General features: G+C 47.9%; 3 protein-coding genes and 2 long non-coding RNA genes across 5 annotated transcripts; all 5 read left to right on the top strand.

Moving 5' to 3' along the window:
* Nucleotides 1-11,508: 11,508 nt before the first annotated feature.
* Nucleotides 11,509-16,584, top strand: LOC309697045. Its single transcript, XR_014273739.1, has 2 exons — nt 11,509-11,905; nt 16,416-16,584. It is a non-coding gene; the product is annotated as an uncharacterized lncRNA (long non-coding RNA).
* An 11,291-nt stretch (nt 16,585-27,875) lies between these two features.
* On the top strand, nt 27,876-29,514 carry LOC309697902 (uncharacterized protein). The gene is made up of 3 exons (XM_082520110.1): nt 27,876-28,052; nt 28,294-28,433; nt 28,924-29,514. The coding sequence occupies exons 1-3, from the start codon at nt 28,032-28,034 to the stop codon at nt 29,111-29,113; spliced, it is 351 nt and encodes a 116-aa protein (XP_082376236.1). The 5' UTR covers nt 27,876-28,031; the 3' UTR covers nt 29,114-29,514.
* Nucleotides 29,515-32,428: 2,914 nt separating this feature from the next.
* LOC309697830 lies at nt 32,429-37,510 on the top strand. The gene is made up of 2 exons (XR_014273931.1): nt 32,429-32,831; nt 37,342-37,510. It is a non-coding gene; the product is annotated as an uncharacterized lncRNA (long non-coding RNA).
* Nucleotides 37,511-48,800: 11,290 nt separating this feature from the next.
* LOC309697766 (uncharacterized protein) lies at nt 48,801-50,217 on the top strand. The gene is made up of 3 exons (XM_082519878.1): nt 48,801-48,977; nt 49,219-49,358; nt 49,849-50,217. The coding sequence occupies exons 1-3, from the start codon at nt 48,957-48,959 to the stop codon at nt 50,036-50,038; spliced, it is 351 nt and encodes a 116-aa protein (XP_082376004.1). The 5' UTR covers nt 48,801-48,956; the 3' UTR covers nt 50,039-50,217.
* Nucleotides 50,218-59,145: 8,928 nt separating this feature from the next.
* rps21 (ribosomal protein S21) lies at nt 59,146-63,965 on the top strand. Its single transcript, XM_082518787.1, has 6 exons — nt 59,146-59,246; nt 59,545-59,617; nt 59,698-59,761; nt 62,775-62,846; nt 62,996-63,051; nt 63,909-63,965. Exons 2-6 carry the CDS (start codon nt 59,568-59,570, stop codon nt 63,916-63,918), a joined length of 252 nt encoding a protein of 83 aa, XP_082374913.1. The 5' UTR covers nt 59,146-59,246; nt 59,545-59,567; the 3' UTR covers nt 63,919-63,965.
* Nucleotides 63,966-70,487: the final 6,522 nt, after the last annotated feature.

The following is a 70,487-nucleotide window of genomic DNA, read 5'->3' as shown; positions in this document are numbered from 1 at the left end:
AGCTGAGGAATCACAGTAAAGACGGTACAACCTTTATCTGTGCGTCCTGTGTGTTCTGACCGACACCCCAAGGTGAACACCACTGCTATTCAGCCAACGCCTATACAGTCCTGCGTTCAACCCAAATGAACAATCTCATCCCTTCTGCAGGCGGGCAGCCTGGTTGTTCCTGTTTTCAGGGCCGCTGCCCGAGGGAGATTCGTTATTCATGTTTTTCTTCTTTAGATATGAACCATTAGATGTTCCCAGGTATAAATTAAAGACAAAGGGAGAGAGGGCGTTTGCTGTGGCTGCACCCAGACTGTGGAACAGTTTACCTCCTCACGTCAGACTCTCCAAAAGCCTAGAAACTTTTAAAACCGCTCTTAAAACTCACCTCTTTTCATTGGCTTTTAGAAAGGTTTAATTTATTTGTTTTATATATTTTTATTTTATTTTTATCAGCGAGGTGTTATTATGAAATTGTGTTCTATTGTATTTTTATCTGTATTTACTGTACAGCACTTTGGTCAGCCTTGGTTGTTTTTAAATGTGCTCTATAAATAAACTTGACTTGACTTGACATAAACTGACACATGCAGGGAAGAAGTACACTGTTGATTAACAGCTCCATAAATGCTACAGACGTGTGGTCAGTGAGCCAGTTGGAGGAACTGACAGCATATCAGATCCTACGGCAACAACAGCTGTGGCTTTACTGATGTCACCACACCTGCACGAATGGGAATGTGCACGGTGAGAGCAGCAATGAATAACAAACGGGAGGAATATATGTGAAGAGGAGAAAGGCACACAATGGGACAACTTCCAAAGGACTTGGTGTTACTCTTTCATCGAATGTGGATGCTTTGATTTAAAAGAATCCGCTCACATAAACAATTTCACTGAAACTGCGGCGGCTGAATCATTCGCTGTAAACGAGCTGAGACGGGTTGCACGGTTGCAGTAGATCTGATCTGCCTCCACTCACGATTTCAAAATCACTTTGGATCATAAGAAATGAGCCGCTTTCGTCAGCGCCTCATCACAATTCGCCGATGTCAGGATGTTATTGCGCCTGGAGCAGCACGCCAACTCGTTCAGCAGCTTGTAGTGTTAAATCACCTGAAACCAAATACAGAAGCTGCGGCTTCAAGCTGGTGTCAGATTGCACACGTGTGCTTTCATAACGTTATCTTTGTACTCAGCTACAAACCATTGTGCTCATTTAAGCTGTGAGCTGATAAACCACGGCATCAACACTGCACACGGTGCTTAAAACAAACACAACTGCTATGTGGTTTATATATGTTTATATACTGTATATAGAAAATAGCAGAACACAGAGCAGCCGATGAACAGATTGTGCACAGTGTGAAGGTCTGGGGTGACTTTTCGTTCCCTAAACTGAATCACTCCTGTAGGTGTATATTTATACATTCTTCTGCTTGTGTCGGTGATGGCCTGCAGTCAAAGATCCTGAGAAACAAACAGCCAACAACATTCGTGTTCCTATTGGAGTCATAAAGTCCTGTGGTTTACTTTCCAAGTGCGTGGGAGTGTTCGGAGGGATTCCCTGCCTGCACACAGGCCTCATATCTGGACAACAACACAGAACAGCGCTGTGGAATATGCTTTCCATGCTGCATGTGGGATCGCCTTTTGTCCGCTCTCCCATTGTCCAGCCCTCTCCTGCTTCCTCCATCCACCCACCTGTTTACCTTTCATTATGCAAATACGACATTCGAGGTCTTCCCCAGGATTCCCGAACACAGAGAGCAGCGCGACATTTGAGGAACAAAGGAAGGGAATACACAGAAAGATGTTTCCTTTATTTTATTCTTCCAACGAGGGGAATTATCAACATGTCGACATGTTCTTCAACACCTGAAGTGTTCAGAAAACACCAGCACTTAGAGCAAATTCAAATCCACAACATTCGTTTTATATGAGAAGCTGAAATTCAGTTTTTGTAGGTTCAACTTTACAGATTCTTTATGTTAAATAAAAGGTAGTTACCTGTGTATAAACAAATCTCTGCTTTCAAGATCAGGCTCAAACTTTCCTTTTTGCTAAAGCATATAGTTAGTGCTGGACCAGGTGACCCTGGATCCTCCCTTAGTTAAGCTGCAATAGGTGTAGGCTGCCGGGGATTCCCATGATGCACTGGGTGCTTCTTCTTCACTCACTATGTGTTAATAGACCTCTCTGCATTGAATCGTACCTGTTGTTGATCTCTGGCTCTCGTCTTTGAGCCTGGTTCTGTCGGCGGTTTCTTCCTCCCCATATGATTGTTGGGGTTTCTCTGTGTTATTGTAGGGTCTTTACAATATAGTGCAGCTTGAGGAAAATTATTCTGACTCCTGCAATAGATAATTACTTCAGTTTATGAGTTTGTGCAGGACAACTGAGCTGAAATGTCAGGGAGAGTTGCTGTTGGAGTAATTCCAGGTGTGCTGTGGGGAAACCCAAAGAAAGGACTGATGTACAAACAGAGGGACTAATTCAGCATCAGGAGAATCAATGAAGCTAAAAGAAGGGGCTGTGCTGTGAGGAGTGTGGCTGTTACTGTTGTTCAGATTTGGTAAGCATCTTGGCCGTCTTGTACAAACGTGTGTTTATCCGTCTCCATGTAAACTGGAACCATACAAGCTTTGATTTGGTCATTCGTTGTTTCCTTTGCCTGAGGAAATCATCCCTGGATCACTTCCAGATGGTCCAGGATGCTGCTGTGAGGCTGCAGAAGGCTTCGGCAGGTCCTCCTAAAGGTCCCACGTGACCCTGACTGTGTCCTCTTTACACCGGCTCCCCATAAAGTTCAGGGTTACTGTCAGATTTTGGCGATCACTGTTACAGATCTTGGGGAGTATTAATGAGGTCCTACATCCACTCCTGACTGCGAGGTCTCTGAGGTCTGCTCATCAGGACTTGCTCGGTCCAGGTGACTAAAGGAGACTGTGCTGCAGACCCAAAAGCACTTTGCCACTTTAGTTCTTGAATAAACTTTACTGACTTCCTACAGAAGCACAGGTCACACTGGCTGTTTGGAGGCTGTGTGCATGTTAGTCAAAGCACACTCACCTCCACTCGTCTGCACTGATGAAGCAATCGGTGACATTCAGGAGACACCCGAGCGATGAAATTCATCAATACTGTGCTTCATGCTAAGAAAGGTCACAGCTATGACATCTTACAATAAATATGTCCAAATATGAAACTATCGTGAAACCGCAATCACTCAGAGCTCACAGGAGGATGAGCACAAAGGTCTGATTACAAATACAAGTCGGATCATTGCAATTATTTTTATGACAATCCCAGTTATTCCACAACTTAGACATCCACATTACTCACACTCTCATAACACATACATATAGGGCCTTGAGGGCGGGCACGTTAACGGCGTCCAGAGGACGGTCTGTGTATTCAACCCCACCTCTGACGCCGGTGCCCACCTGTAGGCATTGAGGGTTCTCGGGAGGGGCCGTGCTAACACCTGCTGCTCTCTGGCAGCAGCACCATGCCCTCCCGTGTTTTAAATGCACTTTAGAACAACACGCAGCAACACTACACATGAGCGGGAGGAGGGAGGTATGGGGTCCTCACACACCCCCGTTCTCTGCTGGCCATCGGGGCGGGGGGGCTGGGAGGAGGTGTTGGCCGTCCGATTGGGATCTGGGATGCGGGGCCTCCCTGCTGCTGCAGAGCCTGGGGCGGTCTGCTTGCCTCCACCCGGGGGAAAGGGTAACATCTCCTGGGTCTAGGTGCCGAGGGTACCTGGACCCAGGGTATAGAGTTTGTTTGTTTGTTTGGGGAGTGTGATTGTGTGTACATGTCCATTTATGTCCATCCTTACGTTGGGTGAGTGCTGAGTGTTTGTATATGTGTGCATGAGGGTGGGAATGCATGTTTGTGTCTGTGTGTGCCTGTTTGTCTGTGTCTATATGTCAGGTCGGGTCTTAGACTCCACCTCTCTGGGAACTCCCAGGCCCTCCAAGGCCTATCTCCCCTCACCACACTCCCTGCCGGACTGATGCCCTCAGGGGTCGGTGCGTTGGTGGTTCTTGGTGTCCGGGGCTGGGCGCTCAGGTATGTACCAGCTCACTCCCGGTGACTACTTGGCGGGGCCTGGTGCCTGTTGCTTGGTCAGGCCTCTTCCGGAGCGTGGGGGGCCCTCGGGCCTCTGGGCCTGCGGCTCGGTTCACTCTGGCACAGCTGGCTGCCGGCAGAGCCGATAGACGCACCAGTGCAGCCCCCTCTGGCTTCTGCTCCGTGGCTGCTGGGTGACCCCTCGTCTGGGGCTCTCCTCAGCTCTTCCCAGGAGGGGGGCACTGATGCCCCCCTGGTGGTCCTCCTTGTGTCCTCGTATTCTGGGGCCTCTGGATGTCTGGAGCCTGGACCGTGCCTGATTCATGCCCTGGGAGACGGGGCTATGGCTCTCTACATCCTCTTGCAGACCGTTACATGGGGAAACCTTTTGAATACAAGCGCGCTGATCCACACAGGTGTGCACACGGGTGTTCACTGTTCATAGACATAAACTACACAAGCACATTGTGCGCTGTCGGTCCTGCTTGCTACACAACAACATTCAGTATTTAGTATTCACTGCTGTTTACACTTAGCTAGATTAACGTGATGGTGTTGTGTTTAGTATGTTGCTCTGTTTTTCTTTTCCTTTATCTTTCTTTCTCCCTTTCCTGTCCCTCAGTCATGTCTGTCCCGTCTGTAACAACTGAAAATAAAATAAATAATAACAACAAAGGTCGATCAAATGGACCAATACGGCAAGGCCGTGATGGTCCACTTGGCAAAGTAAATCCATTGGGTCTCCTTGTTGGTCTTCAGACAACAATTCTGACGGTTAAAGAACCAAATGGCACAGGCAACAAAAAAAAGACAATCCCAGTTAATCTGGGGATTCAAGTTAATCTGCACTATAAGGTTCATTCACAGAAAACTGTTGCTCTCACTGTAAGGTGTGTGGGATAGTGATGAAACTCAGCGTGTGCAGCTTTGTTCATGAACACGCACATTTCCTGAATCCAAAGCTGCTTGGCTCCAAAGCCTGTATCTGCTTGGCCTCCAAGATTTCTATTTATAGCTTTGCCTGTTTGGAATTTCATTAGGTGAGCGCTTCAGGTGTTGTGAAAGTAGTGAGAGTAGGCAGCAGGCTTGTTCCTACTTGTTCCAACCCACACTTGCATCAGGACTTCTATCGGTGTGTGGGTGTCAGGCCGGGTCAAATTCCAGGGAAGCTGCGCTTTGGTGATGTAGCAGAAGACGAGGAAATCCCTGTCACGGTGTCCCGAGCCTGGGAATTTTGAACCTCGAGGGAAATGACTGGATAACGAGACATTTGAACACTGACGCTCAGTTTGGACATGAAACCAAACGCAGGTCGTATCAGTTGTAGCTGCATCAGGTCAAATGTCGTTTCCCTTAAGCCGTGATAAATGTCAGTATTTATTCTGACTGATCATCCCAAAGGCTGACTTGACAAAATAAGAGCCTGAAAACCAGAGAAGAAGTCTGAAAGTGCTCAATAATCCAGGATAACTTCAAACTGATCAGCAGGTCAGGAAGTCAAAAGCCAACTACAGGATATGATAACATATCTAAAAGAGCTCAATTACATGAAATAATTAAATGTGTGTTTAATTCTGTTACAGCCTTTTACCTTTTGAAATATCATGTTATGTTTTCACCTTTGATTTTCTCTCTTTGCTTTGAAACTTGAAAGTTTCCCTCGGGAACAATGAAGCTTAAAGCTGACTGAAAGCCTGCAGGTTCAGACTAAATTTAGCCCCGACACAAAACAAACTTCAACCACGTACACGCTCGCTGACTGATGTGTACGCGCGATGATGACATCCCGCTGACACGGCTCCGCCACCTCCCCCGCACAATGCAAATGAGCTTTCATCAGCGAGTGACAGGATAAAACAGGTGTGCTCAGACAGGGAGACACCAGCAGCTCTGTGCCAGCAGAGAGTTTACACAGGTGAACAGGAGGAGACGCATTCCAGCTCAGCAGCTTCAGCATGAACTCCAGCGCTATTCTGGTGAGTACGAGCCGTCACCTGGAGAACAGGTGTGCAGATGCTTTGTACGCTCTGGCTTCACCTCACAGTGACAGCCTGGAAACAGCTTTGGACTGCACAGCTCATTACTACACAAACCTGTGTGATGTGTGTGTACAGAGCAAAGCGTTTTCATCGAGCTTCTTTTGGAGGGACGTTGGAGACAGATCAGTCAAAGCCTCTGATCGGTGTCATTGTGTCAAAATGTGTGCTTGTCTTCCAGCTCTTCCTGGGACTGATGGGGACAGCGTTCAGCAGCCCGGTTTGTCCTCAAAACTGCAACCATGCTCAGCACTATCACAGGCAGTACTTCACTCATGTGTCCGACCTCCATAATTCTTCAGTCGCGCCCTGGAAACTACAGTGAGTTTACTTACTTAAAGCCAGGAAAGAACAAAAGTTTAGGCTTCATTGATCATACAAACACAGCTGTACATATACGACTGGTGCTTCAGGAGTGTAAGGATTAGGGCTGGGTATCGTCACTGATTTCTAGAATCGATTCAATTCCGATTCACAAGGCCCCGAATCGATTCGATCCACGATTCGATTTAATTCGATTCGATTTAAATCTGGGAAATTTTGACAGTCAGAAATATAATTCAGATCAGTACATTTACATATTTTTGTATCAATAAAAAGGAAGCTGACACACGCAAGACTTTATCAAAGGTGTGAGCATCACAGCAGAGGCCTTTGTGTCAAAGTAGCTGAAGATAAAACACAGAAAAACATGAAGGTGATTTTCCTGGCCTGGGATTTTATAAAAATATTCTGCAGTACATCAAAAACGAAAGAAAATCATTAATCAACATATGAACATCACCTCTGAAGTTACAGCGGTTTTATTACAGACACAGCGTTTTGCATTTTGAATAATATTAAAAAGTTTAAATTTGTTCAGTATTGAACAGCAGAAATGAGGTTTTCTTTTCGGAAGAATGTAAAAGGGAAAAAACAGCGGCCGACAGCCTGTAAGCAACAGTAGACTTGTGCGTAACAAGCAAGCGAATAATGCAGAAAGGGAAACTGTTCTTGAAGTACAGAGAGAGAGCTGTGCATCGCAGTGGAAGCAAAACAGTAAATGTCTGAGTGAATTCATGACGATGTTTATGTGAAGCGTTTGGATCTTCTTTTGCTGCTGGTTCGGTCAATATTGTTTGGAGAGAGATCAAACTAACAGCTTTAGAATCGGCGCATAAAGGGCGTGCACACAAAGCGCAGACCCGCCAACAGATCAGAGTCAGCGAGCTGTCGGCTTTCAGCCCCGACTGTGAGAAAAGCGACATCTAACTGATTCTGATCCGCGGGTCCCGCTGTGTGTTTAAGTCTTTGTGCAGAATCCGTGTTCCTGCTCTCATTTACTGTCTTAACTGTTTGGTGGTTCTTGAAATTTTGTGAGATTTCACCTGAGATTCTGGCATTTTGGGCAAAATAAATTTATATTAAAAAATCGATTCAGGATTTTAATGAATCGATTTTACGTTATCCAAGCCAGAATCGATTTTAATCGATGAATCGATTATAAGAACCCACCCCTAGTAAAGATGCACTTTCAGTGGGGGCCACTCTAAACTGCCCTCATGACTTCATGGTCTCAGTCGCTGGTTTCAGGTCTTACTGAATAAAACACAATGTTCATTTTGTAAATTATGATCTCATTACCGTCACAAATGAGCAGGAAGTCGTGGAGGATTACTGGGTAATGCCCTGTCAGTCCAATCTTGCTGCAGACTTTGTGCCACCCAGCCATAAAAACTGGATTTCAACATTGATTTTAGCAGAGGAAAGGTTGGACACAGTGCTGGGACAAGCACATGTGTTAGAGCTAAAATTCACAGGCTTTTGAGTCCAGCGTGAGCAGATCTTAATGTCTGACACTGTCACACCTGAACACTTCCGTTTATCCGTGGACTTTGTTTTCCTGTGTTTCAGAAACAACTCTAAAGCAGGCCGAGAACCACAGACGATCAAGGAGGCCAAATGCATGCCTTGCAGTGTGGAGAACATGGTGGCCAGACCAATCTTCGTACAGATTCAGGTGTACGAGAGCATAGGCACGCATGGGTATTGCAGCTGTCCGTTCGATCTGGCGGTCGGATGCACCTGTGTCGCGAAGGAATGACGGCCGGACGCCAGGCTGTGCTGAATGTGCCGTAACAACCTGCTTTTAGTTGCTGGCTGTGCCTATATTGAATGTATTTATTTGTAACTAGGAAATACTGTTTATCAGGTTATATATGAGTGTGCATGTAAAATGCGACCAAGTCATCGTTTTTTAAACTTACCTATATGTCAATGACATGTTTGTTTACATGAGATAAAACTTCATGAATTTTGTGGCAGTGTTGCTCGTTTCAAAGCAACCTGAATCCTTTTTTCTAGAAAAATTCAGTGTACTGATCTGTTCAATGTGCATCTGAATATCACATTTTATTCTTTACATGCATCATGTAATACGCAGTAACTTGATAATATCATAGTCATTTCAGAATATTTCTGGTCAGTACCAATGTGAAAATGTTTGTTTTGTATTATCAAAATGCTGGATTTTTATGTACCTCACTGAGCTTCAGTAAAACTATTAAAGCCTCGTATTCATCAAAGGATTTGTAGTGCACTAAATGTGTTTTACTTGCTGATGCCTGGTTTTACATATAAGCACAGTGCTAATAGACAGATAAAGCAATGAAAGTGTATATATAGCGTTATATAATAATATTGCTTAGCAGAACCTAGTTAAATGTAAAAATAAATGTTGTTGTAGCACTGAACCCTGTGGAACTTGTAACAGTCACAATGGTGTGGTGTCTCTGTAATAATAACATAAGTCAAGGGGTTATGAGGTCATTAGTGTGCGCCACTGCCCTCTCTGTGATTTATGGGAGCGACGTGCTTGCACGCGAATACATGGAGAGAGACGGACTTATATGTTTCCCCCCCAGAAACCTTTTGGTTGTGCAATAGTTTTTTTAAAATCTTTTTTTGCTAGCTGGCAGCTGTCTGCTCCCACAGGCCAGGATCCATCCTTCAACCCCTCATCTTCCGGTTCCGGTACGATGGCGCCTGTAGCTGTGTCCAAATTCATGGGCTGCATCGGCCCTGTCACTACCTGATCCGTACCGGAAACCCGATCCGTACCCCGCATGCGCCAAAGGTGTCTACTTCCAGTCGAAGCGTTTTACGATAGTTACGGGTCAGAGTACCTGTTGAGATGTTAAGAATAATAAGTATCTCTTAAAATGTTTCCGATAATGAAACATTTAATATAATGTAGACAAAAACGAAAAATAAAAAGATAGTGACAGATCAGGACTCTCGATCCTTACTGCGCATGTGCAAAGTCTGACCGTACAAATCGGGTCTACCCGATCCGTACTGCGCATGTGCAATGTTTTCTTCTTCTTCTGTTCGTTTAATGGCAGTTTACTCCCAATGTACGAGGATACCGCCACCTGCTGACTGAGCGAATAAAGCCTATTATAAACTGAATTAGCGTCATTACAAACGTGTGTTAAATCTGATTTAGTGATAGTCGAGTGTGTTTATGCTTGTCTGTGAGGAGAGGATTGTTGGAATAGTGATGATGATGTGCGCTATCACTGTCAATTGTCAGTAAACACTTCATCTGGCTGATGAATCTACACGTGAGATATTACAAAATCTGTATTATTAACTCTGTAATTAGGTGCCATTCTTCTTATTTTACGGCGCTGTTGTTCAGTCGGGGGACGCTCTCTGTTGAGGAGAAAAGCATGAATTTGTTTGTATACGGCGGTGTCCATTGCTTAAATGTCCCGGTAGTCGAAAAGGAGGCAGAGCTGTTGAGAAATGCTAGGAGCTAACTGGGCGCTAACCGTGTCATTCAAATATATTGAATGTCGCAATGTTGGCAAAGAGAGGAAGTGACGTAAGATTTGCGCATGCGGGGTACCGATCGGGTTTCTGGTACGGATCGGGTAGCGACAGGCCCACACAGACCGCGTAAACTCTCGACCGTCTCACACGTCTGTTTAATCAGTTTTCTGTTTGATGTTTATTCAGCTGTGTGAAAACCAAGGAGGAACCCACCCGATGGATTAATAATGTTTTATCTAATCTAATCTAATAACTTTAATCTCAGCCAAACCGATTTACTCACGAACAAACAAAACACTGAAAAAAGCCCAACAGTAACATTTTTAGGTTGTCTAAGTGACTTATATATTACGTTTAACCCGAGTAGCGAAAGACCGCGGTGATCTGAAAATGATGTGCCGGAGTTGTGGCGTTCTCAGCGGCTCCAGTGACCCTCGAGCTCTCGGCTCGCTATCGAGCTGGTGGGTAACAGACGTCTCCAAAAACGTCGATATGGTGGATATGGCGGGCCACGAAGGACACACCCGACCCATCCTTCAAATTCGGGGAAAAGGAGGACGCGTTTGTCGGCTGCATTCAGAGGAGTCTTTGAATTTGGACAGCCTGCGTCACTGTGACGTAATCGGCCTACAAATGCGTCCTCAGGAGGTTGCAGCCCATGAATTTGGACAGCTTGTGTCTGGCTTTGCCGCTGCCGGCCGTAGTTTCTGTGCTGTTTTTCTCGGCCTTTCTTCTTTCGCTTTTTGTCACTAATGTGTTGGCTGCCCTTGTCTGTGATCGCCTGATGCTGTCATCCATCCGATCCTTTATGTTAAGTCAAGATGCCTCATCCTCCTGCGGTATTTTCCATCCTCCGCTGCCGACACCAGTGTCTGGATCTTCGTTAGGTGTCATCTGTGGAGCCTTTCTGGGTCCACGCAAATCACGGAGGAGGAGAGGAAGAGCAGGTGTCCAGGTAAAACTCAGACTGTTCTGGAAGCGGGAACTAGCTGTGCCTGGATCTATGAGGCGGCGCTACCTCAGGAGTGTTCATCCAGACTCTCCGGTTGTTTGGCCTTCCATCCCCGCGGTGAGTGGAATTTATGAGCGTCGCGGATCAAACTCTCTGTTTCTTCGTCCCCTAAATCGGGCCGCTTCTGTCAATGAGATGTCTTCTACTTCGCTGAGAGTGGCGCTTTTCAACGCTCGATCAATGACTAATAAAACGTTCCTGCTGAACGATTTTATTCTTTCCAAAAAAACTGGACTTCTTATTTCTAACTGAAACCTGGCAGCGCGATTGTCACGGTCGGACGGCCCTTTCCGGACGACCCTGCTTGTGTTTATGTTTTCTGTATGTGTGTTTGCTTCTCCCTCCCTGGCCCTCGGGGTTGTTTACGGAAGTGTGCGCCGTGGGAGAGGCGTGTCCTGGCGACTGTCGTCATTGGGAGTCCCTCTTCGCTGTTGCCGGCCCACCTGCAGCTGATTACCTGACCAGTGGTTGGTAATCATTCCTCCAGGCTAGAAAGGGGTATTTAACCTGGACTCGCGGCGACAGTCGACGTGGGATTATTACTCCGAACTGGTATAGTCTGTGCGAGCGGTGTGAGTGTGTTATTCGGCTAGCGTGTGGCTAACGCTGGATTTTCCTTCTTCCTCCAGGAGGGGCGAGCGGAGAAGCGAGTTGGGGAGCACACACACTAAGGGAGTTACTACACGGAACGCACTGGGAGCAAGGGACGAGCACGATTGGAAAATTGCACTTTTGAATGGATTGTTGGACTTGTCTGTTTCACTGTAAATAAACGCACTGTGTTTCTGTGAGCAAGAACCGCGCCTGGGTCCCTCTTTTCCGTGACAGAATAATCCCACCACCATGGACCCAGCGGATTCTGCTTCACGCCAGCTGTCTATCCAAGCGGAGGTTTTGGAGCGACACGAGGAAATGCTGAAGCACGTTTCAAAGGAACAAACCGCGCTTCTGCAAGCCATGACAGAGCTTAAAGGTATGTTGATTTCCTCACCTAATACGGCTCCAACGCAGCCCGCCCCTTCGCTGGAAGCCGCGGCAGCCTGTCCGCTTCCTCCTTCACCTCCACCGCGGCAGCGAGAGTACTCACTCCCCGCACCTGAAAAATTTGACGGCGAGTTGGGGAGGAGCCGGGGTTTTTTGACGCAATGCTCTCTTGTGTTTAGACAGCAACCTTGTGCCTTTGCCTCTGATTCTGCTAAAATCGCTTATTTGGTGCAACTTATGACTGGACGGGCGCTTCAATGGGCTCAGGCAGTTTTAAATACCCAGCCCTCTGTGTCATATGACGTCTTTCTCAGCAAGTTTCGCTGTGTGTTTGATAAAGGCGCTAGCTCGGATGCTGCAGGTCATCGCATGTTTTCTCTGAAGCAAGGTAGGAGGAGTGTTGCTGACTTTTCCGTGGAGTTCTGGATCCTGGCGGAGGAGTCGGGCTGGGAGGAGAAAGCACTGCGTGGAGCCTTCCTCAACAGCCTTAATGAGAATATTAAGCGTGAGTTAGCAACCAAGGAACTGCCTAAAGCTTTGTCTGCTCTAATCAATATGTGTATTGACTTAGACGACCACATGCGAGAGTTCGGCAGAAGAGCCGGGGATGGTCGGCGGCCTGCTGGGGGCACGGGTACATCTAGGGACCTTCCTACTCTGATGTGGAGAAGTGAGGAGGAGGAGCAACACGGGGATGAAGAGCAACCCATGCAGCTCGGCGGAGCCAAGCTTTCCTCCTCTAGACTGGGGCGCAAACAACGGACTGGTGAGTGCTTTCTTTGTGGAAAAAGAGGACATTTTGTTGACTCCTGCCCAGACCGAGTAAAAGAGTCGGCCCGTCAGTAATTGTGGGGATACTGGCGGGCGCCACAACAAAAGTGTTCCCTTACCTCAGCTGCCCTGCTAAATTAATGTCTCACTCCCTCACTCACTCCTGCTGCGCACTCATTGACTCTGGTTCTGAACAAAATTTCCTAGACGAAGAGTTAGCCAACATCTTAGGCCTGCCCCTACTTCCCCTTCCAGAGGTCCTGAAGGTCTCAGCCTTAAATGGCGGCCATCTAGCCTCCGTCACACATCGCACTCAGGAGGTTACACTCATTATTTCGGGAAATCACTCTGAGAAGATCAGTTTGTTGGTATTCAAAGCCCCCCACACCCCACTGGTACTGGGATTTCCTTGGCTCCAACATCACAACCCCCAAATCGACTGGGCCAAAGGGTGTGTAACTGGCTGGAGCACGCGGTGTCATGAACAATGTTTACTTGCCGCTGTCCCGGACAATCCTGGGACCGCCTCTGCGAAAAGCTCCTCACCCCCCGACCTTTCCTTGGTGCCCGCCGACTACCACGACCTCGGCCAGGTATTCAGCAAAAATAAGGCGTTGTCTTTGCCTCCACATCGGCCTTACGACTGTGGAATCGACCTACTCCCAGGCGCTCCCCTGCCAGCAAGTCGGCTCTACAGTCTGTCTAAACCGGAACGCGAGACCATGGAATGCTACATAACGGAGTCTCTGGTCACAGGTATTATTCGCCCATCTACTTCGCCTTTAGCAGCAGGATTCTTCTTTGTAAAGAAGAAAGATAAGAGCCTGCGTCCCTGCATTGACTTTCGAGGGCTGAACAAGATCACTGTTAGGAATAAATATCCACTCCCCCTGCTGGCCTCGGCATTCGAACTATTACAGGGGGCAGTCCTGTTCACCAAACTGGATCTTCGGAGTGCCTATCATCTGGTTCGCATCCGCAAGGGTGACGAGTGGAAGACGGCTTTCAACACCCACCTGGGGCACGTCGAATACTTAGTGATGCCCTTCGGTCTCACTAACGCCCCTGCGGTCTTCCAGGCCCTGATTAATGATGTGCTCAGGGACTTTATTAACCATTTTGTCTTCGTGTATCTGGATGACATTCTGATTTTTTCCAGGTCGCAGACTGAGCACATCAACCATGTACGTCTGGTCCTACGGCGCCTATTGGAGAACCGCCTTTTTGTGAAAGCGGAGAAATGTGAGTTCCATGTGGAAACTGTTTCTTTTCTGGGTTTCATTGTGGAACAGGGGCGTTTGCGAGCTGACCCGGCTAAAGTCAAAGCCGTAGTGGAATGGCCTATTCCCAAGACCCGCAAGGAGGTGCAGAGGTTCCTGGGCTTCGCCAATTTCTACCGCCGCTTTATCAGGGATTTCAGCAAGGTAGCCCTTCCTCTAACCAACCTAACTTCTCCTAAGTTGTCTTTCCAGTGGTCCTCCGCAGCCCAGCAAGCGTTTGATCGGCTCAAGCACCTGTTTTCCTCGGCTCCGGTCCTCGTCCAGGCGGACCTCGGCCAGCCTTTCGTCATCGAGGTGGACGCGTCCGATTCGGGCGTGGGGGCGGTTCTCTCCCAACGGATCGATGGCAAGTTTAATCCCTGTGCGTTCTTCTCCCGCAGGTTGTCTCAGGCCGAGAGAAATTACGATGTGGGCGACCGGGAGTTGCTCGCCATCAAGTGGGCCCTCGAGGAATGGCGACATTGGCTGGAGGGCACTGAGCAGCCTTTCGTGGTGTGGACGGACCACAAAAATCTGGCGTATCTCCAGGCAGCCAAGCGCCTCAACGCCCGACAAGCCAGGTGGGCCTTATTTTTTACTCGTTTTCACTTCTCCATTACTTACAGGCCCGGTTCTAGGAACACTAAGCCAGACGCGTTGTCGCGCCAGTTCGCACCCGTGACCGATGAGGACGAGAAGGAAAAACCCATCCTGCCCCCCACCTGCATTGTGGGTGCACTAACATGGGAGATTGAAAAGGTGGTCAGGGACGCCCAGCGACAGGAGCCCGACCCTGGCACGGGTCCGAAATGGACGCTTTATGTTCCGGCCGCAGCGCGTAGTCAGGTCATTCACTGGGCACATACTGCCAAGTTTTCGTGCCACCCAGGTAAAAATCGCACAGTCTCCTTTCTACGACGTTTGTTTTGGTGGCCCTCTCTTGTTCTCGATGTCCAGAACTATGTTGCGGCATGCCCGGTGTGCGCACGGAACAAAACCTCCAACTCACCTGCTTCTGGCCTCCTGCGACCGTTACCCACTCCAAAACGCCCGTGGTCGCACATCGCCCTGGACTTCGTCACCGGCTTGCCTCCCTCTGCAGGTAACACCTCCATTCTAACCATTATTGACCGTTTTTCCAAGGCCGCCCACTTCATTGCTCTGCCCAAGCTCCCTTCTGCCTTGGAGACGGCCCAGTTACTGACGCAGCATGTGTTTCGGCTCCACGGCATACCCCAGGACATTGTTTCCGACCGTGGCCCTCAGTTCACCTCGCGGGTTTGGAAGGAGTTCTGTGCAGAATTGGGAGCTCAGGTCAGTTTGTCCTCCGGGTTCCACCCCCAAACTAATGGTCAGACCGAAAGGGCCAATCAAGAGCTGGAGGCCATGTTGCGTTGCGTCGCATCATCGAACCAAGCGACCTGGAGCGAGCAGTTGGCCTGGGTGGAGTATGCCCACAACGCAAGCACGTCATCAGCGACTGGACTCTCGCCCTTCGAGGCGTCGCTGGGGTATCAACCCCCTCTCCTCTCCATCTCTGAGGGAGAGCTGGCGGTTCCCTCGGTCCAGCACCACCTTAGGCGCTGTCGTCGGGACTGGCGGGCCAGGCGCGCAGCACTCCTGAGAACGGCCGAGCGGAACAAGGCATTGGTCGGCCAGCGGGTGTGGCTCTCCAGCAAGCACATCCCTCTTCGGACTGAGTCCAAGAAACTGGCCCCTCGGTCTCTTGGCCCCTTTGCCATCCAGGAGGTCCTGAACCCGGTGACGGTCCGGCTGGCCCTTCCGCCTGCTATGAAGGTACATAACGTCTTCCATGTTTCTCAGGTTAGGCCCGTCCGGACCAGCCCTTTGTGCCCGCCCCATGGGCCCCCACCACCCGCCCAGATTATCGACGGCGCCCCGGCGTATTCCATTGCTCGCGTAATGGATGCGCGGCGCCGCGGTAGGGGCTTTCAGTTTTTGGTGGATTGGGAGGGGTACGGTCCGGAAGAACGTTCTTGGGTGCCGCGGTCTGCCATTCTCGATCATCGCATGGTGAGGGAATTCCGCCGCCGGCATCCGGACAAGTTTGCCAGGTCGCCCGGAGGCTCCCGTTAGAGGGGGGGTACTGTCACGGTCGGACGGCCCTTTCCGGACGACCCTGCTTGTGTTTATGTTTTCTGTATGTGTGTTTGCTTCTCCCTCCCTGGCCCTCGGGGTTGTTTACGGAAGTGTGCGCCGTGGGAGAGGCGTGTCCTGGCGACTGTCGTCATTGGGAGTCCCTCTTCGCTGTTGCCGGCCCACCTGCAGCTGATTACCTGACCAGTGGTTGGTAATCATTCCTCCAGGCTAGAAAGGGGTATTTAACCTGGACTCGCGGCGACAGTCGACGTGGGATTATTACTCCGAACTGGTATAGTCTGTGCGAGCAGTGTGAGTGTGTTATTCGGCTAGCGTGTGGCTAACGCTGGATTTTCCTTCTTCCTCCAGGAGGGGCGAGCGGAGAAGCGAGTTGGGGAGCACACACACTAAGGGAGTTACTACACGGAACGCACTGGGAGCAAGGGACGAGCACGATTGGAAAATTGCACTTTTGAATGGATTGTTGGACTTGTCTGTTTCACTGTAAATAAACGCACTGTGTTTCTGTGAGCAAGAACTGCGCCTGGGTCCCTCTTTTCCGTGACAGCGATGGTGACTATTCATCCTTCATCGAACTTTGCCCGAGTGGGTACTCCTTCATCAGCCGGCCTCGGACGTCGGGTCGAGGAGGTGGTGTCGCTCCGCTGTTTGGAAGCCGGTTTTACTGTCGCTCAGTAATGGTCGGATACGTTTCATAGTTTGAACTACAGCTGGTTAGAATTGGAAATAAAGATCCGTTTTACTGCGCTGTAATGTATCGTCCACCTGGCCTAAACAGCATGTTTTTAAAGGAGTTCAGTGACTTTTTATCCTCGACTTTGAAGCTGTCCAGACTGGTTATAGTCGGGGATTTTAATATACACGTTGATGATGACTCTGACCTCTTTGCCAGAGGTTTCCTTAGCGTCATGGATTCTTTTCATTTTACTCAGCATGTGTCTGGTCCCACACACACCCAAGGACACACACTGGACCTTGTTTTTACTTTAGGTTTAAACATTAATTTTTTTTGTACTGAGGACATTTTTATTTCAGACCATCGCTGTATTCTTTTCATCTGTCCCTCTCTCCTATTCGACATGTGGTTAGCTCTCGCATCTTAAATTTAACTGCTGTTAAATTTTCCGATGCTTTTAATTTAGTTTTATCTCCTTATAACAATGTTCATCTGTTAAGAAATCTTTTTAATAATCATTGTCTTTGTATTTTAGACAATGTTTGTCCTGTCAAAACTAGACTAGCTCCGGTAAATGACAGCATTCGCTTCTTAAAGCGTTGCTGCCGTAAGGTTGAGCGTTTATGGAGGAAAACGCGTTTGCATGTCCATCTCCTTCATCTAAAGGACCTTTTAGTCTCTTTTAACACTTCAGTTCGAGATGCGAGGGCGGCCTATTTCTCAGATTTAGTGTCTAAGAGCAGAGGTAACCCCAAGGCACTATTCGACACCATTAGTGATATTGTTGCTCCTGCTCCACTTGCTGTCCCAATTTCATCAAATGAAGATTGTGAAAAATGTCTTTCTTTCTTCGTTGAAAAAGTGAGGAACAGTTTCTCTCCTTCTGTGTCTCTCTTGTCTGCTCCAACTCAAGCTAGGCCTGTAATTTTAGAAAGATTTTTACCTGTGTCCTTACCAGAGCTGGTCAAGTTAGTTAATTCGATGAAAGCGTCCTCCTGCTCTCTTGATATTTTACCTGGATCTGTGTTTAAAAATGTCCTTCAGTCTATCGGTCCGTGTGTTTACAATTATCAATACCTCACTGGTTTCTGGTCAGGTCCCTGTTTATTGTAAGAATGCTGTCATTCACCCACTGTTAAAAAAACCTAAGCTTGATGCTTCTCTTCTCAGTAGCTACAGACCGATTTCAAAATTACCGTTCATTGCTAAGATTTTAGAAAAGGTTGTTGCTAAGCAGCTTATAGCTGTTCTGGATGAAAACAGCATTCTGGATAAATTCCAACCTGGTTTTTGTAGAGCTCACTCTGCTGAAACTGCACTCCTTAGAGTCTCCATTTTGATGAGATGTGATGCAGGCGAATGCTCCGTACTGTTGATGTTGGACCTGCGTTACAGAAAAACACTGAAATATACACTACAATGGGAAAGTACAAGAGGAAAAAAAGAGACCTCTGCTCATGCTGGGCTCCTGGGAGGACAGCATGAGAACAGGAAACAACAAAACTCCTCTGCACAGAAAGCACATAAATGTCCACAGCACAACATTATGGAGCACGTGACCAGCCACAGGGTCGGGTGGGGGGTGAGGAGTAAGCCAAAGCAAACACAGCAGCCATCCTGCCCTGCGCTATTATTCCAGCACGGGCTCAGACCCGCCGTGTTCCCAGGAGGGAACAAGCATCGAAGGCGTTTGGAAAGGGAGGGGGATGAGTGCGTATCAGTGTATGTGTGTGTGTGTGTGTGTCCAGAGTTCAGCTGAGACAGTGTCCTTCGCCCTGCCAGGCTAAGTAAACAGTCTTCCAGCCAACCCAGGTGGCCTTGCATGGAATGGGAAGAACAGACTAAACACAGTCGTTATCAGGGTGTTGTTGTTCAGCTCCAGCCTTGAGACCGCAGCTGGCGCCGAGAGGGTCTCCGCATGAAGTGATGGTGCTTTTTACTTTAGTGCGAACAACTCATATGAATTTCAAAGCTGTTCTACAGTCCAACACTGGTCTCTCAATCTCCCGTTGGAGAGCCGCGAGGTTCTCCATGATGTTATCAAACTTACGCTCCGTGATGTTGTCGTTCTTGTGCTCAAAGAGACGATTCTGAGAACTCACGACCGCAGTGAGCTGCTCCAAGATGTGATCCAGAGATCTTATTCTGAGTGTTCACGGCAGCCGTAAGCCTCTCCAAGATCTCATCTGTGCTGCACTCAATGAGCCCATTCAGCCAATTCAGCCACTCCTCCACCAGCTACACCTCCACCACAATCGTCACTGCTGCCCGCAGCACAGCCCTTATCCCCGCTACCCATAGCTCCGTCTTCAGTGTCCCCTCTCCCTGTAGCTCAGCCATTGGCTCTGTCATCAGCAGCTACATTTGCACCTGAACCATTAGCTCAGTGGCCGCTAGCTCAGTCATCTACTCAACCACCAGCTCCACTTTCTCCCCAACTGTCATTACTACCTCTAGCTCAGTTTCCTGTGCAGTCATCTACTCCACCACCTACTCTACTCTCACCACAACCGTTACAACAGCCGCCAGTTCAGTCTTCAGTTCAATCCCCTAGTCTGCACACTCACCCACCTGGTCGGCTACACATTCTGCCAGGGGTCCCAATACCCTCTGGCCCTGCATCTGCTCCTGCTGGAAGCTCGGGTGAGCCCGGCCAACACCTGTGGCTCCCACGCCATCGCCTATGGTTTCTCCAGCCTCCGTGTCTTCATCTGCCTCGCCTGGTCCTGCGGTTGTTACACCGCCGTCCAAGGTACATCCAGCACCTCAGCATCGTCCACTTTCTGGGCCTCCAGCCGGACGTCATCGCCGTCGTGGGCGGCCTCCGGACCAGCACTGTCGCCGCCGTTGCCGTCCGCACGGTCGGCCCCCAGAACTGTTTCCATGCCGCTGCCGTTGCCGCTGCCTTCCGCGCGGCCGGCCCCCTGAACAGCTCTGTCGTCGTCGTTGCCGTATAGTCTAGTGTCTTAGTTTGGCTTTCTTGTATTCTGTTTAGTTTTCTCAGTATTTGGTAGCCGCCCTCTATGTCTCTTTGTTGTTGTTCTCTGTGTTTCTTAGTTGCTCTGTCTCCCCTAGTCAAGTTCGCGTCTCTGTGTTATACTTCCTGTTTTACTTTGAAGGTCTGTGTCTTATGTGAATGTGTCCTGCTTTGCTTCCTTGTCTCGTCAGTTCTGATTTCTCCCAGCTGTGCCCTCCTTCTGTGTCTCATTCCCCTCGTTACTTCCCAGTGTATTTAAACCCCGTGTTTCTCTGAGTCAGTGTCGCGTCGTCCCTCATGCTGTGTGGATCTCCCTGTGTTGTCATGGTCCTGGGTCAAGCGACCCAGTGTTTGAGTTTATGTATCTTTTGTATTTATTTTGTGCCTTAGCTTAGTGCACCTAGTTAATTTCTAGATTACTGTGTAGTCCTGTTTCTTAGTTATGTCATCTCCCCTGTACTAAGTCTCCCTGGTTCATGTGTCATGTCTGTGTGGTTATGTTTGGTTCCTTGTCTAGTCTGTCTGTGACATGTGTCTCCCAGTGAGTTTAGTTTGTGATTTAGCAGTTTAGTTTAGTTTGCTTTTGAATGACTTTCCCCTGCCAGCAAATTAAGCTGAGTCTCTCAATGCAATTTCAATTGTATTTACAAATGCATGAAAGCTGGAGCAGCAACGGGACAATTATAAACGTCACGGCTCCCCGAACCTCAGTAAGATGCCAGCCGAGGGAGCTAACAGTAGTGATCATCACGGCCGTGTACATTCCACCGGACGCCAACATAACCACGGCGCTCTCTATCCTGCTGAACACCATTAACAAACAGCGGCGGGCCCACCCGGACGGTGTTCACATAATTGCAGGTGACTTTAATAAGGCCCACATAAAGACTGTGCTCACAAAGTTCTATCAGCATGTCAAATGTCCCACCAGAGGAGAGAACACTCTAGATCAGGGGTCTCAAACTCCAGGCTTCAAGAGCCGGTGTCCTGCAGGTTTTAGATCTCACCCTGGGTCAGCACACCTGAATCAAATGATTAGTTCATTCCCAGGCCTCTGGAGAACTTCAAGACATGTTGAGGAGGTCATTTAGCCGTTTAAATCAGCTGTGTTGGATCAAGGACACATCTAAAGCCTGCAGGACACCGGCCCTCCAGGCCTGGAGTTCGAGACCCCTGCTCTAGATCATGTTTACTCCAACATTAAGCATGCATATGGAGCCATACCCCTCCCACACCTCGGTCAGTCTGACCACCTCTCCTTCCTGCTCTCCCCAGCCTACACCCCCCTCAGACGCAGTGCAGGCCCACCACAAAGACTGTTACAACCTGGCCTGAAAATGCTCACCAAGTTCCTGGAAGTTCACATCTCAGACGACCTCACCTGGATGACTAACACCACCTCCATCACCAAAAAGGCCCAGCAGCGCCTAAACTTCCTGAGACGCCTGAAGCGGGCCAACCTCCCTCCTCCCATCTGGCAGACGCTATCGCAGCATTGGAGTCCGATCCTCCAGACTGCGAGATAGCTTTTACCACAAGCCATCAGACTCCTGCGAATACAAGACATCATCAAGCACAGAGGCTGTGAAAACAGAAAACCTGAGTGAGCAGCCGGCAGAGGAAGTAAACAGCTTCTTCACCCGCTTTGAAACACCACAACAGCAGCGCTCATCTGCCTCAGCCCTGCTCCCATCCTCATCCTCACCTTCCTGCACCGCTCCACTCACTGTAACAGAGCACGAGGTCAGACGTGTGCTCCTAGCAGTGAACCCCAGGAAGGCGGCCGGTCCAGACGGAGTACCTGGCAAGGTACTAAGAGGGTGTGGCCACCAGCTCACCCTCATCTTCACCAGACTCTTCAACCTCTCACTGGATGAAGCAGCCATCCCATCCTGTCTAAAATCAGCCACAATCATCCCAGTGCCGAAGACGTCTCCCATCACCAGCCTGAACGATTACCGCCCTGTGGCCCTCACACCGGTAATCATGAAATGCTTCGAGAGACTAGTCCTTCAGCACATCAAGGATTACCTCCGCCCAGAATTCGACCCGCACCAGTTTGCATACCACGCAAACAGATCCACAGAAGACACCATCGCCCTCCACTCTGTGCTGAGTCACCTAGAGCAGCGGCAGAGCTACGTCCGAATGCTGTTTGTAGACTACAGCTCAGCCTTCAATGATCCGGACATCCTCATCATCAAACTGGTCACTCTCGGCCTCCCTCCTCTCACATGTGCCTGGATAAAGGACTTTCTCACAAACCGGCCCCAGACTGTGAGGCTCCGCCCTCATCTCTCCTCCACTCGCACACTGAGCACCGGCTCCCCACAGGGCTGTGTGCTGAGCCCCCTCCTGTATTCCCTCTACTCCCCACGACTGCAGTTCGACCCACAACAACAATCTCATCATCAAGTTTGCTGATGACACCACGGACTCATCTCAGAGGGAGACGAGGCAGCCTACAGAGAGGAAGTCCTGAAGCTGGAGGCCTGGCACTGAACACCAAGAGAACCAAAGAGGTCATTGTGGACTTCAGGAGGCACAGCACTGACTTAGCCCCCCTTTACATCTTACTTTACTTTACTTTATTGATTTATATTGCGCTCTTCACAGGATAAAAACCACAAAGTGCTTCACAATAATAATAAAGAGATAAACATAAAACAGTACAATCCAACATACAGCACAAATCTAATTAAAAGCTAGTCTAAATAAGTGAGTCTTAAGATGCTGTTTAAAAGAATAAATACAATCTAGGCAACGTAGAAATGGAGCGAGAGAATTCCAACACCGGGGGGCGCCGCTCTAACCGATCTATCACCTCTGGTTTCAAAATGTGTTGGGGGAACTACCAACAGCCTTTGATGAGATGATCTCAGGCTGCGAGAGGGAGCGTGAGTTTCTAAGAGAAGAGATGAACTCACAGGGGTCTTTTTTGTCTGGTCCCTTACCCAGGACCAATTTGCCATGGGAGACCCCACCAGGGAGCAAAAGCCCCCAGACAAACGAGCCCCTGGGATCCCTGGGACACACAAACCCCTCCACCACAATAAGGTAGCGGGGTTTTACATATCCACCTTTTAACTTTTCTATATGTATGTAATTACATGTTGTGTGTGCGAGAGAGACATTTCATTTTTGTTTCTACATAAACAATTTCACTGAAACTGCGGCGGCTGAATCATTCGCTGTAAACGAGCTGAGACGGGTTGCACGGTTGCAGTAGATCTGATCTGCCTCCACTCACGATTTCAAAATCACTTTGGATCATAAGAAATGAGCCGCTTTCGTCAGCGCCTCATCACAATTCGCCGATGTCAGGATGTTATTGCGCCTGGAGCAGCACGCCAACTCGTTCAGCAGCTTGTAGTGTTAAATCACCTGAAACCAAATACAGAAGCTGCGGCTTCAAGCTGGTGTCAGATTGCACACGTGTGCTTTCATAACGTTATCTTTGTACTCAGCTACAAACCATTGTGCTCATTTAAGCTGTGAGCTGATAAACCACGGCATCAACACTGCACACGGTGCTTAAAACAAACACAACTGCTATGTGGTTTATATATGTTTATATACTGTATATAGAAAATAGCAGAACACAGAGCAGCCGATGAACAGATTGTGCACAGTGTGAAGGTCTGGGGTGACTTTTCGTTCCCTAAACTGAATCACTCCTGTAGGTGTATATTTATACATTCTTCTGCTTGTGTCGGTGATGGCCTGCAGTCAAAGATCCTGAGAAACAAACAGCCAACAACATTCGTGTTCCTATTGGAGTCATAAAGTCCTGTGGTTTACTTTCCAAGTGCGTGGGAGTGTTCGGAGGGATTCCCTGCCTGCACACAGGCCTCATATCTGGACAACAACACAGAACAGCGCTGTGGAATATGCTTTCCATGCTGCATGTGGGATCGCCTTTTGTCCGCTCTCCCATTGTCCAGCCCTCTCCTGCTTCCTCCATCCACCCACCTGTTTACCTTTCATTATGCAAATACGACATTCGAGGTCTTCCCCAGGATTCCCGAACACAGAGAGCAGCGCGACATTTGAGGAACAAAGGAAGGGAATACACAGAAAGATGTTTCCTTTATTTTATTCTTCCAACGAGGGGAATTATCAACATGTCGACATGTTCTTCAACACCTGAAGTGTTCAGAAAACACCAGCACTTAGAGCAAATTCAAATCCACAACATTCGTTTTATATGAGAAGCTGAAATTCAGTTTTTGTAGGTTCAACTTTACAGATTCTTTATGTTAAATAAAAGGTAGTTACCTGTGTATAAACAAATCTCTGCTTTCAAGATCAGGCTCAAACTTTCCTTTTTGCCAAAGCATATAGTTAGTGCTGGACCAGGTGACCCTGGATCCTCCCTTAGTTAAGCTGCAATAGGTGTAGGCTGCCGGGGATTCCCATGATGCACTGGGTGCTTCTTCTTCACTCACTATGTGTTAATAGACCTCTCTGCATTGAATCGTACCTGTTGTTGATCTCTGGCTCTCGTCTTTGAGCCTGGTTCTGTCGGCGGTTTCTTCCTCCCCATATGATTGTTGGGGTTTCTCTGTGTTATTGTAGGGTCTTTACAATATAGTGCAGCTTGAGGAAAATTATTCTGACTCCTGCAATAGATAATTACTTCAGTTTATGAGTTTGTGCAGGACAACTGAGCTGAAATGTCAGGGAGAGTTGCTGTTGGAGTAATTCCAGGTGTGCTGTGGGGAAACCCAAAGAAAGGACTGATGTACAAACAGAGGGACTAATTCAGCATCAGGAGAATCAATGAAGCTAAAAGAAGGGGCTGTGCTGTGAGGAGTGTGGCTGTTACTGTTGTTCAGATTTGGTAAGCATCTTGGCCGTCTTGTACAAACGTGTGTTTATCCGTCTCCATGTAAACTGGAACCATACAAGCTTTGATTTGGTCATTCGTTGTTTCCTTTGCCTGAGGAAATCATCCCTGGATCACTTCCAGATGGTCCAGGATGCTGCTGTGAGGCTGCAGAAGGCTTCGGCAGGTCCTCCTAAAGGTCCCACGTGACCCTGACTGTGTCCTCTTTACACCGGCTCCCCATAAAGTTCAGGGTTACTGTCAGATTTTGGCGATCACTGTTACAGATCTTGGGGAGTATTAATGAGGTCCTACATCCACTCCTGACTGCGAGGTCTCTGAGGTCTGCTCATCAGGACTTGCTCGGTCCAGGTGACTAAAGGAGACTGTGCTGCAGACCCAAAAGCACTTTGCCACTTTAGTTCTTGAATAAACTTTACTGACTTCCTACAGAAGCACAGGTCACACTGGCTGTTTGGAGGCTGTGTGCATGTTAGTCAAAGCACACTCACCTCCACTCGTCTGCACTGATGAAGCAATCGGTGACATTCAGGAGACACCCGAGCGATGAAATTCATCAATACTGTGCTTCATGCTAAGAAAGGTCACAGCTATGACATCTTACAATAAATATGTCCAAATATGAAACTATCGTGAAACCGCAATCACTCAGAGCTCACAGGAGGATGAGCACAAAGGTCTGATTACAAATACAAGTCGGATCATTGCAATTATTTTTATGACAATCCCAGTTATTCCACAACTTAGACATCCACATTACTCACACTCTCATAACACATACATATAGGGCCTTGAGGGCGGGCACGTTAACGGCGTCCAGAGGACGGTCTGTGTATTCAACCCCACCTCTGACGCCGGTGCCCACCTGTAGGCATTGAGGGTTCTCGGGAGGGGCCGTGCTAACACCTGCTGCTCTCTGGCAGCAGCACCATGCCCTCCCGTGTTTTAAATGCACTTTAGAACAACACGCAGCAACACTACACATGAGCGGGAGGAGGGAGGTATGGGGTCCTCACACACCCCCGTTCTCTGCTGGCCATCGGGGCGGGGGGGCTGGGAGGAGGTGTTGGCCGTCCGATTGGGATCTGGGATGCGGGGCCTCCCTGCTGCTGCAGAGCCTGGGGCGGTCTGCTTGCCTCCACCCGGGGGAAAGGGTAACATCTCCTGGGTCTAGGTGCCGAGGGTACCTGGACCCAGGGTATAGAGTTTGTTTGTTTGTTTGGGGAGTGTGATTGTGTGTACATGTCCATTTATGTCCATCCTTACGTTGGGTGAGTGCTGAGTGTTTGTATATGTGTGCATGAGGGTGGGAATGCATGTTTGTGTCTGTGTGTGCCTGTTTGTCTGTGTCTATATGTCAGGTCGGGTCTTAGACTCCACCTCTCTGGGAACTGCCAGGCCCTCCAAAGTGTGGAGGCCTATCTCCCCTCACCACACTCCCTGCCGGACTGATGCCCTCAGGGGTCGGTGCGTTGGTGGTTCTTGGTGTCCGGGGCTGGGCGCTCAGGTATGTACCAGCTCACTCCCGGTGACTACTTGGCGGGGCCTGGTGCCTGTTGCTTGGTCAGGCCTCTTCCGGAGCGTGGGGGGCCCTCGGGCCTCTGGGCCTGCGGCTCGGTTCACTCTGGCACAGCTGGCTGCCGGCAGAGCCGATAGACGCACCAGTGCAGCCCCCTCTGGCTTCTGCTCCGTGGCTGCTGGGTGACCCCTCGTCTGGGGCTCTCCTCAGCTCTTCCCAGGAGGGGGGCACTGATGCCCCCCTGGTGGTCCTCCTTGTGTCCTCGTATTCTGGGGCCTCTGGATGTCTGGAGCCTGGACCGTGCCTGATTCATGCCCTGGGAGACGGGGCTATGGCTCTCTACATCCTCTTGCAGACCGTTACATGGGGAAACCTTTTGAATACAAGCGCGCTGATCCACACAGGTGTGCACACGGGTGTTCACTGTTCATAGACATAAACTACACAAGCACATTGTGCGCTGTCGGTCCTGCTTGCTACACAACAACATTCAGTATTTAGTATTCACTGCTGTTTACACTTAGCTAGATTAACGTGATGGTGTTGTGTTTAGTATGTTGCTCTGTTTTTCTTTTCCTTTATCTTTCTTTCTCCCTTTCCTGTCCCTCAGTCATGTCTGTCCCGTCTGTAACAACTGAAAATAAAATAAATAATAACAACAAAGGTCGATCAAATGGACCAATACGGCAAGGCCGTGATGGTCCACTTGGCAAAGTAAATCCATTGGGTCTCCTTGTTGGTCTTCAGACAACAATTCTGACGGTTAAAGAACCAAATGGCACAGGCAACAAAAAAAAGACAATCCCAGTTAATCTGGGGATTCAAGTTAATCTGCACTATAAGGTTCATTCACAGAAAACTGTTGCTCTCACTGTAAGGTGTGTGGGATAGTGATGAAACTCAGCGTGTGCAGCTTTGTTCATGAACACGCACATTTCCTGAATCCAAAGCTGCTTGGCTCCAAAGCCTGTATCTGCTTGGCCTCCAAGATTTCTATTTATAGCTTTGCCTGTTTGGAATTTCATTAGGTGAGCGCTTCAGGTGTTGTGAAAGTAGTGAGAGTAGGCAGCAGGCTTGTTCCTACTTGTTCCAACCCACACTTGCATCAGGACTTCTATCGGTGTGTGGGTGTCAGGCCGGGTCAAATTCCAGGGAAGCTGCGCTTTGGTGATGTAGCAGAAGACGAGGAAATCCCTGTCACGGTGTCCCGAGCCTGGGAATTTTGAACCTCGAGGGAAATGACTGGATAACGAGACATTTGAACACTGACGCTCAGTTTGGACATGAAACCAAACGCAGGTCGTATCAGTTGTAGCTGCATCAGGTCAAATGTCGTTTCCCTTAAGCCGTGATAAATGTCAGTATTTATTCTGACTGATCATCCCAAAGGCTGACTTGACAAAATAAGAGCCTGAAAACCAGAGAAGAAGTCTGAAAGTGCTCAATAATCCAGGATAACTTCAAACTGATCAGCAGGTCAGGAAGTCAAAAGCCAACTACAGGATATGATAACATATCTAAAAGAGCTCAATTACATGAAATAATTAAATGTGTGTTTAATTCTGTTACAGCCTTTTACCTTTTGAAATATCATGTTATGTTTTCACCTTTGATTTTCTCTCTTTGCTTTGAAACTTGAAAGTTTCCCTCGGGAACAATGAAGCTTAAAGCTGACTGAAAGCCTGCAGGTTCAGACTAAATTTAGCCCCGACACAAAACAAACTTCAACCACGTACACACTCGCTGACTGATGTGTACGCGCGATGATGACATCCCGCTGACACGGCTCCGCCACCTCCCCCGCACAATGCAAATGAGCTTTCATCAGCGAGTGACAGGATAAAACAGGTGTGCTCAGACAGGGAGACACCAGCAGCTCTGTGCCAGCAGAGAGTTTACACAGGTGAACAGGAGGAGACGCATTCCAGCTCAGCAGCTTCAGCATGAACTCCAGCGCTATTCTGGTGAGTACGAGCCGTCACCTGGAGAACAGGTGTGCAGATGCTTTGTACGCTCTGGCTTCACCTCACAGTGACAGCCTGGAAACAGCTTTGGACTGCACAGCTCATTACTACACAAACCTGTGTGATGTGTGTGTACAGAGCAAAGCGTTTTCATCGAGCTTCTTTTGGAGGGACGTTGGAGACAGATCAGTCAAAGCCTCTGATCGGTGTCATTGTGTCAAAATGTGTGCTTGTCTTCCAGCTCTTCCTGGGACTGATGGGGACAGCGTTCAGCAGCCCGGTTTGTCCTCAAAACTGCAACCATGCTCAGCACTATCACAGGCAGTACTTCACTCATGTGTCCGACCTCCATAATTCTTCAGTCGCGCCCTGGAAACTACAGTGAGTTTACTTACTTAAAGCCAGGAAAGAACAAAAGTTTAGGCTTCATTGATCATACAAACACAGCTGTATATATACGACTGGTGCTTCAGGAGTGTAAGGATGCACTTTCAGTGGGGGCCACTCTAAACTGCCCTCATGACTTCATGGTCTCAGTCGCTGGTTTCAGGTCTTACTGAATAAAACACAATGTTCATTTTGTAAATTATGATCTCATTACCGTCACAAATAAGCAGGAAGTCGTGGAGGATTACTGGGTAATGCCCTGTCAGTCCAATCTTGCTGCAGACTTTATGCCACCCAGCCATAAAAACTGGATTTCAACATTGATTTTAGCAGAGGAAAGGTTGGACACAGTGCTGGGACAAGCACATGTGTTAGAGCTAAAATTCACAGGCTTTTGAGTCCAGCGTGAGCAGATCTTAATGTCTGACACTGTCACACCTGAACACTTCCGTTTATCCGTGGACTTTGTTTTCCTGTGTTTCAGAAACAACTCTAAAGCAGGCCGAGAACCACAGACGATCAAGGAGGCCAAATGCATGCCTTGCAGTGTGGAGAACATGGTGGCCAGACCAATCTTCGTACAGATTCAGGTGTACGAGAGCATAGGCACGCATGGGTATTGCAGCTGTCCGTTCGATCTGGCGGTCGGATGCACCTGTGTCGCGAAGGAATGACGGCCGGACGCCAGGCTGTGCTGAATGTGCCGTAACAACCTGCTTTTAGTTGCTGGCTGTGCCTATATTGAATGTATTTATTTGTAACTAGGAAATACTGTTTATCAGGTTATATATGAGTGTGCATGTAAAATGCGACCAAGTCATCGTTTTTTAAACTTACCTATATGTCAATGACATGTTTGTTTACATGAGATAAAACTTCATGAATTTTGTGGCAGTGTTGCTCGTTTCAAAGCAACCTGAATCCTTTTTTCTAGAAAAATTCAGTGTACTGATCTGTTCAATGTGCATCTGAATATCACATTTTATTCTTTACATGCATCATGTAATACGCAGTAACTTGATAATATCATAGTCATTTCAGAATATTTCTGGTCAGTACCAATGTGAAAATGTTTGTTTTGTATTATCAAAATGCTGGATTTTTATGTACCTCACTGAGCTTCAGTAAAACTATTAAAGCCTCGTATTCATCAAAGGATTTGTAGTGCACTAAATGTGTTTTACTTGCTGATGCCTGGTTTTACATATAAGCACAGTGCTAATAGACAGATAAAGCAATGAAAGTGTATATATAGCGTTATATAATAATATTGCTTAGCAGAACCTAGTTAAATGTAAAAATAAATGTTGTTGTAGCACTGAACCCTGTGGAACTTGTAACAGTCACAATGGTGTGGTGTCTCTGTAATAATAACATAAGTCAAGGGGTTATGAGGTCATTAGTGTGCGCCACTGCCCTCTCTGTGATTTATGGGAGCGACGTGCTTGCACGCGAATACATGGAGAGAGACGGACTTATATGTTTCCCCCCCAGAAACCTTTTGGTTGTGCAATAGTTTTTTTAAAATCTTTTTTTGCTAGCTGGCAGCTGTCTGCTCCCACAGGCCAGGATCCATCCTTCAACCCCTCATCTTCCGGTTCCGGTACGATGGCGCCTGTAGCTGTGTCCAAATTCATGGGCTGCATCGGCCCTGTCACTACCTGATCCGTACCGGAAACCCGATCCGTACCCCGCATGCGCCAAAGGTGTCTACTTCCAGTCGAAGCGTTTTACGATAGTTACGGGTCAGAGTACCTGTTGAGATGTTAAGAATAATAAGTATCTCTTAAAATGTTTCCGATAATGAAACATTTAATATAATGTAGACAAAAACGAAAAATAAAAAGATAGTGACAGATCAGGACTCTCGATCCTTACTGCGCATGTGCAAAGTCTGACCGTACAAATCGGGTCTACCCGATCCGTACTGCGCATGTGCAATGTTTTCTTCTTCTTCTGTTCGTTTAATGGCAGTTTACTCCCAATGTACGAGGATACCGCCACCTGCTGACTGAGCGAATAAAGCCTATTATAAACTGAATTAGCGTCATTACAAACGTGTGTTAAATCTGATTTAGTGATAGTCGAGTGTGTTTATGCTTGTCTGTGAGGAGAGGATTGTTGGAATAGTGATGATGATGTGCGCTATCACTGTCAATTGTCAGTAAACACTTCATCTGGCTGATGAATCTACACGTGAGATATTACAAAATCTGTATTATTAACTCTGTAATTAGGTGCCATTCTTCTTATTTTACGGCGCTGTTGTTCAGTCGGGGGACGCTCTCTGTTGAGGAGAAAAGCATGAATTTGTTTGTATACGGCGGTGTCCATTGCTTAAATGTCCCGGTAGTCGAAAAGGAGGCAGAGCTGTTGAGAAATGCTAGGAGCTAACTGGGCGCTAACCGTGTCATTCAAATATATTGAATGTCGCAATGTTGGCAAAGAGAGGAAGTGACGTAAGATTTGCGCATGCGGGGTACCGATCGGGTTTCTGGTACGGATCGGGTAGCGACAGGCCCACACAGACCGCGTAAACTCTCGACCGTCTCACACGTCTGTTTAATCAGTTTTCTGTTTGATGTTTATTCAGCTGTGTGAAAACCAAGGAGGAACCCACCCGATGGATTAATAATGTTTTATCTAATCTAATCTAATAACTTTAATCTCAGCCAAACCGATTTACTCACGAACAAACAAAACACTGAAAAAAGCCCAACAGTAACATTTTTAGGTTGTCTAAGTGACTTATATATTACGTTTAACCCGAGTAGCGAAAGACCGCGGTGATCTGAAAATGATGTGCCGGAGTTGTGGCGTTCTCAGCGGCTCCAGTGACCCTCGAGCTCTCGGCTCGCTATCGAGCTGGTGGGTAACAGACGTCTCCAAAAACGTCGATATGGTGGATATGGCGGGCCACGAAGGACACACCCGACCCATCCTTCAAATTCGGGGAAAAGGAGGACGCGTTTGTCGGCTGCATTCAGAGGAGTCTTTGAATTTGGACAGCCTGCGTCACTGTGACGTAATCGGCCTACAAATGCGTCCTCAGGAGGTTGCAGCCCATGAATTTGGACAGCTTGTGTCTGGCTTTGCCGCTGCCGGCCGTAGTTTCTGTGCTGTTTTTCTCGGCCTTTCTTCTTTCGCTTTTTGTCACTAATGTGTTGGCTGCCCTTGTCTGTGATCGCCTGATGCTGTCATCCATCCGATCCTTTATGTTAAGTCAAGATGCCTCATCCTCCTGCGGTATTTTCCATCCTCCGCTGCCGACACCAGTGTCTGGATCTTCGTTAGGTGTCATCTGTGGAGCCTTTCTGGGTCCACGCAAATCACGGAGGAGGAGAGGAAGAGCAGGTGTCCAGGTAAAACTCAGACTGTTCTGGAAGCGGGAACTAGCTGTGCCTGGATCTATGAGGCGGCGCTACCTCAGGAGTGTTCATCCAGACTCTCCGGTTGTTTGGCCTTCCATCCCCGCGGTGAGTGGAATTTATGAGCGTCGCGGATCAAACTCTCTGTTTCTTCGTCCCCTAAATCGGGCCGCTTCTGTCAATGAGATGTCTTCTACTTCGCTGAGAGTGGCGCTTTTCAACGCTCGATCAATGACTAATAAAACGTTCCTGCTGAACGATTTTATTCTTTCCAAAAAAACTGGACTTCTTATTTCTAACTGAAACCTGGCAGCGCGATTGTCACGGTCGGACGGCCCTTTCCGGACGACCCTGCTTGTGTTTATGTTTTCTGTATGTGTGTTTGCTTCTCCCTCCCTGGCCCTCGGGGTTGTTTACGGAAGTGTGCGCCGTGGGAGAGGCGTGTCCTGGCGACTGTCGTCATTGGGAGTCCCTCTTCGCTGTTGCCGGCCCACCTGCAGCTGATTACCTGACCAGTGGTTGGTAATCATTCCTCCAGGCTAGAAAGGGGTATTTAACCTGGACTCGCGGCGACAGTCGACGTGGGATTATTACTCCGAACTGGTATAGTCTGTGCGAGCGGTGTGAGTGTGTTATTCGGCTAGCGTGTGGCTAACGCTGGATTTTCCTTCTTCCTCCAGGAGGGGCGAGCGGAGAAGCGAGTTGGGGAGCACACACACTAAGGGAGTTACTACACGGAACGCACTGGGAGCAAGGGACGAGCACGATTGGAAAATTGCACTTTTGAATGGATTGTTGGACTTGTCTGTTTCACTGTAAATAAACGCACTGTGTTTCTGTGAGCAAGAACCGCGCCTGGGTCCCTCTTTTCCGTGACAGAATAATCCCACCACCATGGACCCAGCGGATTCTGCTTCACGCCAGCTGTCTATCCAAGCGGAGGTTTTGGAGCGACACGAGGAAATGCTGAAGCACGTTTCAAAGGAACAAACCGCGCTTCTGCAAGCCATGACAGAGCTTAAAGGTATGTTGATTTCCTCACCTAATACGGCTCCAACGCAGCCCGCCCCTTCGCTGGAAGCCGCGGCAGCCTGTCTGCTTCCTCCTTCACCTCCACCGCGGCAGCGAGAGTACTCACTCCCCGCACCTGAAAAATTTGACGGCGAGTTGGGGAGGAGCCGGGGTTTTTTGACGCAATGCTCTCTTGTGTTTAGACAGCAACCTTGTGCCTTTGCCTCTGATTCTGCTAAAATCGCTTATTTGGTGCAACTTATGACTGGACGGGCGCTTCAATGGGCTCAGGCAGTTTTAAATACCCAGCCCTCTGTGTCATATGACGTCTTTCTCAGCAAGTTTCGCTGTGTGTTTGATAAAGGCGCTAGCTCGGATGCTGCAGGTCATCGCATGTTTTCTCTGAAGCAAGGTAGGAGGAGTGTTGCTGACTTTTCCGTGGAGTTCTGGATCCTGGCGGAGGAGTCGGGCTGGGAGGAGAAAGCACTGCGTGGAGCCTTCCTCAACAGCCTTAATGAGAATATTAAGCGTGAGTTAGCAACCAAGGAACTGCCTAAAGCTTTGTCTGCTCTAATCAATATGTGTATTGACTTAGACGACCACATGCGAGAGTTCGGCAGAAGAGCCGGGGATGGTCGGCGGCCTGCTGGGGGCACGGGTACATCTAGGGACCTTCCTACTCTGATGTGGAGAAGTGAGGAGGAGGAGCAACACGGGGATGAAGAGCAACCCATGCAGCTCGGCGGAGCCAAGCTTTCCTCCTCTAGACTGGGGCGCAAACAACGGACTGGTGAGTGCTTTCTTTGTGGAAAAAGAGGACATTTTGTTGACTCCTGCCCAGACCGAGTAAAAGAGTCGGCCCGTCAGTAATTGTGGGGATACTGGCGGGCGCCACAACAAAAGTGTTCCCTTACCTCAGCTGCCCTGCTAAATTAATGTCTCACTCCCTCACTCACTCCTGCTGCGCACTCATTGACTCTGGTTCTGAACAAAATTTCCTAGACGAAGAGTTAGCCAACATCTTAGGCCTGCCCCTACTTCCCCTTCCAGAGGTCCTGAAGGTCTCAGCCTTAAATGGCGGCCATCTAGCCTCCGTCACACATCGCACTCAGGAGGTTACACTCATTATTTCGGGAAATCACTCTGAGAAGATCAGTTTGTTGGTATTCAAAGCCCCCCACACCCCACTGGTACTGGGATTTCCTTGGCTCCAACATCACAACCCCCAAATCGACTGGGCCAAAGGGTGTGTAACTGGCTGGAGCACGCGGTGTCATGAACAATGTTTACTTGCCGCTGTCCCGGACAATCCTGGGACCGCCTCTGCGAAAAGCTCCTCACCCCCCGACCTTTCCTTGGTGCCCGCCGACTACCACGACCTCGGCCAGGTATTCAGCAAAAATAAGGCGTTGTCTTTGCCTCCACATCGGCCTTACGACTGTGGAATCGACCTACTCCCAGGCGCTCCCCTGCCAGCAAGTCGGCTCTACAGTCTGTCTAAACCGGAACGCGAGACCATGGAATGCTACATAACGGAGTCTCTGGTCACAGGTATTATTCGCCCATCTACTTCGCCTTTAGCAGCAGGATTCTTCTTTGTAAAGAAGAAAGATAAGAGCCTGCGTCCCTGCATTGACTTTCGAGGGCTGAACAAGATCACTGTTAGGAATAAATATCCACTCCCCCTGCTGGCCTCGGCATTCGAACTATTACAGGGGGCAGTCCTGTTCACCAAACTGGATCTTCGGAGTGCCTATCATCTGGTTCGCATCCGCAAGGGTGACGAGTGGAAGACGGCTTTCAACACCCACCTGGGGCACGTCGAATACTTAGTGATGCCCTTCGGTCTCACTAACGCCCCTGCGGTCTTCCAGGCCCTGATTAATGATGTGCTCAGGGACTTTATTAACCATTTTGTCTTCGTGTATCTGGATGACATTCTGATTTTTTCCAGGTCGCAGACTGAGCACATCAACCATGTACGTCTGGTCCTACGGCGCCTATTGGAGAACCGCCTTTTTGTGAAAGCGGAGAAATGTGAGTTCCATGTGGAAACTGTTTCTTTTCTGGGTTTCATTGTGGAACAGGGGCGTTTGCGAGCTGACCCGGCTAAAGTCAAAGCCGTAGTGGAATGGCCTATTCCCAAGACCCGCAAGGAGGTGCAGAGGTTCCTGGGCTTCGCCAATTTCTACCGCCGCTTTATCAGGGATTTCAGCAAGGTAGCCCTTCCTCTAACCAACCTAACTTCTCCTAAGTTGTCTTTCCAGTGGTCCTCCGCAGCCCAGCAAGCGTTTGATCGGCTCAAGCACCTGTTTTCCTCGGCTCCGGTCCTCGTCCAGGCGGACCTCGGCCAGCCTTTCGTCATCGAGGTGGACGCGTCCGATTCGGGCGTGGGGGCGGTTCTCTCCCAACGGATCGACGGCAAGTTTAATCCCTGTGCGTTCTTCTCCCGCAGGTTGTCTCAGGCCGAGAGAAATTACGATGTGGGCGACCGGGAGTTGCTCGCCATCAAGTGGGCCCTCGAGGAATGGCGACATTGGCTGGAGGGCACTGAGCAGCCTTTCGTGGTGTGGACGGACCACAAAAATCTGGCGTATCTCCAGGCAGCCAAGCGCCTCAACGCCCGACAAGCCAGGTGGGCCTTATTTTTTACTCGTTTTCACTTCTCCATTACTTACAGGCCCGGTTCTAGGAACACTAAGCCAGACGCGTTGTCGCGCCAGTTCGCACCCGTGACCGATGAGGACGAGAAGGAAAAACCCATCCTGCCCCCCACCTGCATTGTGGGTGCACTAACATGGGAGATTGAAAAGGTGGTCAGGGACGCCCAGCGACAGGAGCCCGACCCTGGCACGGGTCCGAAATGGACGCTTTATGTTCCGGCCGCAGCGCGTAGTCAGGTCATTCACTGGGCACATACTGCCAAGTTTTCGTGCCACCCAGGTAAAAATCGCACAGTCTCCTTTCTACGACGTTTGTTTTGGTGGCCCTCTCTTGTTCTCGATGTCCAGAACTATGTTGCGGCATGCCCGGTGTGCGCACGGAACAAAACCTCCAACTCACCTGCTTCTGGCCTCCTGCGACCGTTACCCACTCCAAAACGCCCGTGGTCGCACATCGCCCTGGACTTCGTCACCGGCTTGCCTCCCTCTGCAGGTAACACCTCCATTCTAACCATTATTGACCGTTTTTCCAAGGCCGCCCACTTCATTGCTCTGCCCAAGCTCCCTTCTGCCTTGGAGACGGCCCAGTTACTGACGCAGCATGTGTTTCGGCTCCACGGCATACCCCAGGACATTGTTTCCGACCGTGGCCCTCAGTTCACCTCGCGGGTTTGGAAGGAGTTCTGTGCAGAATTGGGAGCTCAGGTCAGTTTGTCCTCCGGGTTCCACCCCCAAACTAATGGTCAGACCGAAAGGGCCAATCAAGAGCTGGAGGCCATGTTGCGTTGCGTCGCATCATCGAACCAAGCGACCTGGAGCGAGCAGTTGGCCTGGGTGGAGTATGCCCACAACGCAAGCACGTCATCAGCGACTGGACTCTCGCCCTTCGAGGCGTCGCTGGGGTATCAACCCCCTCTCCTCTCCATCTCTGAGGGAGAGCTGGCGGTTCCCTCGGTCCAGCACCACCTTAGGCGCTGTCGTCGGGACTGGCGGGCCAGGCGCGCAGCACTCCTGAGAACGGCCGAGCGGAACAAGGCATTGGTCGGCCAGCGGGTGTGGCTCTCCAGCAAGCACATCCCTCTTCGGACTGAGTCCAAGAAACTGGCCCCTCGGTCTCTTGGCCCCTTTGCCATCCAGGAGGTCCTGAACCCGGTGACGGTCCGGCTGGCCCTTCCGCCTGCTATGAAGGTACATAACGTCTTCCATGTTTCTCAGGTTAGGCCCGTCCGGACCAGCCCTTTGTGCCCGCCCCATGGGCCCCCACCACCCGCCCAGATTATCGACGGCGCCCCGGCGTATTCCATTGCTCGCGTAATGGATGCGCGGCGCCGCGGTAGGGGCTTTCAGTTTTTGGTGGATTGGGAGGGGTACGGTCCGGAAGAACGTTCTTGGGTGCCGCGGTCTGCCATTCTCGATCATCGCATGGTGAGGGAATTCCGCCGCCGGCATCCGGACAAGTTTGCCAGGTCGCCCGGAGGCTCCCGTTAGAGGGGGGGTACTGTCACGGTCGGACGGCCCTTTCCGGACGACCCTGCTTGTGTTTATGTTTTCTGTATGTGTGTTTGCTTCTCCCTCCCTGGCCCTCGGGGTTGTTTACGGAAGTGTGCGCCGTGGGAGAGGCGTGTCCTGGCGACTGTCGTCATTGGGAGTCCCTCTTCGCTGTTGCCGGCCCACCTGCAGCTGATTACCTGACCAGTGGTTGGTAATCATTCCTCCAGGCTAGAAAGGGGTATTTAACCTGGACTCGCGGCGACAGTCGACGTGGGATTATTACTCCGAACTGGTATAGTCTGTGCGAGCAGTGTGAGTGTGTTATTCGGCTAGCGTGTGGCTAACGCTGGATTTTCCTTCTTCCTCCAGGAGGGGCGAGCGGAGAAGCGAGTTGGGGAGCACACACACTAAGGGAGTTACTACACGGAACGCACTGGGAGCAAGGGACGAGCACGATTGGAAAATTGCACTTTTGAATGGATTGTTGGACTTGTCTGTTTCACTGTAAATAAACGCACTGTGTTTCTGTGAGCAAGAACTGCGCCTGGGTCCCTCTTTTCCGTGACAGCGATGGTGACTATTCATCCTTCATCGAACTTTGCCCGAGTGGGTACTCCTTCATCAGCCGGCCTCGGACGTCGGGTCGAGGAGGTGGTGTCGCTCCGCTGTTTGGAAGCCGGTTTTACTGTCGCTCAGTAATGGTCGGATACGTTTCATAGTTTGAACTACAGCTGGTTAGAATTGGAAATAAAGATCCGTTTTACTGCGCTGTAATGTATCGTCCACCTGGCCTAAACAGCATGTTTTTAAAGGAGTTCAGTGACTTTTTATCCTCGACTTTGAAGCTGTCCAGACTGGTTATAGTCGGGGATTTTAATATACACGTTGATGATGACTCTGACCTCTTTGCCAGAGGTTTCCTTAGCGTCATGGATTCTTTTCATTTTACTCAGCATGTGTCTGGTCCCACACACACCCAAGGACACACACTGGACCTTGTTTTTACTTTAGGTTTAAACATTAATTTTTTTTGTACTGAGGACATTTTTATTTCAGACCATCGCTGTATTCTTTTCATCTGTCCCTCTCTCCTATTCGACATGTGGTTAGCTCTCGCATCTTAAATTTAACTGCTGTTAAATTTTCCGATGCTTTTAATTTAGTTTTATCTCCTTATAACAATGTTCATCTGTTAAGAAATCTTTTTAATAATCATTGTCTTTGTATTTTAGACAATGTTTGTCCTGTCAAAACTAGACTAGCTCCGGTAAATGACAGCATTCGCTTCTTAAAGCGTTGCTGCCGTAAGGTTGAGCGTTTATGGAGGAAAACGCGTTTGCATGTCCATCTCCTTCATCTAAAGGACCTTTTAGTCTCTTTTAACACTTCAGTTCGAGATGCGAGGGCGGCCTATTTCTCAGATTTAGTGTCTAAGAGCAGAGGTAACCCCAAGGCACTATTCGACACCATTAGTGATATTGTTGCTCCTGCTCCACTTGCTGTCCCAATTTCATCAAATGAAGATTGTGAAAAATGTCTTTCTTTCTTCGTTGAAAAAGTGAGGAACAGTTTCTCTCCTTCTGTGTCTCTCTTGTCTGCTCCAACTCAAGCTAGGCCTGTAATTTTAGAAAGATTTTTACCTGTGTCCTTACCAGAGCTGGTCAAGTTAGTTAATTCGATGAAAGCGTCCTCCTGCTCTCTTGATATTTTACCTGGATCTGTGTTTAAAAATGTCCTTCAGTCTATCGGTCCGTGTGTTTACAATTATCAATACCTCACTGGTTTCTGGTCAGGTCCCTGTTTATTGTAAGAATGCTGTCATTCACCCACTGTTAAAAAAACCTAAGCTTGATGCTTCTCTTCTCAGTAGCTACAGACCGATTTCAAAATTACCGTTCATTGCTAAGATTTTAGAAAAGGTTGTTGCTAAGCAGCTTATAGCTGTTCTGGATGAAAACAGCATTCTGGATAAATTCCAACCTGGTTTTTGTAGAGCTCACTCTGCTGAAACTGCACTCCTTAGAGTCTCCATTTTGATGAGATGTGATGCAGGCGAATGCTCCGTACTGTTGATGTTGGACCTGCGTTACAGAAAAACACTGAAATATACACTACAATGGGAAAGTACAAGAGGAAAAAAAGAGACCTCTGCTCATGCTGGGCTCCTGGGAGGACAGCATGAGAACAGGAAACAACAAAACTCCTCTGCACAGAAAGCACATAAATGTCCACAGCACAACATTATGGAGCACGTGACCAGCCACAGGGTCGGGTGGGGGGTGAGGAGTAAGCCAAAGCAAACACAGCAGCCATCCTGCCCTGCGCTATTATTCCAGCACGGGCTCAGACCCGCCGTGTTCCCAGGAGGGAACAAGCATCGAAGGCGTTTGGAAAGGGAGGGGGATGAGTGCGTATCAGTGTATGTGTGTGTGTGTGTGTGTCCAGAGTTCAGCTGAGACAGTGTCCTTCGCCCTGCCAGGCTAAGTAAACAGTCTTCCAGCCAACCCAGGTGGCCTTGCATGGAATGGGAAGAACAGACTAAACACAGTCGTTATCAGGGTGTTGTTGTTCAGCTCCAGCCTTGAGACCGCAGCTGGCGCCGAGAGGGTCTCCGCATGAAGTGATGGTGCTTTTTACTTTAGTGCGAACAACTCATATGAATTTCAAAGCTGTTCTACAGTCCAACACTGGTCTCTCAATCTCCCGTTGGAGAGCCGCGAGGTTCTCCATGATGTTATCAAACTTACGCTCCGTGATGTTGTCGTTCTTGTGCTCAAAGAGACGATTCTGAGAACTCACGACCGCAGTGAGCTGCTCCAAGATGTGATCCAGAGATCTTATTCTGAGTGTTCACGGCAGCCGTAAGCCTCTCCAAGATCTCATCTGTGCTGCACTCAATGAGCCCATTCAGCCAATTCAGCCACTCCTCCACCAGCTACACCTCCACCACAATCGTCACTGCTGCCCGCAGCACAGCCCTTATCCCCGCTACCCATAGCTCCGTCTTCAGTGTCCCCTCTCCCTGTAGCTCAGCCATTGGCTCTGTCATCAGCAGCTACATTTGCACCTGAACCATTAGCTCAGTGGCCGCTAGCTCAGTCATCTACTCAACCACCAGCTCCACTTTCTCCCCAACTGTCATTACTACCTCTAGCTCAGTTTCCTGTGCAGTCATCTACTCCACCACCTACTCTACTCTCACCACAACCGTTACAACAGCCGCCAGTTCAGTCTTCAGTTCAATCCCCTAGTCTGCACACTCACCCACCTGGTCGGCTACACATTCTGCCAGGGGTCCCAATACCCTCTGGCCCTGCATCTGCTCCTGCTGGAAGCTCGGGTGAGCCCGGCCAACACCTGTGGCTCCCACGCCATCGCCTATGGTTTCTCCAGCCTCCGTGTCTTCATCTGCCTCGCCTGGTCCTGCGGTTGTTACACCGCCGTCCAAGGTACATCCAGCACCTCAGCATCGTCCACTTTCTGGGCCTCCAGCCGGACGTCATCGCCGTCGTGGGCGGCCTCCGGACCAGCACTGTCGCCGCCGTTGCCGTCCGCACGGTCGGCCCCCAGAACTGTTTCCATGCCGCTGCCGTTGCCGCTGCCTTCCGCGCGGCCGGCCCCCTGAACAGCTCTGTCGTCGTCGTTGCCGTATAGTCTAGTGTCTTAGTTTGGCTTTCTTGTATTCTGTTTAGTTTTCTCAGTATTTGGTAGCCGCCCTCTATGTCTCTTTGTTGTTGTTCTCTGTGTTTCTTAGTTGCTCTGTCTCCCCTAGTCAAGTTCGCGTCTCTGTGTTATACTTCCTGTTTTACTTTGAAGGTCTGTGTCTTATGTGAATGTGTCCTGCTTTGCTTCCTTGTCTCGTCAGTTCTGATTTCTCCCAGCTGTGCCCTCCTTCTGTGTCTCATTCCCCTCGTTACTTCCCAGTGTATTTAAACCCCGTGTTTCTCTGAGTCAGTGTCGCGTCGTCCCTCATGCTGTGTGGATCTCCCTGTGTTGTCATGGTCCTGGGTCAAGCGACCCAGTGTTTGAGTTTATGTATCTTTTGTATTTATTTTGTGCCTTAGCTTAGTGCACCTAGTTAATTTCTAGATTACTGTGTAGTCCTGTTTCTTAGTTATGTCATCTCCCCTGTACTAAGTCTCCCTGGTTCATGTGTCATGTCTGTGTGGTTATGTTTGGTTCCTTGTCTAGTCTGTCTGTGACATGTGTCTCCCAGTGAGTTTAGTTTGTGATTTAGCAGTTTAGTTTAGTTTGCTTTTGAATGACTTTCCCCTGCCAGCAAATTAAGCTGAGTCTCTCAATGCAATTTCAATTGTATTTACAAATGCATGAAAGCTGGAGCAGCAACGGGACAATTATAAACGTCACGGCTCCCCGAACCTCAGTAAGATGCCAGCCGAGGGAGCTAACAGTAGTGATCATCACGGCCATGTACATTCCACCGGACGCCAACATAACCACGGCGCTCTCTATCCTGCTGAACACCATTAACAAACAGCGGCGGGCCCACCCGGACGGTGTTCACATAATTGCAGGTGACTTTAATAAGGCCCACATAAAGACTGTGCTCACAAAGTTCTATCAGCATGTCAAATGTCCCACCAGAGGAGAGAACACTCTAGATCAGGGGTCTCAAACTCCAGGCTTCAAGAGCCGGTGTCCTGCAGGTTTTAGATCTCACCCTGGGTCAGCACACCTGAATCAAATGATTAGTTCATTCCCAGGCCTCTGGAGAACTTCAAGACATGTTGAGGAGGTCATTTAGCCGTTTAAATCAGCTGTGTTGGATCAAGGACACATCTAAAGCCTGCAGGACACCGGCCCTCCAGGCCTGGAGTTCGAGACCCCTGCTCTAGATCATGTTTACTCCAACATTAAGCATGCATATGGAGCCATACCCCTCCCACACCTCGGTCAGTCTGACCACCTCTCCTTCCTGCTCTCCCCAGCCTACACCCCCCTCAGACGCAGTGCAGGCCCACCACAAAGACTGTTACAACCTGGCCTGAAAATGCTCACCAAGTTCCTGGAAGTTCACATCTCAGACGACCTCACCTGGATGACTAACACCACCTCCATCACCAAAAAGGCCCAGCAGCGCCTAAACTTCCTGAGACGCCTGAAGCGGGCCAACCTCCCTCCTCCCATCTGGCAGACGCTATCGCAGCATTGGAGTCCGATCCTCCAGACTGCGAGATAGCTTTTACCACAAGCCATCAGACTCCTGCGAATACAAGACATCATCAAGCACAGAGGCTGTGAAAACAGAAAACCTGAGTGAGCAGCCGGCAGAGGAAGTAAACAGCTTCTTCACCCGCTTTGAAACACCACAACAGCAGCGCTCATCTGCCTCAGCCCTGCTCCCATCCTCATCCTCACCTTCCTGCACCGCTCCATCACTGTAACAGAGCACGAGGTCAGACGTGTGCTCCTAGCAGTGAACCCCAGGAAGGCGGCTGGTCCAGACGGAGTACCTGGCAAGGTACTAAGAGGGTGTGGCCACCAGCTCACCCTCATCTTCACCAGACTCTTCAACCTCTCACTGGATGAAGCAGCCATCCCATCCTGTCTAAAATCAGCCACAATCATCCCAGTGCCGAAGACGTCTCCCATCACCAGCCTGAACGATTACCGCCCTGTGGCCCTCACACCGGTAATCATGAAATGCTTCGAGAGACTAGTCCTTCAGCACATCAAGGATTACCTCCGCCCAGAATTCGACCCGCACCAGTTTGCATACCACGCAAACAGATCCACAGAAGACACCATCGCCCTCCACTCTGTGCTGAGTCACCTAGAGCAGCGGCAGAGCTACGTCCGAATGCTGTTTGTAGACTACAGCTCAGCCTTCAATGATCCGGACATCCTCATCATCAAACTGGTCACTCTCGGCCTCCCTCCTCTCACATGTGCCTGGATAAAGGACTTTCTCACAAACCGGCCCCAGACTGTGAGGCTCCGCCCTCATCTCTCCTCCACTCGCACACTGAGCACCGGCTCCCCACAGGGCTGTGTGCTGAGCCCCCTCCTGTATTCCCTCTACTCCCCACGACTGCAGTTCGACCCACAACAACAATCTCATCATCAAGTTTGCTGATGACACCACGGACTCATCTCAGAGGGAGACGAGGCAGCCTACAGAGAGGAAGTCCTGAAGCTGGAGGCCTGGCACTGAACACCAAGAGAACCAAAGAGGTCATTGTGGACTTCAGGAGGCACAGCACTGACTTAGCCCCCCTTTACATCTTACTTTACTTTACTTTATTGATTTATATTGCGCTCTTCACAGGATAAAAACCACAAAGTGCTTCACAATAATAATAAAGAGATAAACATAAAACAGTACAATCCAACATACAGCACAAATCTAATTAAAAGCTAGTCTAAATAAGTGAGTCTTAAGATGCTGTTTAAAAGAATAAATACAATCTAGGCAACGTAGAAATGGAGCGAGAGAATTCCAACACCGGGGGGCGCCGCTCTAACCGATCTATCACCTCTGGTTTCAAAATGTGTTGGGGGAACTACCAACAGCCTTTGATGAGATGATCTCAGGCTGCGAGAGGGAGCGTGAGTTTCTAAGAGAAGAGATGAACTCACAGGGGTCTTTTTTGTCTGGTCCCTTACCCAGGACCAATTTGCCATGGGAGACCCCACCAGGGAGCAAAAGCCCCCAGACAAACGAGCCCCTGGGATCCCTGGGACACACAAACCCCTCCACCACAATAAGGTAGCGGGGTTTTACATATCCACCTTTTAACTTTTCTATATGTATGTAATTACATGTTGTGTGTGCGAGAGAGACATTTCATTTTTGTTTCTACATAAACAATTTCACTGAAACTGCGGCGGCTGAATCATTCGCTGTAAACGAGCTGAGACGGGTTGCACGGTTGCAGTAGATCTGATCTGCCTCCACTCACGATTTCAAAATCACTTTGGATCATAAGAAATGAGCCGCTTTCGTCAGCGCCTCATCACAATTCGCCGATGTCAGGATGTTATTGCGCCTGGAGCAGCACGCCAACTCGTTCAGCAGCTTGTAGTGTTAAATCACCTGAAACCAAATACAGAAGCTGCGGCTTCAAGCTGGTGTCAGATTGCACACGTGTGCTTTCATAACGTTATCTTTGTACTCAGCTACAAACCATTGTGCTCATTTAAGCTGTGAGCTGATAAACCACGGCATCAACACTGCACACGGTGCTTAAAACAAACACAACTGCTATGTGGTTTATATATGTTTATATACTGTATATAGAAAATAGCAGAACACAGAGCAGCCGATGAACAGATTGTGCACAGTGTGAAGGTCTGGGGTGACTTTTCGTTCCCTAAACTGAATCACTCCTGTAGGTGTATATTTATACATTCTTCTGCTTGTGTCGGTGATGGCCTGCAGTCAAAGATCCTGAGAAACAAACAGCCAACAACATTCGTGTTCCTATTGGAGTCATAAAGTCCTGTGGTTTACTTTCCAAGTGCGTGGGAGTGTTCGGAGGGATTCCCTGCCTGCACACAGGCCTCATATCTGGACAACAACACAGAACAGCGCTGTGGAATATGCTTTCCATGCTGCATGTGGGATCGCCTTTTGTCCGCTCTCCCATTGTCCAGCCCTCTCCTGCTTCCTCCATCCACCCACCTGTTTACCTTTCATTATGCAAATACGACATTCGAGGTCTTCCCCAGGATTCCCGAACACAGAGAGCAGCGCGACATTTGAGGAACAAAGGAAGGGAATACACAGAAAGATGTTTCCTTTATTTTATTCTTCCAACGAGGGGAATTATCAACATGTCGACATGTTCTTCAACACCTGAAGTGTTCAGAAAACACCAGCACTTAGAGCAAATTCAAATCCACAACATTCGTTTTATATGAGAAGCTGAAATTCAGTTTTTGTAGGTTCAACTTTACAGATTCTTTATGTTAAATAAAAGGTAGTTACCTGTGTATAAACAAATCTCTGCTTTCAAGATCAGGCTCAAACTTTCCTTTTTGCCAAAGCATATAGTTAGTGCTGGACCAGGTGACCCTGGATCCTCCCTTAGTTAAGCTGCAATAGGTGTAGGCTGCCGGGGATTCCCATGATGCACTGGGTGCTTCTTCTTCACTCACTATGTGTTAATAGACCTCTCTGCATTGAATCGTACCTGTTGTTGATCTCTGGCTCTCGTCTTTGAGCCTGGTTCTGTCGGCGGTTTCTTCCTCCCCATATGATTGTTGGGGTTTCTCTGTGTTATTGTAGGGTCTTTACAATATAGTGCAGCTTGAGGAAAATTATTCTGACTCCTGCAATAGATAATTACTTCAGTTTATGAGTTTGTGCAGGACAACTGAGCTGAAATGTCAGGGAGAGTTGCTGTTGGAGTAATTCCAGGTGTGCTGTGGGGAAACCCAAAGAAAGGACTGATGTACAAACAGAGGGACTAATTCAGCATCAGGAGAATCAATGAAGCTAAAAGAAGGGGCTGTGCTGTGAGGAGTGTGGCTGTTACTGTTGTTCAGATTTGGTAAGCATCTTGGCCGTCTTGTACAAACGTGTGTTTATCCGTCTCCATGTAAACTGGAACCATACAAGCTTTGATTTGGTCATTCGTTGTTTCCTTTGCCTGAGGAAATCATCCCTGGATCACTTCCAGATGGTCCAGGATGCTGCTGTGAGGCTGCAGAAGGCTTCGGCAGGTCCTCCTAAAGGTCCCACGTGACCCTGACTGTGTCCTCTTTACACCGGCTCCCCATAAAGTTCAGGGTTACTGTCAGATTTTGGCGATCACTGTTACAGATCTTGGGGAGTATTAATGAGGTCCTACATCCACTCCTGACTGCGAGGTCTCTGAGGTCTGCTCATCAGGACTTGCTCGGTCCAGGTGACTAAAGGAGACTGTGCTGCAGACCCAAAAGCACTTTGCCACTTTAGTTCTTGAATAAACTTTACTGACTTCCTACAGAAGCACAGGTCACACTGGCTGTTTGGAGGCTGTGTGCATGTTAGTCAAAGCACACTCACCTCCACTCGTCTGCACTGATGAAGCAATCGGTGACATTCAGGAGACACCCGAGCGATGAAATTCATCAATACTGTGCTTCATGCTAAGAAAGGTCACAGCTATGACATCTTACAATAAATATGTCCAAATATGAAACTATCGTGAAACCGCAATCACTCAGAGCTCACAGGAGGATGAGCACAAAGGTCTGATTACAAATACAAGTCGGATCATTGCAATTATTTTTATGACAATCCCAGTTATTCCACAACTTAGACATCCACATTACTCACACTCTCATAACACATACATATAGGGCCTTGAGGGCGGGCACGTTAACGGCGTCCAGAGGACGGTCTGTGTATTCAACCCCACCTCTGACGCCGGTGCCCACCTGTAGGCATTGAGGGTTCTCGGGAGGGGCCGTGCTAACACCTGCTGCTCTCTGGCAGCAGCACCATGCCCTCCCGTGTTTTAAATGCACTTTAGAACAACACGCAGCAACACTACACATGAGCGGGAGGAGGGAGGTATGGGGTCCTCACACACCCCCGTTCTCTGCTGGCCATCGGGGCGGGGGGGCTGGGAGGAGGTGTTGGCCGTCCGATTGGGATCTGGGATGCGGGGCCTCCCTGCTGCTGCAGAGCCTGGGGCGGTCTGCTTGCCTCCACCCGGGGGAAAGGGTAACATCTCCTGGGTCTAGGTGCCGAGGGTACCTGGACCCAGGGTATAGAGTTTGTTTGTTTGTTTGGGGAGTGTGATTGTGTGTACATGTCCATTTATGTCCATCCTTACGTTGGGTGAGTGCTGAGTGTTTGTATATGTGTGCATGAGGGTGGGAATGCATGTTTGTGTCTGTGTGTGCCTGTTTGTCTGTGTCTATATGTCAGGTCGGGTCTTAGACTCCACCTCTCTGGGAACTGCCAGGCCCTCCAAAGTGTGGAGGCCTATCTCCCCTCACCACACTCCCTGCCGGACTGATGCCCTCAGGGGTCGGTGCGTTGGTGGTTCTTGGTGTCCGGGGCTGGGCGCTCAGGTATGTACCAGCTCACTCCCGGTGACTACTTGGCGGGGCCTGGTGCCTGTTGCTTGGTCAGGCCTCTTCCGGAGCGTGGGGGGCCCTCGGGCCTCTGGGCCTGCGGCTCGGTTCACTCTGGCACAGCTGGCTGCCGGCAGAGCCGATAGACGCACCAGTGCAGCCCCCTCTGGCTTCTGCTCCGTGGCTGCTGGGTGACCCCTCGTCTGGGGCTCTCCTCAGCTCTTCCCAGGAGGGGGGCACTGATGCCCCCCTGGTGGTCCTCCTTGTGTCCTCGTATTCTGGGGCCTCTGGATGTCTGGAGCCTGGACCGTGCCTGATTCATGCCCTGGGAGACGGGGCTATGGCTCTCTACATCCTCTTGCAGACCGTTACATGGGGAAACCTTTTGAATACAAGCGCGCTGATCCACACAGGTGTGCACACGGGTGTTCACTGTTCATAGACATAAACTACACAAGCACATTGTGCGCTGTCGGTCCTGCTTGCTACACAACAACATTCAGTATTTAGTATTTACTGCTGTTTACACTTAGCTAGATTAACGTGACGGTGTTGTGTTTAGTATGTTGCTCTGTTTTTCTTTTCCTTTATCTTTCTTTCTCCCTTTCCTGTCCCTCAGTCATGTCTGTCCCGTCTGTAACAACTGAAAATAAAATAAATAATAACAACAAAGGTCGATCAAATGGACCAATACGGCAAGGCCGTGATGGTCCACTTGGCAAAGTAAATCCATTGGGTCTCCTTGTTGGTCTTCAGACAACAATTCTGACGGTTAAAGAACCAAATGGCACAGGCAACAAAAAAAAGACAATCCCAGTTAATCTGGGGATTCAAGTTAATCTGCACTATAAGGTTCATTCACAGAAAACTGTTGCTCTCACTGTAAGGTGTGTGGGATAGTGATGAAACTCAGCGTGTGCAGCTTTGTTCATGAACACGCACATTTCCTGAATCCAAAGCTGCTTGGCTCCAAAGCCTGTATCTGCTTGGCCTCCAAGATTTCTATTTATAGCTTTGCCTGTTTGGAATTTCATTAGGTGAGCGCTTCAGGTGTTGTGAAAGTAGTGAGAGTAGGCAGCAGGCTTGTTCCTACTTGTTCCAACCCACACTTGCATCAGGACTTCTATCGGTGTGTGGGTGTCAGGCCGGGTCAAATTCCAGGGAAGCTGCGCTTTGGTGATGTAGCAGAAGACGAGGAAATCCCTGTCACGGTGTCCCGAGCCTGGGAATTTTGAACCTCGAGGGAAATGACTGGATAACGAGACATTTGAACACTGACGCTCAGTTTGGACATGAAACCAAACGCAGGTCGTATCAGTTGTAGCTGCATCAGGTCAAATGTCGTTTCCCTTAAGCCGTGATAAATGTCAGTATTTATTCTGACTGATCATCCCAAAGGCTGACTTGACAAAATAAGAGCCTGAAAACCAGAGAAGAAGTCTGAAAGTGCTCAATAATCCAGGATAACTTCAAACTGATCAGCAGGTCAGGAAGTCAAAAGCCAACTACAGGATATGATAACATATCTAAAAGAGCTCAATTACATGAAATAATTAAATGTGTGTTTAATTCTGTTACAGCCTTTTACCTTTTGAAATATCATGTTATGTTTTCACCTTTGATTTTCTCTCTTTGCTTTGAAACTTGAAAGTTTCCCTCGGGAACAATGAAGCTTAAAGCTGACTGAAAGCCTGCAGGTTCAGACTAAATTTAGCCCCGACACAAAACAAACTTCAACCACGTACACGCTCGCTGACTGATGTGTACGCGCGATGATGACATCCCGCTGACACGGCTCCGCCACCTCCCCCGCACAATGCAAATGAGCTTTCATCAGCGAGTGACAGGATAAAACAGGTGTGCTCAGACAGGGAGACACCAGCAGCTCTGTGCCAGCAGAGAGTTTACACAGGTGAACAGGAGGAGACGCATTCCAGCTCAGCAGCTTCAGCATGAACTCCAGCGCTATTCTGGTGAGTACGAGCCGTCACCTGGAGAACAGGTGTGCAGATGCTTTGTACGCTCTGGCTTCACCTCACAGTGACAGCCTGGAAACAGCTTTGGACTGCACAGCTCATTACTACACAAACCTGTGTGATGTGTGTGTACAGAGCAAAGCGTTTTCATCGAGCTTCTTTTGGAGGGACGTTGGAGACAGATCAGTCAAAGCCTCTGATCGGTGTCATTGTGTCAAAATGTGTGCTTGTCTTCCAGCTCTTCCTGGGACTGATGGGGACAGCGTTCAGCAGCCCGGTTTGTCCTCAAAACTGCAACCATGCTCAGCACTATCACAGGCAGTACTTCACTCATGTGTCCGACCTCCATAATTCTTCAGTCGCGCCCTGGAAACTACAGTGAGTTTACTTACTTAAAGCCAGGAAAGAACAAAAGTTTAGGCTTCATTGATCATACAAACACAGCTGTATATATACGACTGGTGCTTCAGGAGTGTAAGGATGCACTTTCAGTGGGGGCCACTCTAAACTGCCCTCATGACTTCATGGTCTCAGTCGCTGGTTTCAGGTCTTACTGAATAAAACACAATGTTCATTTTGTAAATTATGATCTCATTACCGTCACAAATGAGCAGGAAGTCGTGGAGGATTACTGGGTAATGCCCTGTCAGTCCAATCTTGCTGCAGACTTTATGCCACCCAGCCATAAAAACTGGATTTCAACATTGATTTTAGCAGAGGAAAGGTTGGACACAGTGCTGGGACAAGCACATGTGTTAGAGCTAAAATTCACAGGCTTTTGAGTCCAGCGTGAGCAGATCTTAATGTCTGACACTGTCACACCTGAACACTTCCGTTTATCCGTGGACTTTGTTTTCCTGTGTTTCAGAAACAACTCTAAAGCAGGCCGAGAACCACAGACGATCAAGGAGGCCAAATGCATGCCTTGCAGTGTGGAGAACATGGTGGCCAGACCAATCTTCGTACAGATTCAGGTGTACGAGAGCATAGGCACGCATGGGTATTGCAGCTGTCCGTTCGATCTGGCGGTCGGATGCACCTGTGTCGCGAAGGAATGACGGCCGGACGCCAGGCTGTGCTGAATGTGCCGTAACAACCTGCTTTTAGTTGCTGGCTGTGCCTATATTGAATGTATTTATTTGTAACTAGGAAATACTGTTTATCAGGTTATATATGAGTGTGCATGTAAAATGCGACCAAGTCATCGTTTTTTAAACTTACCTATATGTCAATGACATGTTTGTTTACATGAGATAAAACTTCATGAATTTTGTGGCAGTGTTGCTTGTTTCAAAGCAACCTGAATCCTTTTTTCTAGAAAAATTCAGTGTACTGATCTGTTCAATGTGCATCTGAATATCACATTTTATTCTTTACATGCATCATGTAATACGCAGTAACTTGATAATATCATAGTCATTTCAGAATATTTCTGGTCAGTACCAATGTGAAAATGTTTGTTTTGTATTATCAAAATGCTGGATTTTTATGTACCTCACTGAGCTTCAGTAAAACTATTAAAGCCTCGTATTCATCAAAGGATTTGTAGTGCACTAAATGTGTTTTACTTGCTGATGCCTGGTTTTACATATAAGCACAGTGCTAATAGACAGATAAAGCAATGAAAGTGTATATATAGCGTTATATAATAATATTGCCAATATGAAATGCCCAGATTTGAACAAGATCAACGGGACTTCGGGTGGGTTTTTTAAAACATCGATTTTCTGATTCAAATTGATTTTAGTTTGAATAACGTGATATCAATTCATTAAATCCTGAATTGATTTTGATATAAAATATATTTTGCTCACAAAAGTATTTCAACAATTGCCAAACAGCTAAAACAGCAACAATTCTCCAAAAAGATGTAAACACAAAGTGCGGATCATTCACCCGGCAGCATGTACACGGACATCTCACGGATTCTGAAGCTGCAGGTTTCGTCCTTCTCAGACCACAATTCACTGAACCAGCAGCCAAACACGGTATAATATTAGTATATAGGTTTTTAAAAAGTTGTATTTCACAGGAGAGAACCTGTGCTCACAGAAAACTACTCAAATTCTCTTTGAATTTAAGCATTTAACATTCTTTGTGTTTATTCTCCATTTACTTCATTATATTGCATAACTGTCTGTTACAAGCTTAAATATAACGTTGAAAAAAAAATTGCAACCAAGTTACTGATCAAGTAATTGATTAATCATGATTAATTGCAGAAAATTGTGATATTAATTATTTACTTTTCTTATTGACAGCACTGATATATACATAAACAAAAATCCACTTTTGAACGTAGCCAGTCTTGTCAATGATCTCACTGAGGGGGTTCAGGCCTATGCAGAACAGCAGTGGGGACAGAGCATCTCCTTGGTAGATCCCGCACTTGATGGTGACTTGTGCTATGGGCTTGGAGTTGGCCTCTAGTGTTGTACGCCACATCCCCATTGAGTTCCTGATGAAGGCTCTTAGGGTCCCCTTGATGTTGTACAATTCTAGGCATTCCAGTATCCAGCTGTGGGGCATTGAGTCATAGGCCTTCTTGTAATCAATCCAGGCAGTGCACAGGTTGGTCAGTCTGGTCTTGCAGTCTCGGCTGAATGTTCTGTCTACCAGTAGCTGGTGTTTTGCGCCTCTGGTATTCTTGCCCATCCTTTTCTGTGGCCCGCTCTTGTAGTGACCCATGTGTCTGTTCATCTTAGCCGATAAGAGCCGATAAGGTAAGATAAGAGCCGATAAGATAAGATAAGATAAGATAAGATAAGATAAGATAAGATAAGATAAGAGCCGATAAGATAAGAGCCGATAAGATAAGATAAGATAAGAGCCGATAAGATAAGATAAGATAAGAGCCGATAAGAGCCGATAAGATAAGATAAGATAAGAGCCGATAAGATAAGATAAGGTAAGATAAGAGCCGATAAGAGCCGATAAGATAAGATAAGATAAGATAAGATAAGAGCCGATAAGATAAGATAAGATAAGATAAGATAAGATAAGATAAGAGCCGATAAGAGCCGATAAGATAAGAGCCGATAAGATAAGATAAGATAAGATAAGAGCCGATAAGAGCCGATAAGATAAGAGCCGATAAGATAAGATAAGAGCCGATAAGAGCCGATAAGATAAGAGCCGATAAGATAAGAGCCGATAAGAGCCGATAAGAGCCGATAAGAGCCGATAAGATAAGAGCCGATAAGATAAGATAAGATAAAATAAGATAAGATAAGAGCCGATAAGAGCCGATAAGATAAGAGCCGATAAGATAAGATAAGATAAAATAAGATAAGATAAGAGCCGATAAGAGCCGATAAGATAAGAGCCGATAAGATAAGATAAGAGCCGATAAGAGCCGATAAGATAAGAGCCGATAAGATAAGAGCCGATAAGATAAGAGCCGATAAGATAAGATAAGAGCCGATAAGATAAGATAAGATAAGAGCCGATAAGATAAGATAAGAGCCGATAAGATAAGAGCCGATAAGAGCCGATAAGATAAGAGCCGATAAGATAAGAGCCGATAAGATAAGATAAGATAAGATAAGATAAGAGCCGATAAGAGCCGATAAGAGCCGATAAGATAAGATAAGATAAGATAAGAGCCGATAAGATAAGATAAGATAAGAGCCGATAAGATAAGATAAGAGCCGATAAGATAAGATAAGATAAGATAAGATAAGATAAGATAAGAGCCGATAAGAGCCGATAAGATAAGAGCCGATAAGATAAGAGCCGATAAGATAAGATAAGATAAAATAAGATAAGATAAGAGCCGATAAGAGCCGATAAGATAAGATAAGAGCCGATAAGAGCCGATAAGATAAGAGCCGATAAGATAAGATAAGATAAGATAAGAGCCGATAAGATAAGATAAGAGCCGATAAGATAAGATAAGATAAGAGCCGATAAGATAAGATAAGAGCCGATAAGATAAGAGCCGATAAGAGCCGATAAGATAAGAGCCGATAAGATAAGATAAGATAAGATAAGATAAGATAAGATAAGATAAGATAAGAGCCGATAAGATAAGATAAGAGCCGATAAGAGCCGATAAGAGCCGATAAGAGCCGATAAGATAAGATAAGATAAGATAAGATAAGATAAGAGCCGATAAGATAAGATAAGATAAGATAAGAGCCGATAAGATAAGATAAGAGCCGATAAGATAAGATAAGATAAGATAAGATAAGATAAGAGCCGATAAGATAAGATAAGATAAGATAAGAGCCGATAAGATAAGATAAGAGCCGATAAGATAAGATAAGATAAGATAAGATAAGATAAGATAAGATAAGATAAGAGCCGATAAGAGCCGACAAGATAAGAGCCGATAAGATAAGAGCCGATAAGATAAGATAAGATAAAATAAGATAAGATAAGAGCCGATAAGAGCCGATAAGATAAGAGCCGATAAGATAAGATAAGAGCCGATAAGAGCCGATAAGATAAGATAAGAGCCGATAAGAGCCGATAAGATAAGAGCCGATAAGATAAGATAAGAGCCGATAAGAGCCGATAAGATAAGAGCCGATAAGATAAGATAAGAGCCGATAAGAGCCGATAAGATAAGAGCCGATAAGATAAGATAAGAGCCGATAAGATAAGATAAGATAAGAGCCGATAAGAGCCGATAAGATAAGAGCCGATAAGATAAGAGCCGATAAGATAAGATAAGATAAGATAAGATAAGATAAGATAAGATAAGATAAGATAAGATAAGAGCCGATAAGATAAGATAAGAGCCGATAAGATAAGATAAGATAAGATAAGATAAGAGCCGATAAGATAAGAGCCGATAAGATAAGAGCCGATAAGATAAGAGCCGATAAGATAAGATAAGATAAGATAAGATAAGATAAGATAAGATAAGAGCCGATAAGATAAGATAAGATAAGATAAGATAAGATAAGATAAGATAAGATAAGATAAGATAAGATAAGATAAGATAAGATAAGATAAGATAAGATAGAACTTTATTAATCCCTCGGGTGGGTTCCTCTGGGAAATTCGATTTCCAAAAAGCACAGCACCGACAGAAGTTACAGTTACACAATGTTATATATATATATATACACACACACATATAAATACAGAGACAAATATAAATAAAATATACGAAGGGTATAAATAGAATAAATAGGAATAAAAATAAAAATACAAGTGAATTGCACATTTCAAGTATTGAGTCTATTGCACTGTTGACTATTTACAAAAGTATTGCACAAAAGGTATTGCACAGTGAGGTGAAGAGGCACTACAGCTTAGTTGTTCCCCCCTCCTTTGTCCTCCTGTCTCCCCTCCCTCTCCCCTCCAGAGAGGAGTTAAACAGTCTGATGGCGTGTGGGACAAAGGAGTTTTTAAGTCTGTTAGTTCTTGTCTTGGGGAGAAGCAACCTGTCACTGAACAGACTCTTCTGGTTGTTAATGGCTGTGTGCAGAGGATGCCCAGCATTGTCCATAATGTCCAGCAGTTTTTTTAGTGTCCTTTTCTCTGCCACTGTCACCAGAGTGTCCAGCTTCATGCCGACCACAGAGCTAGCCTTCCTGATCAGTTTCTCCAGCCTGCATGAGTCCCTCTTTGCTGTGCTGCTCCCCCAGCACACCACAGCATAGAAAAGTACTCCAGCAACCACCGACTGGTAAAACATCCTCAGGAGCTTCCTGCAGATGTTAAAAGACCTCAGCCTCCTGAGGAAGTACAGTCGGCTTTGGGCTTTTTTATACAGGTGCTCTGTGTTGCATGACCAGTCCAGTTTATTGTCCACCCACAGCCCGAGGTACTTGTACTTGTTGACCACCTCCACCTCCTCCCCCTCTATCTGAACCGGCAGTGGACCTTCTCTGGACCTCCCGAAGTCCACAACCAGTTCCTTAGTCTTTGAGGTGTTGAGTTGCAGGTGGTTTGTGTGACTCCATGCGACAAAGTTCCTCACCAGACTTCTGTACTCCTCTTCCTGATCATCCCAGATACACCCCATGATGGCCGTGTCATCTGCAAACTTCTGAATGTGGCATAATTCAGAGTTGTAGCAGAAGTCAGAGGTGTACAGGGTGAAGAGAAGAGGGGACAGCACAGTTCCCTGTGGTGCTCCTGTGCTGCTGACCACAGTGTCAGACGTGATGTCCTTCAGCCTGACGTACTGTGGTCTGTCGGTGAGGTAGTCGGAGATCCAAGCCACCAGGCAGGGGTCCACCTCCATCCTGTTCAGTTTTTCCTGAAGCATACAGGGCCGGATGGTATTAAAGGCACTGGAAAAGTCAAGAAACAGGATCCTGACCGTGCCTTTTCCCCCATCCAGGTGTGAGTGGGCTCTGTGCAGGAGGTACAGGATGGCATCCTCCACTCCGACACCCGCCTTGTATGCAAACTGTAGTGGGTCCTGGGCATGTTGTACCTGTGGTCGGAGGAGGTTGAGGAAGAGCCGCTCTAGAGTCTTCATAAGATGTGACGTCAGTGCCACCGGTCGGAAGTCATTCAGCTCATTGGGCCGGTTCTTTTTGGGGACCGGGACGATGCAGGATGTCTTCCATAGGGCGGGCACTCTCCCCAGTCGCAGACTGAGGTTGAAGACTCGTTGTAGCGGCTCCCCAAGTTCAGCAGCACACGCCTTTAGCATCCTAGGACACACCTTGTCTGGGCCTGCTGCCTTTCTGGGGCGAAGCTTCCTCAGTTGTCTCCTGACCTGATCCACTGTGACACTGGGAGATGTTTGGGAGGAGGGGAGGGGGGGAGATGTCTTGCTGCTGAGAGAGGGATTGGAGGAGGGGGGTGTCATGGTGTCAGGAAGGGGGGGAAGCGAGGGAGGGAGGTAGGAGAGTGGGGAGAGGACTCTGTAGTGAGGGTGAGGGTGGGGGTGGGGGGGTTGTGGGCTGGTCAAACCTGTTGAAGAAGTTGTTGAGTTCGTTTGCCTTCTCCACAGTCCCCCCCCACTGTGCTTTTCTTGGTGTTGTGGCCTGTGATGGTTTTCACACCATTCCAGACCTCCCTCATATTGTTCCTCTCCAACTTCTGCTCCACCTTCCTCCTGTAGGTGTCCTTTGCTTCCCTCAGGCAGCGTTTCACCTCCCGCTGTGCTGCTTTCATCTCCTCCTTCACTTTGCTCCTGAAAGCCTTCTTCTTCATGTTGAGGACAGCTTTGACTTCCTGTGTTACCCACGGTTTGTTTTTAGGATAACACCGTACCGTCTTAGCAGGGGCGACATGTGTCGCATGCCGGTCTGTCCCTTTGTTCTTAGTGCCAGCAGCTCCGCTCTCGAATAGATGAAGGAGCTGGTTCCAGAAGTTTTAAAAAGTGCATTATCCATCTTGTATCGCTATATCTAAGAGGTATAAGTAGAGGAAGGTGAAATAAAGTTTGAAAAGCCTAGTCTAAAAAAGTTAAAGTTAAGAAAAAGGTGCGGTGTTGCAGAGCTACTTGGAAAGGCTGCCGTCACTCCAGCGCCATCTTGAATCATGATGCCTGACAGGAGCTTCCATGTAGTACTGAGGCAGGTTATTGGTCGGTAGTTGGAGGGGACCGGTCCCTTCTTGGGGTCCTTGGGGATCAGGACCGTCCGACCTTCGGTTAGCCATTCCGGGTGTCTCTCGTTAACTAGCAGCTGGTTCATTTGTGCTGCCAGGCACTCGTGGAGTGCAGTCAGCTTCTTCAGCCAGTAGGCGTGAACCATGTCGGGCCCTGGTGCTGTCCAACTCTTCATACTGGAGACCCTTTCTTGGATATCTGCCACTGTGATGGTTACTGGACCCTGTTCAGGGAGGTCGCTGTGGTCTGCCCTCAGATCCTCTAGCCACTGAGCATTGCCGTTATGGGTCGCATCCTTCTCCCATATGCTCTTCCAGTATTGCTCTGTCTCCAGCCTTGGTGGTGCTGTTCTCTTATTGTTCCCTTGCCACTGAGAGTACACCTTTGCTGGTTCTGTGGAGAACAGCTGGTTTATTCTCCTGCCTTCTATCTCTCTGGTGTACCTCCTCAAGCAGCTGGCCAAGGCTGTGAGTCTTTGCTCAGCAGTTTCCAAGGCCTCATTCTGGACAGCTTGCTGTATTTCTTAAGCACCTTCTTCATTACACCTTTCTGCAGCTCCATGGTGGCATCCATGATGTTCATGATGTCATACAGGAGGATTTCATGATTTACAAACACCTGACTTCAATAGATGGGGTGAGAAGTTTGTAAACAGAAAAATGAGGAGGCTGAACTGTACAGATATGGAGATATGACTGAAATGTCAAAACACATTTGCAGTTCAGTGGAATAACCACACTCATACTGAAAGAAAACAGTATCAGTAAGGCATTACAGGGATATGTGGGTGGACAGAAACCAGCTCAAACTGTGATGCAATGCGCCCTCTGCATAGCATCACGCTGTTGGTTTATGCTCCAGGAAGAACCGCGAGGTCCAGGTCAGAACTAAGCTTAACTACTCCTGGACTGAAGTGTGGTGGTGACAGAGGCTTCTCTGTGGCAGGACCCAGACTCTGCAATAGTCTTCCTCTTAATATTAGACCTGCACAAACACTCTAACACTTTAAATCATCACTAAAGACACATTTTATGGTCTGGCTTTTCACACACGTTGAACATTTTGGTTTTAACAGCCTTATTTGTTGTTGTTTTAGTTGCTTTTATTGATTTATTTTATTGATTCATTTGTTTTTCTATGTTTTACTGCATCATTGTTCTGCATTTTATTTATTTTAGTGGCATTTTACAATGTTAAGCACTTTGTGCAGCATGGACTGTTGGTATTGTGCTATATAAATGAACTTGACCTTGACTTGTCGCCGAGTGTTTGCTCATAGGGGCTTGTTTCATTGTTGGGGTTTTCTGTGTATTACTGTAAGGCCTCCACCTGACATCAGAAAGCAGCCCATATCAGATCTACTGCAACAATCCAGCCTGTCTCGGCCTGTTTAAGAGCAAGTGACGCAGTCACCAGAGTTTCCGTGTCATGGAAAAATAAATATTTCTATGAGAGCATTCTTTCAAAGTAAAAGCATTCACATTCTTTCACCAGCTGAAGTTGAGCTGAAGACCAACAGCAATTCTTAGTTTCAATTACGTTCAGCTCAACCTCACTGCTGCCTTTGACACTGTGGATTCAAAGGCTTTGTAACTCTGCACAGATCAACATGCAGTCAGCAATTCTCAGCGGTCGGTCTTTATCATTACTCTTTAAACTTCACATGCTCCGGCTTAGTACTGTCATAAGGACTCACAATGTTTCCTATGCAGATGACACACAGTGGTACTTCTGATTCTACTCTGATGACCTCTGTGCCCTAGAGATGTGCAGATCGATCCTGAAATATCGATTCCTCCGATATCAGTCATTTATGTTCTAGAATCGATTCTCACATTAAAATATCGATATTTTAGTAATTTAGGGTAAATTTGTAGTTTATCATTAACACAGTGGAAAGAAACTATAACATTCGGATCGTCTACACTGGAAGGAACTACTTCCTCTTCCGCCTTTCATAGTCATGTGCGAAATACGGCTGCATAACTGTGTGGCAGCCCCTGGCGTGCGCACTCACAACAACGGCTGAGCGTAAATGGAGTCATGTGTGGACGTGTTTTACCTCCACAAACAGCCAAGACGCAGTTTGCGATGTGGCAAGACAGTGAGGTTTCGTGGCAGCTCCACTGACCTCATCAAACACCTCAGAATAAATCATATCACAGAATATGACGAGCTTATGTTGAGGCGAACTGAAGAGGAGGAGAGGGACAGGTGCTGCTAGGGCGAGACAGACGTCTGTGGCAGAGTCCTTTAGTGCTGAACATGCTCAAATGGCGCACAACTTCCGTTTTTATAATTTGAGATACAATAAAAGATACAGTAAAAAAAGGTTTTGTACAAAGTATCGGTATCAGATCAGTATCGTCGATACCACCCTGAATTTTACTTGGTATTGGATCGGAAAGGAAATCAGTGGTATCGCACATCACTAGTGCAGGTCTGACCTCGTACAAGGGCTCCCTGCTCGCATTTCCTCCTGACCGATAGGTGTCGCCACTCAGAAAAGCTGAGCAACAACTAACGCGTGGCGCGTGAACGAGGCTGAAACGGTCCGTTAGAGTTTAATGTGAATATAATCCCAGAATGCATCGGGCAGCTCTACGGGCGACAGGAAATGTTTTAGAAATGAAAAATTAAAAAAAATAAATAGTTTTCATAAAAATCAGACACGCAGACGCGATTTACGTGTTTCCGGTGACGAAGCTCCTCCCTTTCCTTTTCGCCACTTAACTTGCACGGTACGTGTGTCTCGCGCTCTCCGAGTAAAAATGTCTGAAAATGTGTTTTATCGTCGGCTGGCTGTGATTTCTGAGCCGGGCTCGTGCTGTGGGTGTGTGTGTGTGTGTAGCGTGTGGGGGGCTCCCGGGCTCCACGTGTGCTGATGTTAGCGTTTGTGTCCCGCAAAGAGCCGCACGAGGCCGCAGTGTGGGCTCGGGTGTTAGCCTGTTAGCATCGCGGCGGCGCTATGTGTCTGTGTTAGCCTGTTAGCATCGCGAGGGCGCTGTGTGTGTTTTCAAAAGTGTGACGTGTTTGCAGGTGACACCCGAACGAGCTCCAACATGCAGAACGACGCCGGTGAATTTGTGGACCTGTACGTCCCGCGGAAATGGTGAGAGCAGCGAGGAAGAAAGTTAGAGAGACAGGTGATGGCGAGCTGACGTTTAATGAAGTATGTGTGTGTGTTTGCAGCTCTGCCAGCAACAGGATCATCGGAGCCAAAGACCATGCTTCCATCCAGATCAACATCGCTGAGGTGAGAGCTGGTCAGAGGGCCTCGGGTGGTGTGTAGGCGGGTCCAGTGATGATGACGTTTGGGAACAGAGCGTGCCCTGTGTGGTTTGGGGTCGTCTTTCCGTGGCAGGCAGCAGGTTGATCCTGAGATAAGGGGAAACCCCGGGTTTGTGTTCCTCAAAGACAGATGGAGTAGAATAGCCTTTGTCATTGTACACGTACAACAAACTGTAGATGCTCCACACCAACTGTGTCGGAAGGGCGCTTCAACCAGGCTTCGGTCAGCTGCCTCCTGTGTGCCGCCTGGCAGCGTGCCGTGCCATGCCATGGCGCCTTTGATGCCGTGTGTGCTGCCTGTGGGAAACATGGGTAGAAAGAGCCATGTTTTTATGATTCTGTTACCCGGCTGTTTTCTGTTGCCATGGTGACTCCCGGAGCTGCATTTATGATTTTCTGAAACTCGAGCCTGGTCTGAGCTCATCTCAGACTTTAGTCCGGTACCTGACCTGTAGCAGGGAAACGCTCAGCGTAACGTTAACGTTGCTCTGTTTGTGTTTCTGCTGGCACATTCATCCAATCAAATCTCTGCTCTTGTGGTCTGACCAGCTGAGAGGGCTGGTAGTCCAATGAGCAGCTCATCACAGGGCTGTGATCCTTAAACATAGTAGCTGGTGTTTGGACCCAGTGGTCCTTGTGAGTGCTCCTCTGTAGATTTGGGACCCCTGGAAGTAGGGCTGCACGATTTTGCATAAAATGAGAATCACGATTTTTTTGGCTTAGAATTGAGATGGCCTGCCTGCATTTGTATAGCGCTTTTCTAGTCCCTAAGGACCCCAAAGCGCTTCACACTACATTCAGTCATTCACCCATTCACACACACATTCACACACTGGCGATGGCAGCTACATTGTAGCCACAGCTGCCCTGGGGCGCACTGACAGAGGCGAGGCTGCCGGACACTGGCGCCACCGGGCCCTCTGACCACCACCAGTAGATCACGATTCTCTTTTCCAGTATAAATATTTATTGCACTTATTAACTGCACATCAACTTCGTAACAGTTGAGACTGAACATAAAAACAATAAATAAACATAAAAACAACAAATGTCTCACGTTTTGTTGTTGTACTGCTTGAAATTCCGTCTCCACCGTTGCTCGACGCTGCGTGTACAGAGCAGGTAGTGCAACAATAGAAAAATAGTTGTGGGACGGCACTGTGCAGCGTTTGTCTAGGGTGTTGATCATTTTCCTAAATCTCTCGTTTTGCACAGTGTTGATGGAGCCATATCTTTGGTCAGGTGATAAGTGATAGCCTCCGTAATGTCTTTGTGCCTGCGGGAGTTCGACGGGTATAGGGAAGCGCTGTATAAGGTTCCCGTTATTGATGTTTGGGTGGTTGACCGGGACGGATTTTCTCCTGTCACTTTCTCGTCATCCCTGACGTGCTCTCCGTTGTTTTTTCCTGCTAATTTTAGCATCACACGGCACAGCTTCTGTATCACGTGGTATAAGGCTCCGTCCTTGTCATTTGTTGAGCAGGAAGAGTGAGCGCTTGTTTTCATGCAGATTACGTCCCGGATCAAAATGCGCTACAATCGTCGTCTTTTTTTGTTTTGTTTTGTTTTAAATCGTTGTCATTTGGAAATGAGATCGCACATAAGTATGAATCGAGATCGCGATTTTCTAACAATTAATCGTGCAGCCCTACCTGGAAGTTTATTTTAAACCTGTTATTACTGACTTGGTTTTAATTTGGACAGTGATTATAAGTTGGACAACCAAATCAGAGAAGTGGTGAAGTCCAGTTTTTATAATGTAAGGCGAGAGTGAAATCTTTTCTTTTTAGGCAGCACTTGTAATCATGCTTTGAGTGCTGCCCAGTGATCCATGCCTTTATTTCATCCTGTCTGCAGAGTGTAACTCAGTCAGTTGCTGCCGTCACGTCTGCAGCTGGCTCAAAAAGCCGCTGCACGACTGACAGCAGGTAAAAAAGAGCATAATCCCGGTGCATGCCTCACTGCGCTGGCTGCCCGTGTCTTTTAGAGTTCATTTTAAAATTCTTATGTTTGTGTTTAAATACTTTCAGTCTTGCCCCGCTTTACCTCTCTGAGCGTCTTCATCTCCACACACCCTGTCGGTCTCTTAGGTCAGCTGACCGGCTGCTCCTGGAGATCCAGAAGGAAGCTCAGAGGGGGCGGGGCCTTTTCTATAGCTCCTGAATTATGGACTAACCTGCCCTTGCACATTAGAGAGGCCGCTTCACTGTCCACTTTTAAAACGCATCTTAAAACCATTTTTATTCTTTGGCTTTTGACCTCAGTGAGACTTAGTTTCTCTTGTGATTAAATTAGTTATTAGCTAACTAATTAATTATTTTACATTTTTCTTTTATTTGGCTTTTATCTATAGCTTATGTAATTTTATTATTTCGTTCCAATGTACAGTACTTTCTGTCAGCTGTGGCTGTTTTAAACTGCTTTCAAAATAAAGATTTTAGCATGATGGCGGCATCAGGAAATGCAGGTGTGCACCGTTACCTCAAAGGGTCCAGATGCGCCGCTCAGCTGGACGTGTTCCTGAGGTAGCATTTTTAAAATGAATGACATATAGCAACATACAGGTGTGTCACCTGATCAGCGGACACCTGTCCGTTCACGACTTGGTGTGTGTGAGCTGGGACTCTTCATGTTGGAAGTGCTGCAGGCAGCGAGAGGACGGCGCTCCATGATTCACGAGTATGTAAATAATGCGGCTCATTATCGTTGGATCTGCGTGCCGTGCACACACATTTGCAAGATGTGTGAACCGCAGAGGCACCAGAGGGAAGCTGGAAACTGATGTTCGCTCACACAGAAGTCGTTCCAGTTCCACGCTCCGGTGGGACGTTCCTGTTCCAGAGGGACGTTGTTCCAGTTCCACGCTCCGGTGGGACGTTCCAGTTTGGAGTTGTGTGGAACTGAAACGCTGATGTGATGCTCGGGCCGCTCGTGGTTAAAGTGACGGGTGTCTGAATGTTTCTTTTGTCTTGTTTCAGGTTGATAAGGTGACCGGACGCTTCAACGGTCAGTCCAAGACCTACGCCATCTGCGGCCCCATCCGCAGGATGGTAAGTGTGAGCAGAACATTAAACACGCCCTCAGTGTTCTAGGTGGAACCACTGAGAGCAGCCACAACAAACCCAGACATCTCAGATTCAGGGCTGAGACTCTGGGATTTTTTTTCTATAAATCTGAACAGACTGTTTGTGTGTTTCAGGGCGAGTCTGACGACTCCATCCTGAGGCTGGCGAAGAACGACGGCGTCGTGGTGAAGTAAGCAGCTCTCACGTTTGATCGTAAACTGTTAAAGTGAGGCTGGGGTGCAGTGGCGTCACAGCACGGCTTCGTTCAGCCAGCCGTACGTCATCGGCGACCTCGATCACGAACCACGCGACGGCCGCATCACTGTCACAGAACTGTATTTACGCACAATGATTTTCAGACACGGCGAGCTGATGGAGACAAACAGGATGCAGTGCTAACCAAAGATCACCAAAGAAAATAAATGAAATATCTGAGCGCTGAGTCGTGCAAGTAAAACAACAACGCTGGAAATGTTCTTTAAAAAGACGGAGCAGTAACACGTCAGCATTTATCAGGTTCAAACTCTAAAACTCTCAGAGGAAATAAAGTGACAGTAAAGGGTCATGACATCAGCACAGCATCGTAGCGTTTATAGCTCAGTGTCAGCTGGTGCAGGAGGACCGCCTCCTGTGATCGCAGTAATCTGAGCTCCAGCACCAACAGCTCGTTAAAACGCCGGTAACACCCACCGGTCACATGAGAGGTTACAAACATCTAGAGGCGCCCGACACCAAAGCAGCGGCTCGTCTCGGCCGATGTGACGTCGCTTTTGTAGGAGCACGATGGCCTGGTGGCACTGAGGCTTAATCCACATTAAACCGCTTTCATTTCCCTGCATCATTAACCCTGAAAACACTGCGAGCGTTTGTGCGGACAGTCAGTAAACTTCAACTTCCTGTTTAAACATCAGGATTTAGAGCGCCACTGCCAAACATGTGGCGTCATCAGTTTTATTAATGTGAGACACTTTATTGTGAAAGTGTTTAAAAGAAGACAGGAAGTCTAAAGTGTGCGTCTAACAGCTGTTTCCTGTTTTTCTTTTGCAGGAACTTCTGAGTGTGTGCAGCTGGAGACAGTTTGGAAAATAAAGTGAGAAAATAAAATCGTCTGCTGTCGTTTCTTCACGTTTGATGGGTCGCATACGGGTCTGAGCATGCTCAGTGCGTTGGCTGAAAATAGGGCTTCAGTTATTGTACCTGCATAAAAACCAGAGGCTGGTGCTGGTCAGCTAAACACAAACCGCTGAAGGAAGTCAGCTGTGGGTTTGGGGGGGGGGGTCAAAGGTTACTACAAACTGTTTCTGTGGGGAGGAAAGGTGAAAGGTCAGCGTGCTCCAGTGGGTCTAACTGATGCGCCACGTTCTCAGGCATCAGCGAACGCCTCCAGAGGGCAGGGCCGCAAAGATTTAACCAAGATTGTCTCTTTCTCTGCCGAGCAGGCGCTTTCTTAAATCTCAGCATCATATTTGTCTGCAGCGATGGATCTGTATGTGTGTGTTTACCTTTAAAACTTCACTGATGTGTGTGCGCAGCTGGAGTTTGTAGTAATCGTGACGGTCTGAGTGAGAGCAGGTATAATTTCCTCTCAGACTCATTGTTCAGGTAAATCCGAGCTTTGAGATTGTGCTAAGTGTGTTTGTCGTAGCAGCAGTTTACTGTGGCTCTAATGAGATTTCACAAATGATCAATGAAGCTGATAAATGATGTCATATTTTATCCCCTGAGAGGAAACCCAGAGGTTCGAGTCTGGTTCCTGTGATCAGTTGTCAGAGTTCGATGTCAAAACTTCACAAAGTGCATTCTGGGTAAACTTTCATGTTTGATAGGTGTCTGCTCAGGACAGGTGGGAGCAGATGAAAGGTCTCCTTTAACCTAAGAACCGAACTCTTCCACGGCAGCATTTTTAATTTCTCTTTGATATTTGGGCTGATTGGGGCCCGATGAATGTAAAAACAAAGAATTACCAGATTTTTTTTTTTAACCTTATTTTTGTTTTTAAGAAAAATAAGAGCCATAAATGAGGATATTCATTTAAAATTTTGATAGAACAGTAGCAGTATAATGTCCTCTTAAGTGGATAACAGGCCCACGTAGAGCAAAATTGAGTATTCTGGTCTAAATAACCTAAAATGTGATGTCCACATATGTGGACGGCAGGTCCTAGGAGGTTAAATGTACAGTTAATACCAGGATCGTCCTCCTGGGACCCTAACACTCATAAACCTGTGAAGAACCGTATGATGCTGCGCTTTGTAAATTCACCTTTTACCTTTGAAAAGTCTGAATCATCATGATGAACGTAGGATGTCCCAGCAGGTCCTGAAGGGCACATGAAGTTCACCTGAGACTGGTCCAGGTGGCAAAAATCAATAAAAAGCAGGTGTTTCATAGAGGGGAGGAGCCACAGCCAGGGAAAAAACAGTTTCCTATATCATCCAACAGGGGGCAGCACGAGATAAAAATACAAGCCTGCAAACAGGAAGAAAAACTTAACTTTTCATTTAACAGCAATGAAGGAAACACAGCGAGCTCCATCGACGTGAAGGTGTTAATTCTGCCGTGCAGGATTTCTCTGGTCATGTGACTTTACGTTAGACTTGTAGTCAAGACCGCCTAAACCACAACATCGAGACCAAGTCGAGACGAAACAAAAGTCTTTAAGCTGCAGCCAGATGCTGCTTCGTTTACGGGTCTCAGGCATATTTATGTGTTCTTGCTCTCGCACAGCCCTCCTCACCGCCGTCTACTGCCTCTCACTGAGAGGACCGACGCACGCTCCACTTGACTGTCGCGTCCATCACCCTCTCTGTTTTTCACATGATGATGTTATCCTGTATCCTCGCACGTGATTGGCCACAATATGATTCACTACAAAGCGCTCTGTAAGCACGGCTCAGAGCTGACGCTTTTGCGCATGACACATTATTGAACGTTACGTTGTGTGTCATCGATACTGTTGACTCCAGAGGCGGAGCCAAACACCCGGGGCTTGGCCCTAAAGGGTAGTATGCATGTGGGATGGGGGGTAGAAATGACTGAAAGATTGTCAGGCTCTGTTTTGAGTTTTGTTCAAAAAACAATGACTTCATATAGGGAAAAATATATACCACATATGCAGGACACCTTAAACTAGTTTTCTAATTAAGCAGTGAGGCAGAACAAAGTTGGGCTGTATCAAGACACGAGGACTAAACCCCAATTCAACCAGACCCAGAAATTCCTGTTGTTTTGCATAGAAATATACTGAACAACATACAAAGCATGATAAATAAAATAACATCTACCTGAGTTTTTTCTTTGAAAGAAGCTCCTTATGTCCATTCTTGTATATCAGTGCATTACTGAAACCGGTTTGTTTAGCCGTGGAGGGAAACAACTGAAAATATGAAATAAACACATGTAAGCTGAGACTCTCTAAAGAACCAGGATTGTTGTTGTTCGGCTTTTCATTTCGCCATTTGTTGATTCGCTGGAAGAGCGAGTAACGTAATATTGGTCAAGTGATCCGTTTGATATCAGTCTTTCGTGATGCACCGTCATATTTACATTATTAGTTCAGTACGAATGATTTGCTTTGGTAGCTGCTCAAACTTAAGCTCTCCTCTGTCTGCAGCACACTGGCAGGCAGCAGCTTCTCCCCCCTCGCTCACAGGCGTCAGTGCTGTGCTCAGTCGCCCAGTGCCTGAGCTCGGATCATACCAAAATTAGGGGGAATTTACGACTGTGCGCTATGTGCTTCGAGTATTGTGTGTAGTTTTTGTTTTATACAGCTGTCAGTCAGGCCTCTAACTATGAAACAAATTACACTCCAAAAGACCCCGAAAAGATGACCCGGGCCTAAGCCCAGTATGACACCCCCCCGCTCCGCTGATGGTTGACTCAAGACCAGATTGAGGGATCTGAGATCAAGAAGACCAAGACCAGGTAAAAGTGGTCTCGAGACCAAGATTGGTTTCCAGACATCCAACTCTATTTTACGTCATCACGGTGTTCAGAGGTGTGTTTAGGTGTTCAGCTCTGGAGGTGCACCTCCTCTTCACCCAGACCTGAACAGTGCTCAGCATCTGTTTGTGGGGCCGAAGGGCAAAAGAAGATGATGGTGATATTTAAAGATTCCGTTCTTCATCAGAGTCTGGATCCTCAAGCCTCTCTGCAGAGGTCAAAGGTCAAGGTTAAATGTGAAAAGCTGGGACTGAACTTCTCACATCAAACCAGAGTTTCATGTCTGTCTCAGTAGAAACTTGCTTGCTGAGGACGATCACACACAATGAAACGCAAAGAAGAGTGGAGAGAAGCTCCGTTACAGCGCCCTTTAATGTTTGGGTGACCGTCTGCCCCAACCTGGCTGTAAGGACGACGTGAGCCAATGAAATGAGAGGTTAGAGAGGGAATGTGAGGTCACAGAGGGGCGTCGTGTGGTTTCAGGGTCTGTAATGAGGCCGGTTTACGGCTCTGTTCCCACACTTTATTGTCCCTCAGGTGAGCCTCTGAGCAGGTGGCTAGCATCTCCTCCTCCTCTGGGGCTGCCAGGTATGTCTCCCCGAGGCCTTCAGGGTCACTCGCACGGCTCTGTGAATCTGAATCTTCTGAGTGTTCTCCATGAAAATCAGATGTTTTATCCAAAAAGCAGAAATGATTTCCCAGATAAAAAACAGAACCATGAAGCTGAGCGGCTGGAGCTGCAGACAAAAATGAATAGATTGTTTGGTCAGCTGACCCAGTAACAGCTGTTTCACTTTCATGGACATATTTCCTTGTTACTGGAACACTGATGATAATAATAAGCTGATGCTAAGGCAGGGCTGGGCAATCTCAGTCCACGAGGGCCGGTGTCCCTGCAGGTTTTAGATGTGTCCTCGAACCAACACAGCGGATTTAAACGGCTAAATTAGCTCCTCCACATGTCCTGCAGTTCTCCAGAGGCCTGGTAACGAACTGATGTGATTCAGGTGTGCTGACCCAGGGTGAGCTCTAAAACCTGCAGGACACCGGCCCTCGTGGACTGGGATTGCCCACCCCTGTGCTAAGGCCTCGTTATCAGAGGGGAAACCTTCTGCTGCGCTCGTCTGACTCTGAGCTGATTAAAGGGTTTTTTGAAAAAGCTGAAGCTGGGTCGTGTCTGAGTCTTTTTGGCACCGAGCGAGTTGCAGCTCGCCAAACAACGTTCTGAACGTGAAGCAGGTACCTGAGACCCCTCCCAGCCGTGTCTCTGTCAAGGTTTTATTGCAGCTGCGACGGCTCCTCCCAGTCTTTCTTCCTACGTTCTCCTCGTGGCACTCCCTCACCTCCTCACCTCCTGCTCTTCCTCCCTTTTATCTGTCTTTCCATCATCTCTGTCTCTGTTCGGCTCATCTCTTTGTCTCTTTAGACTTCAAAGCAAAGGAGGAGCAGACGGGAGAGGAGGGCAGGGGTGGGCGGAGCCTGCTGTGTAAACTCACTGAAACATTTTGGTCACAGATTTAATCCTGTTACAAAGAGCCTCCGACTGTCTGACCTGCTGTACAGGTGAACCCACCGTCACCCCCTCCCCCTGTGGGAGGCGTGTCCTCAGCACTCAGGAGGAGGAGGCCACCAGGAGTGTGTTTGAAGGCTTTTCTTGTAGGAAACAAAGAGGCGGACATGTCCATACCTGCTCACACACACGGCGCTGAGAGCAGGCCGCTCTGGCCCAAATGAACACAAATAAACACGTCTGGGCTTTGTTTGCGTCACAAATACGACACGGTGGCGTTCACTTCCCGTCTCTGTCCTCTCAAACCCTGCTGTGTCAAATCTAGATGAGCACAATGGTGACAGTAAACACATCACATGACATTTCTGTGACACCGGTGTTGTGCCAAAAACTGATTTCCAATGTTTCTGTGTATTTTTATGTGTAATATCTTTACGTATGTTGGTAAATAGACTTCGGTGAACAGGGTGACCCAGCTGCTGACAGCTCACCTGATAAATCTTCCTCCGGCTGTTTCTCTTCTCAGTTTTCAGCATTTTGTCGACCCGTCCCAACTTTTACAGACGTGTTGCCGCCATCAAAGTCAAACTTTATTGAAATGGTTCATTTTCTCCTTTAAATGTTTTCTGTGGTGTGAATAAATTTGGGTTGATGAGAGTCGGAAATGATTTCATTCCGTTTTTATTTCACGCAGCGCTCTGCAGTGTTCCCCTGGGTGTTCCTGTGAATCTGCCAGAAGCTCATTATTCGGAGGATGCGGACACCTCGTGGATGTCGGACGCGTCTCTGGGGCTGACCTCTGGATCAGAGCCTGAATGAAGCTCAGTTCGCTGCTCACTTCAAACTTTGTTCCTCGCTGCACACAGACCTCTTCATCTGTGTGTGTGTTTGGGGAGGCGGGGGTGAGTGGGTTCAATTGATGGAGCAGTTAGCAGTTTCCATGACAACATGTGACCTATCCCTCGCTCCTCCTTTGGTCTCTGTGGTAACCATGAAGTAGATTAGTTATAGAGTTCAGGGAGAAAGACAGGATTAGTGAGGTGAAACGCCAAGGCCTCTTTCTTCTTCTTCTCTTCCTGTGTTTGGCTCGCTGTGAGTTTTTCACACTTTATTTCTCCCTCCTCTCTTGTTCGCGTTCCTTTCATTAAGAGTCCATTTCCTGCAGCAAACACCACGCAGGAAGTAACTCTTCATGGACCGATTTTTCTTCTCCTCACTTCCTGTCTAGTAATGAGCTCACGTGTTCAGACTGCTCTAAACACTCAGTTTATCACAGTTTTTCGCACTCCTGGCTCTGGATGATGTCGTGGACCGCAGCCCCACCCACCTGTTGTTTGTGAGTGTGTGTGTGTTGTCATAGTACTAATTTGTATGTTCTGCAGATTACAGAATAGCATAATGTGGGCGGGGCTACCTGATACTGACTTGTGGAGGTGTTGTGTTCCTGTGTGAGACCGAACAGCAGTGATGCTCAGTGTTTTCTTCCTGTGTTGCCTAAACTTCTCATGCCACAGTTTTGTTCTACGTGTACAAGGACAATACACGGCTATTCTACACTAGAACCTCTGCAACTTGAACCAAAGCTACCTGTTCAGTATGAACTGTGCCCGACTCACCTGAGCACCTTTTATCTGTGTGTTTGAGAGTGTGGGAAAAACTCTTTAATCTTCTAAAGTGGCTCCTGGAGCCACGTAATTACATGGCAGCGCTCCATGAGAAACACACTCAGCTCTGCAGGTGTTTCCCATCAACCCTGTGGTTCTTCTGACGTCCAGCAGAGGCAGCAGTGAGTCATGTTAAAACTTTACAGCCTGATACACAAACTGTTGGGTCTCTGTGGATCATTTCCTCCATAGTCACACCTGTACGGGGAGGGTGTTTGTGTAACACGCCTGGTTTAAGGTTTGTAATTTTAGGGCGTGGCCTCTGTGACTGACAGGTGGATGGTGACACAGATGGCTGTAGCTGCTAGGCTAAGCTGGACCTGTGGACCGTTTTTGTGCTGTTGGAGCCTTTTGGAGCATTTTTAATGACATCACGTGACCAATAATATGGCTGCTGTGAGGTCACTGCACTAACAGAGCGCTCACGTAGGCGGAGCTCCAGGTTTGATTTGCAGGTCTCTGTGGATGCCAAACACAGACTAGCCAAATGTCTGAGAGACGCTGCCCCAG

The sequence above is a fragment of the Aulonocara stuartgranti genome (genome assembly GCF_965226115.1).
Source record: "Aulonocara stuartgranti genome assembly, chromosome: 20".
Taxonomy (NCBI): Eukaryota; Metazoa; Chordata; class Actinopteri; order Cichliformes; family Cichlidae; genus Aulonocara; species Aulonocara stuartgranti.
The sequence above is the reverse complement of the archived record's forward strand: the minus strand, read 5'-3'. Positions and strand labels throughout refer to the sequence as shown.

Excerpts from the sequence above, each read along its gene's own strand:
- rps21 (XM_082518787.1), top strand. The coding sequence starts at position 59,568 with ATGCAGAACGACGCCGGTGAATTTGTGGACCTGTACGTCCCGCGGAAA. Across the intron at positions 59,618-59,697 it reads CTGTACGTCCCGCGGAAATG|CTCTGCCAGCAACAGGATCA; the intron begins GTGAGAGCAGCG and ends GTGTGTTTGCAG. Across the intron at positions 59,762-62,774 it reads TCCAGATCAACATCGCTGAG|GTTGATAAGGTGACCGGACG; the intron begins GTGAGAGCTGGT and ends GTCTTGTTTCAG.
- LOC309697766 (XM_082519878.1), top strand. The coding sequence starts at position 48,957 with ATGAACTCCAGCGCTATTCTG. Across the intron at positions 48,978-49,218 it reads TGAACTCCAGCGCTATTCTG|CTCTTCCTGGGACTGATGGG; the intron begins GTGAGTACGAGC and ends CTTGTCTTCCAG. Across the intron at positions 49,359-49,848 it reads GTCGCGCCCTGGAAACTACA|AAACAACTCTAAAGCAGGCC; the intron begins GTGAGTTTACTT and ends CCTGTGTTTCAG.
- LOC309697902 (XM_082520110.1), top strand. The coding sequence starts at position 28,032 with ATGAACTCCAGCGCTATTCTG. Across the intron at positions 28,053-28,293 it reads TGAACTCCAGCGCTATTCTG|CTCTTCCTGGGACTGATGGG; the intron begins GTGAGTACGAGC and ends CTTGTCTTCCAG. Across the intron at positions 28,434-28,923 it reads GTCGCGCCCTGGAAACTACA|AAACAACTCTAAAGCAGGCC; the intron begins GTGAGTTTACTT and ends CCTGTGTTTCAG.